This window comes from Musca vetustissima, unplaced genomic scaffold, assembly GCF_032173495.1.
Source record: "Musca vetustissima isolate MV318-11 ecotype Yass unplaced genomic scaffold, APGP_CSIRO_Mvet_v1 utg36608, whole genome shotgun sequence".
Lineage (NCBI taxonomy): Eukaryota > Metazoa > Arthropoda > Insecta > Diptera > Muscidae > Musca > Musca vetustissima.
In genome coordinates this window covers 1-64677 of record NW_026885282.1, presented here as the reverse complement: position 1 = coordinate 64677, position 64677 = coordinate 1, and the positions used below count along the sequence as shown (strand labels likewise).

Here is a 64677-nt window from a genome sequence, read left to right as displayed (position 1 = left end):
AAAAGACGCCCCTATGCAAATTTCAGCACCCTATCTCAATTCCTTCAAAAGATTACAACGTACGGACGGACATGGCTGGATCGTCTTAGAATTTTACCCTGATCAAGAATATATATATACAAACGGAATGACAAAATTAATATACCCTCCTTACTATGATGGAGGGTATAAAAATATTACATACTGTATTCCTCAGGATTGAAATAGATTAAAAATTCTACATACAATTGTGTTGAGATAGTATATTTATTAGCTTCCCACTTCCTTTGAATTTGTATCCTCAGGAAATCACAAAACAATTAACATCCATAGGTACACATAACCGATTCCATTACCGGTCGTGTAGGGTTAAAGTTCGCTATCGACGATATCAATGCGACCGTTATATTTTTGTGTCTTTCTTTCATATTCGAAATGTGGGTGTTGTGTCACCGGGGAAAACAACATGGTTCAATTAAATGTGCTATCATCTACCCACATACAACAAACATACACACATACATATATACCGTGTTTGTTAGTAAGCGACACGATTGTCTTCTGGCACAAAATCTTCCATTCCCATTGTTTGAACATTTTGTAAAAAAAACTGTTTTTTGCCTTAGTGAAATTTCTGCATTTGCATTTGGTGTTGGTACCGTTAGAAAAAGGGTAACAACATTTCCGGTTTTTTTATGAGTCAAAGCCACAGCTCCTTCTTAACTTGGATATCTATGTGGCTAAAACCTGGTGACTCCTTACCAATTGGTTGAGTTTTATTTTTAGGTAGTTTGTTGTTGTTTTTGTCCAAATAAAGCTGCCGATCGTGTGTTGTTGATTTTTTCTTGAAAATAAAGAAAAACAGAAAATAAAAACGTGTAGTCGCTGTACAACAACAACAACAACAACGAACATGGTCTTAGGGTATGGGTAAAACCTTTGACTGTTATTGAAGTTGATAGGCGCTCTTGTGTTCTGCTTTTTTGTTTCTAAAGAAATTGTTAGTATTGTTGTTGTTGTATTCTTTTCGTGATTTGTGTATTTTCTTGTTATTATTATTGTTGTACTAAATGCGGTCGTTTGTTTATGCTTAGATAAGGTGGTCGCACTAATCAAACTTGTTTGAAGTGTGTAATCAGTGTTTTAGGAAAAAATTAGGAAATGGCCACATTTGAGGCGACTATATAATACCATACATAACGTGGGACACTGGAGATTTATAAAATAATATTTTTCAAGGACTCTAAAGGTCTTAAGTCGTGGATTTATAAAAGAATATTTTTCAAGGACTTGAAGGTCTGTCTTAAGGCGTGGATTTATAAAAGAATATTTTTCAAGGACTTGAAGGTCTGTTTTAAGATGTGGATTTATAAAAGAATATTTTTAAAGACTTGAAGGTCTGTCTTAAGGCGTGGATTCATAAAAGAATATTTTTCCAGGACTTGAAGGTCTGTCTTAAGGCGTGGATTTATAAAAGAATATTTTTCAAGGACTTGAAGGCCTGTCTTAAGGCGTGGATTTATAAAAGAATATTTTTCAAGGACTTGAAGGTCTGTCTTAAGGCGTGGATTTATAAAAAAATATTTTTCAAGGACTTGAAGGTCTTAAGGCGTGGATTTATAAGAGAATATTTTTCAAAGACTTAAAGGTCTTGAGGCGTGGATTTATAAAAGAACATTTTTCAAGGACTTGAAGGTCTTAAGGCGTGGATTTATAAAGGAATATTTTTCAAGGTTTTATAAAAGAATATTTTTCAAGGACTTGAAGGTCTGTCTTAAGGCGTGGATTTATAAAAGAATATTTTTCAAGGACTTGAAGGTCTGTCTTAAGGCGTGGATTTATAAAAGAATATTTTTCAAGGACTTGAAGGTCTGTCTTAAGGCGTGGATTTATAAAAGAATATTTTTTAAGGACTTGAAGGTCTGTCTTAAGGCGTGGATTTATAAAAGAAGATTTTTCAAGGACTTGAAGGTCTGTCTTAAGGCGTGGATTTATAAAAGAATATTTTTCAAGGACTTGAAGGTCTGTCTTAAGGCGTGGATTTATAAAAGAATATTTTTCAAGGACTTGAAGGTCTGTCTTAAGGCGTGGATTTATAAAAGAATATTTTTCAAGGACTTGAAGGTCTGTCTTAAGGCGTGGATTTATAAAAGAATATTTTTCAAAGACTTGAAGGTCTGTCTTAAGGCGTGGATTTATAAAAGAATATTTTTCAAGGACTTGAAGGTCTGTCTTAAGGCGTGGATTTATAAAAGAATATTTTTCAAGGACTTGAAGGTCTGTCTTAAGGCGTGGATTTATAAAAGAATATTTTTCAAAGACTTGAAGGTCTGTCTTAAGGCGTGGATTTATAAAAGAATATTTTTCAAGGACTTGAAGGTCTGTCTTAAGGCGTGGATTTATAAAAGAATATTTTTCAAGGACTTGAAGGTCTGTCTTAAGGCGTGGATTTATAAAAGAATATTTTTCAAGGACTTGAAGGTCTGTCTTAAGGCGTGGATTTATAAAAGAATATTTTTCAAGGGAAACTCTGTCTAAGGCGTGGATTTAAAAAAGAATATTTTTCAAGGACTTGAAGGTCTGTCTTAAGGCGTGGATTTAAAAAAGAATGTTTTTTCAAGGACTTGAAGGTCTGTCTTAAGGCGTGGATTTATAAAAGAATATTTTTCAAGGACTCTAAGATGATGATATAATCGTGAATCCATATTGGCCTAGGTTAAAATTCCTTGCCATTGTAGATCTACCATCAACATTTCGTCTTTTGTTAGAACTTAGAAATCTGGTCACCTTATAATCCCTTATATTAACGTTATATTTTTTCGGTCACATATATAAGTACCTAACATTGTTCTCTTTTGTTGATGTAGCTGTTGCTGTTGTTGTGATCATTTTTTTTTTATTTATTTTTGTTTTCATATGACTTGCCTGAAAGCAACAGCGGTGTTTATTGTTGTTGTTGTTTTTGCTACACAGATGAAGATGATGATGATAATTATTGAAAACAATAAGAAAATCGTAAAACGAATACGACGACGGCGAAGAAGAAGAACATTTTACAGCCAACGGCCAAGTTAAGATGATGAAGACGAAAACAACAGCCGAAGAACAACAACAACACTCATACCCATGGTAAGAAGACGACACAGAGACACTTCAGCATTTATTTACTCAGCTATAGACTACAAACTTCTACATTTAGTTCGCTTCGGTTCGATGCCGCTTCTGCTGCTAGCTGTTACTGTTAGTCAGCCACTCAACCAGCCGGTTAGATGGATAGATCTTCGTTTTGCAGCCGCCAAGCCACCTTGGTTGGATGAAATAAAATTTTAGAAAAATAAGAAAAATCTCACTGAAATAATAAAATATAAAATAAAATCATCATCATCATCATCATCATTGCGCCTCGTATGTGTTGTCGTCTTCGTTGTTGTATGACACACAGACAGCCAGCCAGCCAGGCCGGCAAACAGGCAGGCAAACGAAAACAGTCAACAGCCACAATAAACGGCAAAAATCATATTAAAAACAAACAACAAACAGAGAAAAAAAGGAAACAAACATACACAGAGAGTCGTTCGAACCGACAAACGAATGATCGAACAAACGAACACACACTCATACGAATTCTCATACAAAAAGTCGTCGTCGTCGGCAGTCAGTCACACGAGTTCGTAAATAAAATAAAACTAAAAATGAAAAACAAGTAATAAAAAACAGTAACGCCGACCGTTTTCGTTTGATCGAAGTAGAACTGAATGCACACTTTTTAAAATTGCGGCATAAGATTTTTTGGTTTAGATTTGAGTATACTTAATATTATTAATGAAATACAACTTTATTACTTATACGTTACCTAGCCAAGTACTAGTTAGAGCTAGATTCGCTGATTTTCCAGTGTTGCCAAAACTTTGTTAGAAAGTGATAAACATTTTTAAATTGTGCCAAATAAAAGTGCTAAAAAATTTAAAGACAGAACATTGTTTATAGTTAATAAGGATATCTCACAAGGCGGAATGTGTATATATTTCACTGAGACCCATTTATTCTTAATCAGAATAAAATCCTATGTCGATTTAGCCATGCCCGTCCGTCTGATAAAATAACAATGCAGGTTACAATATTGAAGACAGAGCTTTGAATTTTTTTTCGTACATTCCTACTAATCCTAGGATGTTTGGCATTGGAAATATCTCATTCCCAACATCGGTTCTTTTTAGGCTTGCACTATACAAAGGGCTTGCACTATACAATAGTCAATATTTTGAAGCTTGGGTCAAGTTTTTAAACCTAATTTGTTGTAGTTTGGTATTATGGGTTCTCTCTGGGTAGAAAATATTCTTACTGAATATTGTTAACTCGTTCTAATTTAATATTTTGGAATTTCATTAATAAAAAAATTAATAATTATCAATATGTGACCAAGTTTCGGATAAGCCCCCCATAGGCACTTTATTCAACCGAAGTGACTTCAATTCAGGAAACTTAACATACATCATTCTAGACTTAATTCATTACGCTATGCCAAATTTCGTACAAATCGAATGATATATAGGGACTTTGGTACATCATTTACATTAAATCGGACGAAAAAATATATGGGAGCTATATCTAAATCTGGACCGATTTCACGAAACTTAACACATATCTTTCTAGACATACTTTAGTACGCTGTGCCAAATTTCGTGCATATATAGAGACTTTGGTACACCATATACATTATTTCGTGCAAATCGAATGATATCTATGGACTTTGGTACACCATTTACATTAAATCGGACGAAAATATATTAGGGGGCTATATCTAAATCTGGACCGATCTTCAGGAAACTTAACACACATCATTCTAGAGCTAATTCATCACGCTATGCCAAATTTCGTGCAAATCGAAAGATATATAGGGACTTTGGTACACCATTTATATAAAATCGGACGAAAATATATATGGGAGCTATATCTAAATTTGGACCGATTTTCAGAAAACTTACCATACCTAATTTAGTACACTGTGCCAAATTTCGTGCAAATCGAAAGACATATAGGGACATTGGTACACCATATATCTATATCTAAATCTGGACCGATTTTCAGGAAACTTAACACACATCATTCTAGAGCTGATTCATTACGATATGCCAAATTTCGTGCAAATCGAAAGAAAATATATATGGGAGCTATATCTAAATAATAATACCCTGTACTACGGAATTGTGAAGGGTATAAAAATAAAAGACACAACAAACAAAACAAAACAACAATATTACTGGGCAACAAAGGTGTTTATCCACGTTTATTCTGTTGTGACTGATATATTTTTTCATCAAATATTTTTGTAGTACTCGAACGTTACGGATGAAAAACGGCGAGAACTGACATTCCAAAAACACGAAATTTGGCAAAAATGTCGCAGATTTAATTTCATTTTCTGGGGATAGTTTCAGCTTCAATGAGTGACAGAACTTTAAAAACTTCAGCCGAAAGAGAGACCCATAGTTCTTAAAGGTCCGTATTAAAATACGTATAGATAGATGTATTTTTTTAGGGTTAACATTGAAATCGGATGAACGTTAAAGGCATATGGCCTTTTCGGAAATTATTCGCGGAAGGGGAATAACCCCAACATTTTTTCTGAAATTTCTAGTATAAAACTAAAAAATTAATACGATGACATTATTTCTTCGAACCAAAAAAAAAAAACAGTGAGCGGAGCAGTATAGTCGGACGGGGCCGACCATACGATACCCTACACAACTACCACGGAACTTAAATTTTCTGCGGATGTTTATTCCGAGCCTGGGCAATATTTAGTGATATTTGCACCCTCTTGCCCGATTAGAAATAAACAGCACCTCTTCCTCACACTGACATATTTTCCGAATATTACGAGTATTCAGTACAGCTATTGTCCAGATTTTCTTTCACCGTGGGTTGTATTGTGATGTTCGGCTTTCATTTGCGGTCTATAGATCGACTCGAAAATAACACAAGAAATTAAATTTTCGGTCCACTTCACTCCAAAATTATTATCTGATATTCACCGAAAATTATAGGCGTTGTCCTTGACCATAACTGGAACCTCATTGAACATTTCAAAGCGATCAGCGCTATAGTTCCGCACTCTAGAGTGATAATGCGATTACGATTACGGAGATACCTGTAAATATTTAGGTGTAACTCCCACATCCGGGAACATACAACAATATAATTGATACTAATTTAAAGGTCAAACACTCCTCTATGATATAATATCAACTTCTCGGGTCTATGTCCTTCAGGGGTAAATATATACGCTATAGAATACAAATTTTGTCATTTTTCACACAAAAGTCAGGGTTCATTTGACCCGCTAAATATTGACCGATCTTTATCAAAACCAAAGAAGGCCAAAGAATACGCATGTCTTATTCTTTGGCCCGATCCCCTTCTCCATGCAAAATTTCACGATGTTCGGGCCATTATTGCGGCCTCTGGAGCGACCAGAAAAACCGACAAAAATTTAGTATTTGGTCCATTTCATCCCCTAAATATTAACCGATCTTTCCCAATAACAATAGGGGTCTTCATTGGCCAGAACCCATCCTACATGCAAAATTTCGTGAGGATTGGTCCATAACTGTGGCCTGTATCGTGTTTACAAATTATAATGGACAGACGGACGGACGGACACACATGTCTAGATCGACTCAGCTAGTCGAGATATGACGATTGGTATACTTAAAGATGGGTCTAGGACCAATATTTCGCGGCGTTACAAACTTTTGGGGCTGCACAAAGCTATAATACCCTGACAACATAGTTGTGTAGGGTATAAAAACAATATTTTCCTCAATACCTTATCTTGTGTGATTTTAATAACATTTGATTTATCCTGGATATGTAGATATTTCTAAATAATTTTTTAGGTGGATACATGTCATTAATATTATGAAAAAAGTGATTTTTCTCGATTTTTGTAATTCTCAATTTTTGTAATATATTCATTTTCATACTTTACGAAGGAAGTCATATATCAACGTTTTTGGTCAATATAAAAAACGACGTAATTTTAAGATTTTTTTCTTATGCCCAAAATAAAAACCTCGATAACTATTGCTTGCATCAACAAAACATTTGATCGCGATCGGATTCGTAGTCAGGACATTTTTTTCTATATATGTACCAAAAATCATTGATGTACCACGAAAACAAAAAAGCCGATTTTTTGAAAATGGAATATTAAAAAATTGGCAATATTGCCCATATATACATATATATATAGGAGGAAAATATATATGGGAGCTATACCTTACTCTGATCCGAAACGTGACACATTTTACTCTAGACTCAATTCAATTCGCTGTGCCCAAGTTCAATAAGGTTCGTCCTTGTGTCAAATAAATGACCTGTACCAATTTACATCCAAATCGAATCATAAATTCGACCTGTAATTTGTTTAAAATTTTACATCAACAGACGACGGACATGCATAAGTCGACTCAGAAAGTGATTCTATGCATATTCTCTAAACCATGTGTCTATCTCGTTTTCTTTTGTCTTTTACAAATATAATACACAAAGACATAATATCCTGTTCTACAGTGTGGTGTAAAAAATAACCATATATCTGGTGGATATGTTAATAATCAAAATTGTCGCATTTGGGATTCTGAGAATCCTCAAGTAATTATAGATAGAAAAAGCAGAAAAGGCAACTTTTGGTGGGCTCTTTGGTCCAAAGGGGTGATTGGACCTTACTACATCGAAAACAACGCCAATTCGCAGTTTCGATAGTAAAAATGGGGCGGCACTGTTATGTCGATATGTATCGATATTCATTGCAATACCAAATATCATATGAGTATTAAGGGCTAAGCAGAATGCTCGCGTTGAGCCATCCGTCGCGTTATATGTTATCGAAAATACAACAACCACAAGAAAACGATAACACAAACGCATATCGTTTCCTTGTGGTTGTTGTATTTTCGATAACATCCCTGCAAGCAATTGGAAGTGAGTTTCTCACTCCCTCGCCCAATAAGTCACTTCCGCGTAACTTCTTTTCGGTTAAAAGGCGATAGTTTGTATAACTACAATAACAAAACTGTTCTTCTCTACTTTATATCGCCTTTGAGTTACTTCTGAGTGACGCCTAGGAAGACAAAAGAAGATTGATCAAATGCAAAAAAAAAAAACAATTTGCTCTCTTTCAAATTGTCTCTCATCTCCTTGTAAAAACAGTTAGATGAGAAAACATATAAATCAACTCAGTTAATATTAATTTTTCAAAGTGATCTGTATGTATCAATAGTGTGATATTTAAATAATTAAAAAAGTGTAATGAAAATACAAAAAAAAACAGAAATTTTTATTTATATTGTGATTGTTAAAAGTTTGTATTTTATAATGTTTTGAATGTGAGTGTGTGAAAAAAATAAATAAAATAATTTGAAAATTTTTTAATTTATTTTATCAATAAGTTGTTGCAGTGAATAAATAATGTAATATTGAAAATATTATGCCTACTAAAAGTGACGAGGAAGTTAAGTCGAAGTAACGTCAAGGCGATAGAAACAGTCGCGGAAGATAGTCGCATTCTTATCGCGGAAGAAACCTCCTTCGGGAAGAAATGAACCACGTCCGCGTCACTTCCAAGAAGTAACTTCTGCGTGTCATATGCGTAGTATCGCGGAAGTTACTTCTAGACGTTACGCAGAAGTTACTTCTTGGAAGTGACGCGGACGTGGTTCATTTCTTCCCGAAGGAGGTGACTTCCGCGATAAGAATGCGACTATCTTCCGCGACTGTTTCTATCGCCTTGACGTTACTTCGACTTAACTTCCGCGATAGTTTTTGCTTGCAGGGATATAACGCGACGAATGGCTCAACGCGAGCATTCTGCTTAGCCCTTTATCAATGTGTGTGCCATATTACAAAGCTAAATTTTAAATATTGCGATCTCTGTATCGTTATTTCAACAGATGGACATCGACATACAATTTTCATTCCGATTAATAATATGTATTTGGTCTCCGCTGAATATTTCGAGGTGTTGCAAACCAAATGACAAATTTTTTATGTATTAAGTTTTTAAAAATAAGTTTTCCGAAATCCATCATCGACGATACACATTTGTGTTCGGTATCCAATAGTGTATTAGGTTTATACCCTAATGTTAGTAGTGTTAATTATAATGCAAACCAATCTACCAAATCAAATACATCGCCCAGTTTCTGGTAGCTCAACACACAATCAGACAAAAACAAGGTAACAACAACAACAGCAATAACAATACACACAATCAAAACGTTCGCATTTAGAGTGCACTCAACAGAAATCAGTTATTGTGGTCTTCGTTGCTGTTCGGTGTCATTCATAAAAGTGCTTTTGGTTCGAACGGATACGGTTACTAAACTTAACTGCTCTGACTCTGACTACCTAACAGAGCCTAAGCAAAGTTATTACTTTTCGCTGCGGCCATCGTGTGTCTTCGTCTTTACTATTACTATTATTAGTGGTGTTTCGTTTACTACTACAAAAGCAGAAACAAATAAAAAAAAACAAAAAAGTAACCCTTCACCTCCCCCTCAATAGCAAAAAAAAAAAAACCAAAAAAAAAGGCCGACAAAAAATATATAGTGTAGCTGTTTGCCGGGGATCTGAAACAAAACAACGAACTAACCAACCAACCAACCTACAAACAAAACACAACACGAACACACAAAACCCCAAACAATAACAACAACATAAAAAGCACACACAAAAGCCTACCTAAGAAGATAACCGAAACCAAATGTTCAAACTATATATTGTGGCGCTGAACTAAACTTGTTGTTGCTTTTTGTTGTTGTTCGTGGCCTAAACGGACTGCCTGGCTGACTGACATATAGTCTACACTACTTTATAAAGAGTCTTCGTCGTTGTTGTTGTTGTTTTCTTTTCTTAGTTTGTTACCGTGTTCTTCTCGCATGCTGTTTGTCGGAATAGTTAGTTAGCTGAGTGGCTGTTCGTCTGTCTGGCTGGCTGACTGGTTGCTTGCCTGCCTGCCTGGATGTTGTATTGTTTGACAACAAAAACCAAAGTGGTACAACAAAAAGTTTCTTCCAAATCAAAAAAAAGCTAAACAACAACAAAAACTAAAGCAACAACAACATCTGGTGTGAGGAGGATTTGTGTGAGATTTTGTTGCGGCCTCTGCCACCGCTACCACCACCACGACGACTGTTGTAGATGTTGCCTGCCTGCCTGACTGATGTTGTTGTTGTCTCGAGGAGAGTTGGAGGTCTCTGTGGCAAACAAAACAAACAATAAAACATAAAAAAGACAACAATACCAGCAACAACACCAACAACAACAAAAGCTACGAAATTGCATGAAATGAACTTTAGACTCCTCCAATGTCTGTCTGAACACGATCGACCGAGAGACCAAACCAACCAAGTTCTTTATTACAATTTCGGAAACGAAAACATTAGTGTTTAATGGCAATTGCTAACCAATGGTTGGGAAAAAAATAACCCGAACCTCACAAACGAACCGATAGACTGGCAACAGACTTCTCTTGGCCATCAGTGAACTGCTAACCAACAATTGGCAAAGAAACTGTCAGACCATCAGACGAAAATAAGCAGAGCATTTTGGAGTTTTGATCGATTTGCTATCAGATCAGCTGAAAGAATATAATAACAATAACAGAAAATAACAAAAAATTAACAACAAATAAACGGAGCGGAACTGCATAAATCGAAATATAGAAAAAATTATTAATTCATCATCAAATAAAAATTCGAAACAAAAACAAAAGAAGTGATTTCGAAATGCAATAAATTTTGTAATTTTTTTTATTATTATTTAAATAAAATATTAACATTCTAAATTTAATTAGTATAATTAACAACAACAAATAATTGACACAAGTCAAAAACGTGTAGTGAAGTGTGAAAAAAGCTGCCGATCGGAAAAAAGGCTTTTACTTTTTTGTTGCTCGAAATTCAAAACAATTGCTTAAATTTCCAAGTTGTATTCAATGTCCGGCAATTGCTGCTGGATTTCGTGGTAAAGGAAAGTCCAAACATTATTATAATAATCACCACAAACAAAATCAACAGCAACAACAACAATAACAAAAGAAAAAAAACGAAAGGTGGTGCATCCATCTAAGCGCCGTTAAATACAAAACAAACAAACCAACCGACCAACAAACATTCAACACAATCCGCAAACAAAACCCCGATCGAACTAACCTCTCACTCTCGGTGACTTTCAATATTTCTTTTATTTCTGTCCGACTGCTGCTACCGTTTATTATAACTGTGTCTGCTGCCTGAGATTATTATGAGCAACACAATGACCGCTCATGAACCCATAAACTATCTGGACAGCATCCTTAACGAAGAGGAGAAACGTTGCGAGTACAGTCATCAATGGCGGAATTTCACCATATCACGTTCAGGTCGTTTCAAATCGAAAAACAAACATCGCAATGTTGTCGATGGCAAAATGTTTGATCGCAACACTGGCGGCTCATCATCGTCATCATCGACGACCATGTCGCAGTCGCCTTCATCCATTAACAGCCAAACACAATCGTCAGCAACATCCTCATATGATAAGGATAAAAAGGTAAGTTTTGGGAGGAAAAAATGGGTTATCAAAAAAAAAAAAAAAAAAAAATTAAATAAAAACGATAAGACTCTGTAATTATAATTATAATAACAGCAGAGTTCCCATATAACATTCTAATTAGGTAGAAAAATTGGTAACGGAAAAGTAGACCGGAAATGATCCATGACCCTTATATGAGGGTATGGACTTATATATATTGCAAATGTTCTGTGTAGAAGTTATTCACTCACAAATGTCACGAAATGCCACTTCGTAAAGTCATTTCAGCTGGAAAATTCATCTAACATCTGAAGCGACATTTATATGGGAGCTACATCCACAGAATGACCGATTATAATCCAATATATCAAATTAGAGCCAATTCGGGTCGTTGATACTATCCCTCGGATGCTGGATATTGAAAATCGGCAGAACGAAATTTTCGAAATTTTGTGCTGATATTTAAAAATTAGGGTTCATATTGGTTAATGAATCTTTCTACCAAAAGGTAGCAATTTTGATATACTTTCTGGGGTAACCTCCTATATTTCTGTTCCCCCATTATTCGGTATTTTTGAGTTTGTGTGGGCACATTTTTCAACCGAAATGACAGCAATTTTGTATTTAGGGTTATCATTAGTTAGACAATCTCTCTACCAAAAATGATCAATATTGGCCCAAGTTTCATCGTAGACCCCTTATAACGGCATGCACCATTATTGGGTATTTTGGGGATAATTTTTCATCCGAACTTGGTGTAGTTTAATATTTTGGGTTCTCATTGAATACCAAATCTTCAGTGAGCGGAGCAGTATAGTCGGACGGGGCCGACAATACGATACCCTACACAACTACCTCTACTGAAATATTTCCCGAATATTACTAATATTCAGTACAGCCCATCTAATTACTTGTCCAGATTCCCTTCACGGTGGGTTGAGTTGTGATGTTCGGCTTATATTCGACTAGAAAATTATAGGCGTTGTCCTTGACCATAATTGGAACTTCATGGAAAATTCCAAAGCGATCAGCGCTATATTTCCGCCCTCTAATGCGGTAATGGGTTACTAAATAATATCTGAAATAATATCTATATCCTTCAGGAGTGATACAAATACAAATTTTATAATTTTTCACACAAAAGTCAGAGCCCATTTGACCTGCTAAATAATGACAGACCTTTATCAAAGCAGGGTATAATTATAAATATTAGTCCAAATTTCATGGTATATCCCATATATTATTCGATAGTTGGCGAACTTTTGGCGAACGATTTATGCATGTCCGTCCGTCGCATTTATGATCCGAATTGGATGAAATTTGGCATAGGTCACTTATTTGACCCAAGGACGAACCCTATTGAAATTGGGAAAAATTGGTTCAGATTTAAATATAGCTCCCATATATATTTTTATTTTATTTAAGGTAAATGGTGCACCAAAGTCTCTATATATCTTTCGATTTGCTCTATGTTTGGCATTGCGTACTGAATAAAGTCTAGAATGATGTGTGTTAAGTTTCGTAACAATCGGTTCAGATTTAGATATAGCTCCCATTCCTCCGAGTCAATGTAAATAGTGTACCAAAGTCCCTATATATATTTCGATTTGCATAAAATTTGGCATATCGTACTAAAATGATGTGTGATAAGTTTAAGTCTAAAATGATGTGTGATAAGTTTCGGTTCAGATTTAGACATAGCTCCTATATATATCTTCTTCCGATTTTATGTAAATTGTGCACTAAAGATTTAAAGCTTGTCCGATTGCCACACAATTTTGTACAATGTATTGTAGTTAATATAAATTAATCTCTGGCAATCTCGTTGAAAACGGTTCAGATTTAGATATAGCTTCTCCTATTTTACACAAAATTTTGCACAACGTACCAAAGTTAGTATAACCTAGAAGTTAGCAGAATTTATATCTGTACCAAACTCCCCAGGTGGGTCCGTTTGGCACAAAATTTTGCACAACGTACTGAATATACTATAACATATCGTGTGGCTAGTTTTATTGAAATCGGTTCAGATTCAGATAAAGCTCATATACATAGTTTCGTCCGATTTTAAGTAAAAGGTGCACAAAAGACCCATAGTTAGGCCGTTTGCTACAAAATTTTGCACAACGTACTGAAATTAGTATCGCCTAACGTTTGCACAAAGTACTTAAGTTAGTATAACCTAGCATGTGGAGAGTTTTGTTGAAATCGGTTCAAATTTGGATAGAGCTACCATATATATCTTCTCCCGATTTTAAGTAAAGATGTACCAAGAACTCAAAATGTGGCCAATATGCACAAAACATGTTGAAATTAGTATAACCTAAAACTCCTTGTACATTAGAACTTTTTACCGGGGTTAACCTACTTTATGAGGATTTATTTGACATATATGCAAAGGAAATGACAATTGAAACCCACTGGGTTAACGAAATCCGGTTAAATGTAAACGTACTGTAACCTGTGATAAGTTTCCATGAAATCGGTTTAGATTTCGATATAGCTTTTATATACATATATTTACGATTTCGATTATAAGTAAATAGTGCAGCAAACTCCTAATGTTTATCAGATATTTATCTAAATAATCAACGTGTGTCCGATTGACATTTGCTTTAAATTGATTTGCATAATTTTGTCCCATAATTTTGTAAGAATCAACTCTATATCTGACGAAATGAAAAATTTAGTATGGTTTGCAGAATTACATGTTTATGGATACAATTTCATTTTACTGGTCCTTCAAAAATGCGACGTTAGGATTCATCTGTTGAATATACCCAAAGTGGTGAAGGGTATCATGTAGTCGGCCGAAATATTTTTTAAATAAATCCTCGCGATGATTTAGACTCCAGAAGTAATTTTTAAAAAAAGGTATGCCTTGATGTAGACTCTAATTTTTTTTAAGAATTCACGCCTTGTTTTAGACTTTAAAAATAATTTTTAAAAAGTTCAAGTCTCCAGTTATGTCATAAAAAATGTTCAATTCCTAATGGTGTGGAAGTTTTGAAATTGCCCAACCTTACAAATCTAAGAAACTTGATAAATGCTAAACAAAAGCCACTTCGATTAAAACCTTCAGAACGGCAAAAATTGGGCGGGACAGTTATGTGAGGGCTACACTAAAACGTGGACGAATATATTTTCATTTCCAGCACAAATCATCTTAGGAGTGTTAGCAATGTGGTTTCAAAAGACGAACGTGTCTAAAAATTTTACTCGGATCAAGAATATACAATATATTGTCTCCTATAATTATTTCGTGGCGTTACAAATGGAATAATAGCACCACTCGGTGGAGGATATATAAAAAATATAAACTTTTCTCTTTATCTAAATTAAAATGGCAACACCTTTGGACATAATTATTATTTTTTATTTTTAGTCAAATAGATCATTGTTCAATTTTCGAATTTCATCATTAATTTATATATGATCTACATTCAAATTATATATGCACAACAATAACTAATTATTTAAAACAAATCAATTTTTCATATCTAGTTTGATCAAGTTTAGTTTTTGATTTTTTCGGCATTCGCAATTTTTGATTACGTTCGGTATACATACATATGTATGTACATATATACATATGAACATCTGTAGATAAAACTAACCCATATCACAACTTTAGTGTGCGTTTATTTTTTGAATAAAAATAAATATAGTAGCGATCAGTTATATAAGGACACTATAATTCGACCACATACCACGGCCTATAAATATGTGTGGATTTTTTTAAAATATTTTTTCGTGGCCTATAAATAGATGTGCTTTTTTTAAATATTATTTCATGGCCACACCATGGTATAGGGTACCACACTATGGTATAGGGTATTATGTCTTTGTGCATATGTTTGTAACAGACAAAAGGAATCGAGATAGACTCACGGTTCCTTTTGAGAATATGCATAGCATCACTTTCTGAGTCGATTTATGCATGTCCGTCTGTCCTTCTATCCGTCTATCCATGTTAAATTGTAAACAAAGTACAGGTCGCATTTATGGTCCGAATTGTATGAAATTTGGCACATGTCACTTATTTGACCCTACTGAAATTGGGGAAAATTGGTTCAGATTAAGATATAGCTCCCATATATATTTTCGTCCGATTTTATGTAAATGGTGCACCAAAGTCCCTATATATCTTTCGATTTGCACGAAATTTGGCATAGCTTACGGTATTAAGTCTGAAACGATGTGTGTTAAATTTCTTGAAAATTGGTTCAGATTTAGATATAGCTCCCACATACATTTTCGTACGATTTTATGTAATGTCCCTATATATCTTTCGATTTGCACGAAATTTGGCATAGCGTACTGAATTCAGTGCAGAATGTTATGTGTTAAGTTTCGTGAAAATCGGTTCAGATTTAGATATAGCTCCCATATATAGTTTCGTCCGATATTATGCGAATGGTGCACCAAAGTCCCTATATATCTTTCGATTTGCACGAAATTTGGCATAGGGCTCTGAATTAAATGCAGAATGATGTGTACTAAGTTTCATGAAAAGTGGTTCAGATTTGGATATAGCTCCCGTATATAGTTTTGTCCGATTTTATGTAAATGGTGCACAAAGTCCCTATATATATTTCGATTTGCACGAAATTTAGCATAGCGTACTGAATTCAGTGCAGAATGATGTGTGTTATGTTTCGTGAAAATTGGTTTAGATTTGTTCCCATATATATTTTCGTCCGATTTAATAGAAATTATGCACCAAAGTCTCTATATATCTATCGATTTGCACGGAATTTGGCATAGGGTTCTGAATTAAGTGTAGAATGATGTGTGCTAAGTTTCGTGAAAATCGGTTCAGATTTAGATATAGCTCTCGTATATAGTTTTGTCCGATTTTATGTAAATGGTGCACCAAAGTCCCTATATATCTTTCGATCTGCACAAAATTGAGCATAGGAATTGAGTGTAGAATGATGTGTGCTGAGTTTCGTGAAAATCGGTTCAGATAAAGCTCCCATATATACTTTCATCGGATTTAAGGTAAATGGTGTGCCAAAGTCTCGAAATATCTTTCGATTTTCACAAAATTTAGCATAACGTACTATGTTAAGTTTAGAATGATGTGTGCTAAGGTTTGTTAAAATCGGTTCAGATTTAGATATAGCTCTCACATATATTTTCATCCGATTTAAGGTAAATGGTGCGCCAAAGTCTCTAAATATCTTTCGATTTTCACGAAATTTGGCATAACGTATTAAGGTAAGTCTAGAATGATGTGTGATAAGTTTCGTGAAAATCGGTTCAGATTTAGATATAGCTCCCATATATACTTTCTTCCGATTTATGGTAAATTGTGCGCCAAAGTGTAATGGGTGCAGATGCAGACATAGCCTTTATATATATATTTCGAACGGGTGTCTGATTGATATTACCGAATATTGTGTATCAATTGTGCTATAAATCGGTTTATACAAATTTGTCCCATTGAAATTTAGCATAGGATATTTTAATTTTTTTCCTTGGCAAACTTTTCTTGGTAACATGTGGTCTTATTCAGCTGATGACCACCGTTAACGCCTGCGTGTTTGTTGTTGCTTTTATTTTATAGTTTTTTATATATTTTTATTTGTGTATGATAATTTCTTGTTGTTGTTTTTCTTCTTTTTTTGAGTTTTGTCGGTTCGGTTGCCATTTCGATGTGAAACAAATAAAAAAGGGAGTTTTATGCAGATTTATATGGCTTCTGGTAAAATGAGCGAACAGACAGACAGAAATACAGACCATACTTCGATACAAATATAACAACTTTTTTTGTAGTTTTTTTTTTTTATAATTTGGTTTTGGATTTTGTGGAATATGCCCAGATGTGCGATGAACGTCAGTCAGATGTTTTTTCCGTTTTTTTTTATTCGTAGACCAACCAAAATGAGTCACCAATCTTTTTCTCGAAAAATATAAAAAAATAAGATATGGAAAATAACAACGCGGAGACATTATCCATTATTATTAGTAATATTATTTACATATAAAAAAATGACTGGCTGAATGGCTGTCTGTCGGTCTATAAATGAATTGGCTAAGAGATTGAAAAGAGTTTTAAGCCTCACAATAAAAAGATAACAAAAACAATAACAATTTTAGCACAACATTTGCAAAATGTACTGCTGGCAGGCAGCTGAGTCAAATCTAATGCGATTATTTGTTGTTGTTGTTTTGATCTTGAAAATATATATATTTTTTTATGTATGCCTCCCCCATTGTTGTTTTTGCTCCAATCTTAGTGTTGGCTTTGTGCGAGCTTTATTTTGTCGTCGTCGTTGTTGTTGTTATTGTTTTGCATATTGAGTTCATTAGAATAAATGGAAGTGTTCGGCTTGTTTTTTTGTTGTTGTTTCTGTTTTTTGAGGTTATTGTTTTGATGCTCCAAATAAAGCAATACAAATGAGCTCATTTAAAAAAAAATATTTTGTTGTAGTAGCAGTAGTAGGAGTGTGAAAGGTTAGTTTAATATATTACAGGAAGAAACGTTTGTGGGTTTATAAGAGGGCAGATAGAGAAAGCAGGGAATTTTCCAAATTTCGTTGTAGTTATATAAAAGTTCGAAATATATATGGAAGCTATGTCTGCATCTTCACATATTTCTAGTCTCAATTTGATACGTTGTGCAAAATTTCATGTCAAACTGACAGACATAGGAGTTTGGTGCACCATTAACCAAAAATCGGACGAAAATATATATGTGGGAGTTATATCTAAATCTGAACCGATTTTAACGAAACTTGCCATAGATTAAATTATATAACTTCAGTACATTGTACAAAATTGTGTGTTAGTCGGACAAACCTTTGGTCTTATGGGACTGTATCTAATTCTTAACCGATTTCCACTAAACTTAACACACATCGTTCTAAGCTAAATCCGTTACGTTATGCAAATTTTCGTACAAATCGAAATAAATATATTGGAGCTTTGGTACTCTACATAAAATCAGACAAAAATGTATATAGAGCTATATCTACATCTGAACAGATCTTTATGAAACTTAACACATGTCATTCTAGACTCAATTCGGTACGCTACGCCAAATTTCGTTTAAATCAAACATGTATAGGGACTTTGGTGCACCATTTATATTATATGGGAGATATATATAAATCTGAACCGATTTCCACGATATTGTTGCACCTCGGTTCCGATTTTCTCCAATTTCAATAGAGTTCGTTCTTGTGCCAAATAAATGAGCAGTGACAAATTTCCTTCAAATCGGATCATAAATGCGACGTCGTGTATAAACATATTTTGTCCGTTTTTTATTATCTAATTGGTTTTCGATAATAAGAACCATAATTCTTCAATAACAATATACTATATATCTTCTTCAGGAAGATCTTATTGGCCTTTCCTAGTCTCCAAGAGTACAACTCTTGATCTTCTATAAGACACTCCTAGCGGAATTTTATTAAAGTGTGCTATCGACACGTAAGCCACCGTACTCGATGCCGTTCGATACATCTAATTTCTTTATGACCGTGTATAGATGGTACAAGTCGTGGTTTACTCGACGTTGATATTCACCGTCAACGCAGATCAGCCCATAGATGTTTCGGAAAAATTGTCTCTCATACACTCCAAGACCTGCCTTATCTGCTTGCGTAAGTACCCATGCTTCAGATACATATAACAGCACGGTTAGTATCAGCGTCTTGTAGAGTGTGAGTTTAGTCTGGCGGGAGGTTTCTTGTTTCCTTGTTTCTAAATTGCTTACTCAGATCATAGTAGCATCGGATGGCCAACACTATTCTTCTTCAAATTTCAAACTTGATGTCATTAGTTTTATTTATGGCGGTACCAAGGTATATAAAATCATTGACTACCTAAAAACTGTAGTTTTCAAGTTCCACACTTTACTGCCAGTCCAACTTTGGTAGACTCCTCCTCAATTTTTTCAAATGTGGCTATTACCGCTCGCAATGTTCGACGCATTTTGTCGATGTCATCGGCGTAGGTGAGTAACATATTCAGTTTGGTGTACAAAGTGTCATTTCTGTTCACATTTGTATCTCGTATGACCTTTTTCAGCATGAAGTGAAAAAGGTCACACGATAAACTGTCACCTTGTCTGAAACCTCGTTCCATATTGAAAGGCTCCGAGAGGTTCTTTCCGATTTTAACTGCTGACCTTGTGCCAGTTAACGTTATCCTGTATAGCCATATTGATTTTGCAGGAATGCGGAACGCACACATGGCTTCAAAGACCTCTAAACGGATCTGGCTGTCAAATGCGGCGAATATATGGAATGTGTCGATGTGTTTTTCGTGGGTCTTTTCCAGGATTTAGTGCAGTGTGAAAATCTGGCGTATGATGGATTTGCCCGGTCTGAAACTGCATTGGTATGATCCAATAATATCATTGACCCGTCTAATTCCTCTGTAGTTGGCACATATAGCCTTGTCTCTTTTATTGTGCAGGGGACACAAAATGCTAAGTTTTCCATGCATTCCTATAACTAAATTGTACTAATCAGTTGATGTATGCTCCTGATCAGCGTCTGACCAAAGGTCTTGTATAGTTCAGCTGGTAACCCATCATCGCACAGTGGGAAAAAATGCAGATCTAGCGCGCAGAAAATAAAAGTAGATGTTTTACTGTATGTTTATCGATATTTTGGATAAGAATAGATTTAGATGGACAATTTTAATTATTTTATGAAAAAATTTGGCAATTTTTTTATTAACCCATTATGCGCCGATTTTTTTTTTAGAAAAAACTTAAATTTTTAGGTAAAAATTACTATTTTGAAGCATTTGAAACATTTTATAATAAGCAACATTTTTTGTTATAACTAATATTACTCCTAAAATGAGAGCTTCTTTTAAAAATTCCGAAACCTTTGGAAGGTAAAAAGTGGGTTAAGGGCAAACACTATTGTTATTATATATATCTTTATTATTGTTAATATTACATATCTAAAACATTAAACTATATATATATATATATATATATATCAGAGAGTGGCTCACTATATCGATGGTTAAGAGATGTACTACGAGACAAACTTGATCTTTTTGGATCAGAAGAAAATAGCAACCTATTGAAAAGATCCCTCATTGTTTCCTCACGACTAATTTTTCTGGTGTACAGTTCCCTGTAGTTCCGAAAGTCCTTATTTCTGGATTCTATGCCTTCTTCAGACAACATTCCTATGGGCAAAGCTGCACATTTAATTATATCAGCTCCATGCACTAATATTTTGTGTATGCTTGAAGGCATATAGAACCAAGAATATAATTCCACGAAAAGAATAAATGTTTCCTCAGTAAGTTTTTTAAAAGACTCTGCGTTAATAACATATCCACATGCCATGGTTGAAAGGATGATACTAAAATTTTTAATTAATTTTTCATCAACACCAGTTATGCCAAGCCAGGTTGGCTAAAAAAACGCCTAGCAGTATTGCCATCGTTTGTTGTTCCGGATACTGACTTAGGTGTGTCAGCAATAATATGCATTTCTTCCTTCAAATCATTAATGATACATGCCTTTCTTTCTTCGAAAAGTGGCCGATCGGAGCTATTAATTTTCCACTTTTTCAAAAAACATCGAATCCTTGCATGTAAGGTAGACAGGCCGTATTCGTATAAGTTGATGTTTGGTGTTAGTGACGAATTTTTGTTGTAATCATTCATTACTTTTGGTGTTATGTGCTTATAGCGAAAACCATAAATGTAGGTAAAACCGTGTATATATGAATTTTACACCAATGATATTTTTCAGGGTTCATAAAGTGGACCCTTTACCTGCGGTATTTTAGAAGACTCTTACAACCGATTTCGTTGTAAGTTCAATTTTTATTTAGAAAGACATTTGGAATAAATGTATATTCAGTGCATGAGTTTAAAATCAACGTTTTGAGCAGCTTACTTAAATACCCTCTTTTTCATACTCACACCCAGTACTCTGGAACCTTAGGATGGACATTTTGAACTTGTTTTTTTTTCTTATCTGCTATGCTGTGATCTATTCCAAGTCATATTTGATGAATTATATCAAAAAAATTCACAAATTTTTAATTTTATTTGAACAAAACCTTAAAAATGCTTCCTACACAAAATTGGAATTTTTTCAAAAAATTGCCATAAATCCGAGAATCGCAGGAAGTCGCAGGAAAAAATTTAGTATGATGTTCTAGACAGACACACAAGAAAAATAAAACAAAAATCAAAGCTGAACTCAACTGCACTCCATACTAAACCCCTATTTTAATTGAAGGAATTAAAAAAAACGGACCTTACATATATTTAGCCCGAAACACCTAAATTAAAATAACTTATGGGTTATATAACTATACCATTTAATTAAATACCAATACTATATATCAAAAATGGACAAAATTTTATAATAATATATTCACAGAATGCACACGACCATCGCAATTTTATAGCAAAAAAATGCCATTTTTAACATTGGAAAAATTTTCTGTTTTAAATGTACCGTTATTCCGTTCTAGCTTATCAATTCGGATTATTTTATACGGACTTAAGTACTCTCAACACTCTACTTTAAAACTGCATTAATGTTTTAAAGTTTCCTTCAACTTCATTTTTTGATTTTCTGCGCGCTAGATCGGTATTTTTTCCCACTGTGGGCCGTATTCGTATAAGTTGATGTTTGGTGTGACGAATTTTTGTTGTAATCATTCATTACTTTTGGTGTTATGTGCTTATAGCGAAAACCATAAATGTAGGTAAAACCGTGTATATATGAATTTTACACCAATGATATTTTTCAGGGTTCATAAAGTGGACCCTTTACCTGCGGTATTTTAGAAGACTCTTACAACCGATTTCGTTGTAATTTCAATTTTTATTTAGAAAGACATTTGGAATAAATGTATATTCAGTGCATGAGTTTAAAATCAACGTTTGGAGCAGCTTACTTAAATACCCTCTTTTTCATACTCACACCCAGTACTCTGGAACCTTAGGATGGACATTTTGAACTTGTTTTTTTTTCTTATCTGCTATGCTGTGATCTATTCCAAGTCATATTTGATGAATTATATCAAAAAAATTCACAAATTTTTAATTTTATTTGAACAAAACCTTAAAAATGCTTCCTACACCAAATTGGTATTTTTTTCAAAAAATTGCCATAAATCCGAGAGTCGAAGGAAAAAAATTAATATGATGTTCTAGACAGACACACAAGAAAAATAAAACAAAAATCAACGCTAAACTCGACTGCACTCCATACTAAACCCCTATTTTAATTGAAGGAATTTAAAAAACGGACCTTACATATATTCAGACCGAAACGCTTAAATTAAAATAACTTATGGGTTATATAACTATTCCATTTAATTAAATACCAATACTATATATATCAAAAATGGACAAAATTTTATAATAATATATTCACAGAATGCACACGACCATCGGAATTTTATAGCTAAAAATACCATTTTTAACATTGGAAAAAATTTCTATTTTAAATGTACCGTTATTCCGTTCTAGCTTATTAATTCGGATTATTTTATACGGACTTAAGTACTCTCAACACTCTACTTTAAAACTGCATTAATGTTTTAAAATTTCCTTCAACTTCATTTTTTTTTTATTTTCTGCGCGCTAGATCGGTATTTTTTTCCCACTGTTCGTCGCCTGCTGCTTTGTTATTATTTAGCCGATTAATAGATATATTCACCTCATCTTGACTAGGTGGTATACAATCTGTCATCTCTTATTGTTTCCTATTGATATTTTACAGAAAGGCCCTATATAGAGGCCCTATGTTTTAATACCCTGTGGATTATCTGGCACAAGCATACTGGGGTTATTTATTGAAAGATCCACCCTGCTTTTTTTTGAAACACACTTCTGGTCTTCCATGGAATGAATGATAATTTTCTGTCACTATGCGACACTTTGGGATACAATATTTCTTATCACGAAAATTTATTTTCCAAAAAAGTTAGAGGGTACTTCAACAAACATCAATACTGGTGAAATGACAAGATAAGCTAAACACGCCAAACAAATGCGGAATATTTGAAAAAAAATTGTTGTCAAACAAAATAATAAAAAAACGACATCTTTCCAGATTAAAACCAGTTCAATCAATTAATCCCATAAAATCGTATCAATGCTATTAACAATCATTGTGGATATAAAATAAATTTCGAATTAAGCAATTTAATGTGAGTTTGTTGATTTTGAAATCGTTTTTTTTTTTGTTTTTCAAAAGGGCTGTGTTTACATTTATCTTTTTTAATTTGTCATTTATTGTTAATTGATTTAGAAGAGTAGTCATTAAATTTAGAAAACATGTTTTTTATTACTTCGCAATAAGCAGCCAAGTTTTGATTTTTTCGAATTTTTGCAAATATCAATAAATGTGTTGTCTGTATTTTAATAATTTAGATATTAAGATTTTAATTTAATAAAATATTCACACTACTCCTAATTAGAAATATTTCCTTACTAAATTAAATATCACATTTCCTGATATCTGGAATAAGACACTTAGTGAGTCTTATAATAATTTCGAAGGAATAAAATCCACTTTCCTCACCCTCTTATACCTGTGAAGTACTATATGTTATGATAAATCATATAATTGTGTTTTTTTTTTTAAAATATGGGGATTTTTGCCATTAACTTTATGATGTCTTATAAAAAAATACATCTAACTTTTATTTTTCTTCTCGCAGCGCAACAACAATTTGTACCAGCGAAATAAAAGAATTATATGAGTGTTAATTTTTTTATGATGAAAAAAAAAATTAACATTTATTGTGACGACTTTGACAGCTAGCTAATGATAATTGACAATGTTTTAAAGAAAACAACAGAGATTCATTAAAAAATTGAAACGTGTGAATTTAATTAAAACAACTGTACTATACACGTCTGTACACATGTTAAGATGTATATTAGGGTGTTTTTACACGAAAATCTCATAGATAGAGGACCACAGATGCAGCTTTTGTCTATAGACCGTGTAATGATCTAAATTTTATATACAGGCCTTGTACAAGCTGATAAAATATATATTGCTGATTGATCAGCTGATGGCTAATAAACATATGTATAAAAACAGCTGATAGTCTATACATACCAGCTGATATCCATGATGCATAAACAAAACAGCTGATTATCTTTTATTCATAAACAAAATCCATTCATTAACAATCCACTATTATAGTGGTTTCAATATCCTTTTAACAAATCCGAGATCAAAGTCCGTTAAATATTTCTATAAAAATCCGTGTTTATTGTTCTTTGAACAATACTTTATTTCATTAAATGTTCACGGTTAAAAATCCTTTAATATCAGCTGATATCTCTTGTCAATAGGCAGCGGATGGTCTATATTTCTTCTCAGTAGACCAGCTGATGGATTATATTTCTTGTCAATAGATCAGCTGATAGTCTATATATTTTTTTATAGGTCGGCTGGTTTCATTGCATTTCAATAGACCAGCTAATGGTCTATATCTTGTCTGTATGTCGCCCATGTTTCTTGTCAAAAGAACAGCTGATGGTCTATACTCTTTATCAATAGACAAGCTAAGGGATCGGTATAGCATAGCAGCTCTTGGTCTACATCCCTTGTCAACAAACCAGCTAATGGTCTACATCTCTTGTCAATATCTCAGCTGATGGTCAAAATCTTTTGTTAATAGACCAGCTGATTGTATATATTCCTTGCCAATAGAATAGCTGATTTTCTGTGTCACTTGTTAGAAGACCAGTTGATGGTTCCTATCCGTTGTCAATAATCCAGTCGATATCTCTTGTCAAAAGACCAGCAAAATATTTTGGACACATCAAAGTACAACCACCGTTGTTTGATGTAAAAATTCACATATGCGACTACCTTACTGAGTATACCATGGTAGTCAGTATACCATGGCTGAATAACGCTATACATCAAAACAAAAACATCTGTTTTTTATTCGACCATATTTCTCAGGGTTGGCAACATTGCACGTCGAATGCAAGTAGAAGCCATGATGCAATAATAAGTTGGTGTATCAAAGCAAAAACATTTGTTTATCTAGTAATAATTCTAATGGTTGGCAACATTACACATCGAATTGAAGTGGAAACTACGGACCATGGCACAACAAAGAGGTAGTACATTTAGCGCAGCTGATGTCTCGATTAACTGTCAAAGTGCATAATTTCTACTTGAATTCGATGTGCAATGTTGCCAACCATGTGAAATATTATAAGGAAAAATTTGAAAATTTGGCTACGGACTTTGACAGTTAATCGAATAGTCAGCTGTGCTAAATGGAGTAGATATTTTAAATGCCAGTGTCTAACTCTACTCTATAGCCCAGCAGAAGGCAAATCTGTTGTCGGTCAAAGAGTTTTGCGGTTCATTTTACTTATTCTTTTGTCTGCAAACCTGAAAAATACATTTTTTACAAAATCATTTCCAAAATTGAATTCAATAAATTCACGTTTTAATACATTTATAAAATCTTATTATAAAATATATTTTATTTTTAATTTTTTTTTGCATTATTTCAACAAAATCGTAAAACTTTTATTTTTTAATTTTAAATTGAAGTTGGGATATTTTGTACGAAACTTGTTTTCTTATTTTAAAATGACACATGCGAAAGCTGCTTATTTTTGTCTGACAGTATGGGTTTTTATGGGCCAATTACATCTGTGATAACAATCTGAAGAAATAAAAATGAAACAATATATATATATATATGTACTTACATACGTATATACTTTAACATTGCACTTAAATCCTTTTAATTGAGCCATAAAGTTGTGGGCGACATTTTTATCAGCTAGGCTGCAATACCTTTTTCTTTGTGCAGCTTTCTTTTGTTGGCTCGCATTTTTCTTGATGCAAGTTTATTATTGTTGAACTTTTCCATTATTGGCTATAATAAATGATAATACTTTATTTTCGTTAAAATGTTGGCAATAAAAATAAGCCATTGTTCTGAAGCTATTTGTTTCAGATTTCAAATATAGATGGTCTCCGATATAAGTTCTTAAAAATTATTAAAATCCGCTTAAAATTCTTAAACTTTTTCTCTTCCACAAAACATCGCCATTTTAATCAATCGGAACTTGTGTTAGTTTCGTTAAAAATTTATTTATTTCAGCTAATTTGATGATTGGACTTTTGTAGACAGTCCTAGCCAATGCAGCTGCCATCTATCGTTGCATAGAAACAACACCTCCTTGTATTTTCTGATGTGTTTGGGGTCCTTACTTATTAAGTGTTGCAATTTTCCGCTGGGTGGCGCTATCAAATATCAATGATTATATTTTTTTCAAAATTCTTCCAAATCTCCAAAACCACCCACGGCCAAGGTTGGATTGGATGGGTGTTATTTATTATGAGTTGCTTCCATATGGCCAAACGCTAAATTATGATCCCTACTGTCAACAACAGGACCGTTTGAAGATAGCAATTGACCAGAAACGGCCAGAATTGGACAACAGGAGAGGTGTCGTGTTCCACCAGGACAACGATTGACCACACACATCTATAGTAACTCGCCAGAAACTTCGGGAGCTTGGTTGGGAAGTTTCAATGCATCCGTCATACAGTCCGGTCTTGGCACCAAGCGATTATCATCTTTTCCTTGTATTGCAAAAATTTTTAATAATAAAAAATTGGTATCTATAGAGAGCAGAACTTCTATGAGAGAGGCATTATGAAGTTACCTTTAAAACACCATAACAAACGGTGCATATTTGACCCAAATCGGACATTGTTAAATAAAGACCTATAGTTCATATAAAAATAGTTCGCTGTAGTTAAACAGCTCTTGTCAATGGAACAGCTGATGGTCTATATCTTATGTCAATAGAACATCTGATAGTCTACATCTCTTGTCAACTGATGCCACAAGACCAGCTGCTGGTATTTATCTCTTGTCAATAGATCAGTTGACAATAGACCAGCTGATGGTCTATATCACTTCAGATTAGACCACCTGATGTAAAAAACTCTTGTCATAAGACCAGCTGATGGCCTACATTTTCTTGTCAATGGACCAGCTCACAATTTATGATCTGATGGTTCATATATATTTTTGTAAATAGATCAGTTGATGGTCTATATCAATTGAAAATAGACCAACTAATGGCATATATTTGTTGTCAATAGTAAAACTGATGGGTAATATTTCTTGTATATTAAACATCTGATTATATATGCTGTCAATAGACCAGCTGATGGTCTATATCTCATGTCACTAGAACAGCTGATAATCTACGTCTTTGTCAACTTATGATCTAAACCCATAAGACTAGCTGCTGGTATATATTTATTGTCAATAGATCAGTTGACAATTGACCAGCTGATGGTCTATATCACTCGACATAAGACTAGCTGATGTATAAAACTCTTGTCATAAGACCAGCTTATGGCCTACATTTTTTTGTCAATGGACCAGCTAAGAATTTATATACTGATATATATTTCATGTCAATAGATCAGCTGATTGTCTGTATCTCTTGACAACTGACCAGCTGATGGTTTGCATTTTATGTCAATAGATCAGCTGATAGTTTATATTTTATGTCAAAAGAACTTTTTCATAAGATCATCTGATAGTCTATAACTCCTATCAATAGACAAACTGATTGTCAATACTTATTGCTTATTGATCAGCTGATTATCTATACCTTGTCAATGAACCGTCTTATGATCTATATCCCTTATAAATTGAAACCAGCTGATAGTCTACAACTGTTATCAAGACACCAGCTGGTGGTCAACATCTCTTGTCAATAAACATCTGACATTTTCTTAATGAACCCGGTATTTTATTAAACCCTCCATCATTAAGAGGAGTGTAGTGCAATTTTTCATCCTGTTTACAACACCTCGAAATATCCATCGGAGACTCCACAATGTATTCATACATATATTCTTGATCATAAAAAATTTCTATACCAATTTATGCTTGCCCATCTTATTTTTGCAATCACGATATTTAAGATCGAGCACTCATAAGGTGTTTGGTATTTATAATGTGATATATCGCTCCACGTTTTGGTATACCTCCCATATAAGGGTACTCACAAATATTCAATATTTTGGGGATTTTTGTAATGTTTTTCAAAATCCATTACTAGGATATTTCAATTAATTTATTTTTTTTCTACAAAGTTTCACACGACATTTCCGGAAGTTTCAAAATGTAGGTATATATGTTTATGTGGTGTGAAACAATTATACACATTGCATGTAGCGAATGTGAGTTTCCATTTGTCCCATATGTACTCATTTATCGATAAGAATATAAAAAACGAACATTGTTGTTTCCAAAAACAAATAACGACAACGTGATATTGAACTTAAATGTTCTTTATTTTCTCATTGTTCGCAAAACATTTCGGTTATAAAAGTACCGAAATAAAAAAATAACAACAACAACAAAAATAAATAAACCTGACGGGAAAGAACACACACATTATTATGATATTGTTACTGATAAGTGATTTCGAAATCAAAAAGGAAAAAACGACAGACAGATAAATTGAAATTGTACAATAATACAAATAATAAAAACAGGCAACAACAAAAATTCAAGGGAAGTAAATGCTATTAAATGATATCAGAGAATATATTTGTCAAACACACGAAACTCCAAAAAAAAAAACATTTAATGACTTTTTATGTGAAAAAGTGTTGAGGGGGGTTTGATCGTGAAAGAAGGGAAACTAATTTAAAATTCCCAATAAGATCTAATATTTTGACCTTCAACAGCCATTTCCTTAAATCACTATAAAACAAATGGAAGTAATGAATTTGTCTGGCGCATCCTCGCCTTTCTACGTGTTAGTAATAATCTCTCCGCATATTAATCTTCGTACTTATTTATGTTCTCAAAATGTGCTAATTAATATATAGGTGAAATGTGTGATGTGTAAACTGGTATTCCTTGTGATTTCCATATCTCGCGCACAAAGTTTTAAATTTATACGGAAATTACCCAGTTTATTGTGCTAAAAGTACTTCCTTCTTTTTTTGTTGTTGTTTCGGAGTTTATGAAGAAAAGTCATTTTCCATTGTTCTGATTATTCATTAATTCATTGAACAATGAGTAATGATGTGATGATGCAGTTTCAGATACCTATCTATATTTGGTTGGTATTACACGCGATCGATGTATGTATGTGTGCAATGTAAAGTGGGTTGGAACTTCAATTGGTACGAACTTCGAAAATATTGGGTTTGAATAATTTATTTTATGAGAACATACATAAAAAAATAATTAAGACCACCTTCGAAAATTTGATATTAGCACTAAAACTCTTTGGGTTTATTTAGAATGCACTAGACCATTGATTACAGACCCCAATCTGAAAACCTGATGGCCTACATATCTTGTCAATAGACTAGGTGATCGTATATCGCTTATTTATAAAACAGCTGATGAACTATAAGTCTAGTCGGAAGACCATCTGACGGTCTATATCTCATTTCAATATAAAATCTGATGATCTACATCTCTTGTCAATAGAACAGGTGATGGTTAATTTCTATAGTCAACAGACTAGGTTACGGTTGTCCATCTCATGTTGATTTAGAATACATAATGAGTTATGAAATGCAGTCCGGATTACCACCTAATTCGTATAAGCGTGTTCGGTATTGTCGAGATTTTGCTGTACTTCCATAAAAAAACTTCTTAGGATCATTAATGAGGTATTTGAAAACGAATGTTGGTAAAGTTTTTAGAGTTCTGTTTAAAAGTACCTTGAATTGGTCTTTTTTTTAGAGAAAGTGTTTTTTATTCAATAAGTTTTTCGCGCTATAATGTTCGACCAAATTTAAGAGAACTCTTTGTAAACTTTGTACTCGAAAAATTTGGACGAGCAAAAATGGTAAACAGGAATGCCAACTTCTGATTGGCTGTTGTGTTGATTTTGAAGTAGGGGAGACTGGGGCACCTTCGGCACTTTTTGTTTAGAGCTCAGAACTTATTCAACATATATAACAACTTAATGGCTGATTATTGTCCTCTGACACTTATTTATAAAAACTAGTACCAAACAGATATAAAATAATAGTATTAGTTAAAAAATTTTATAGTTTTGTAAAATAAGTCAACCCGGGGTAGCTTCGGCATTTGATGGGGCACATTCGGCACCATAGTCATAGCCGGGTAATTGTCATCGCTATCAGTCTGGTTGAAATTCTGATCCTCTAAAGGCTCTATTTGGTTTTAATATGCCACACAATGTTTGAATTATAGGGCTATATTTTCTAGCGGCGGACGTTGACATCTCAAGGTCACACACACCATCAGGAATAGGGGGTTTCTATCGCATTTTCGTCAATACAAGCACGTTTGGTGTTATATATGCAATTTAGAACCATATTAAAGGATTAGTTTTAAAGACAAACTCAAAAACATTTTAAGGAAACAATATTGCACAATCTGTATATGTCCGAATGTGCCCCACATTAAAATGCCGAATGAACCCCGAATGTACCTTTTACAGTTTTTTTCATTTTTCTATCAGTCTTGTAAAAACATTATATTTTTTTAAATATTTCTATTATAATACACATCGTAGTTAACCACTTTTTAATAATATTGTCTCAAAAATGTGAAAAGTTTTATACACGAAATGGAATTGAAATATTACAAAAACATCTATAAAAATACACAAACCCATGTATCTTAATAAGATTATTAGCTAGAAATTTCAAACTTTGTGTCAGTTATTTATTTCGATATTCGATACCTATGTATCGAAACTAGTGATGTGCGGTGAGAGATTCATATCGAAAACGCGATTGCCGAAGGTGCCCCAATCTCCCCTACTGCCACTGATTTTTTACTCTGAGAGGGAATTTTAAATTTTTCCCTTTCAAAAGTCGGACGGGGCCGACTATATGATACCCTTCACCACTTTGGGTACATGCAAGACATGTTAATATCTATAATATCCTGTAGATAGAGCGGTCATAGAATCTTTGGAGGACCATTGAGATGAAATCGACCGAACTTAAATGTGCTATCTAGATAAATATTTGAATTCTTTGAAAACCCAAACACATACCATTCTGAAATCAATGAAAATTGGATGTCAAACGGACAGACTTGAATTCTTTGGTGTACCATTTTTATGAAATCGAGTGAAATTATGTATGGGAGCTATATATAAAAACATGGACCTAATTGAGTAACCGTTGCCTACACAATTTGTTTTTTGTAATCACTATATTCAATTTAATACCCTCTGCCAAATTTCGTGTAACCAACATTTACATAAAATCGAACGAAAATATATATAAGACCTATATCAAAATCTGAACCGATTTCAACAACCTATTTCAACATCATTTTTTTCTCAATAGCATTCGCTATGCAAGTCTTCAAGTCCCACAGTTGGTCCAAGTCTACTGGACGTCTGGCACGTTTATACCACCAGCTTGGTCTTCTTGCCACTCTATGTCAGTGTTAATTTGGCAGAGTCCTCAATTCGTTCAAAGGCGCAATGTTCGACGCATTTTGTCGATGTCATCGGTGACCTTTTCCATCAGGATATTAAAAAGATCACTCGACAAACTGTCACCTTGTCTGAATCCTCGTACGGCATTAAAGTGCTCCAAGAGGTCCTATCTAACTTAAACTGCTGGCCTTGTGTCATTTAAGGTTATTCTGCATAGCCGTATTATGCCTTTAAACTCCTCTGAGCGGATTGGGTGGTTAAATTTGTGGTTAATTAGGGCATATACAATGGGTCTCATCGACATATTGGTTTGGACCAAGTATCTTTGGACCAAATCAGTTTCAGACAATGAGGAGTCAATTTAGAAAAATGTATGGACATACTTTCACCAGCGTAAGCACATAATATGTCCCTGATTGGAATAAAATTATATTTCGATTTAACCGTGTCCGTCTATCTCAGACCCTACAGACACTAATACTTCTAGGATGTTTAAAATTGAGTTTATCTTTCCACGTATTTGTTTGGACTCATGTCGGTACTGCAGTTTAGCATATATGCAGAAAATGTTCAATATAGGTTCATTTTTTGTCATAGTCCCCATATAATGTTTACTTTTAAGTTATTTTTGCTGGCACAGGGCGCATTCTGCAACCAATATGGCTGTAATTTGGCATTAATAGTTTTTGGTGGATAAAAAATATGTTCTTTCATATATTTTCTAAAGATTCATGATCAATTTTCGATTTATGTTAAAAAAAAAAAAAAATAATTCCTGTGATTCCATTTCAACATTTCAGCCTTTCGAAAGAGCGAACGAACTTTGTTGCAGACAAAAATTGAAAAGTTGTTCTTTGGCCCTCGACTACGTGTGAATATGTTTTTGTTCCGCTCAATGAATTGTATATATTGCGTTTATCAGCGATATGCCAGATTATATTTATACTATTACTGTTCGATAATGTTCTATATGCGAACGTGACTCAGGAAACATACCAGCATATGACCATACCTAATAGCAATAGTATGTATTTATGTTACTATTGTTAAGAACCTCGGCATAACGTTCCGTGGACCCTTCTGAGTGGACAATATTCTTATTAGGCTACATGCAGATGTCAGATAAAATTTCAAGTGAAAACCTCAACAATTTTTGAAGATATAGTCGTTTTATTGTGTAAGCATAAAAGGTCGTTTACATTTAACCGGATTTGGTTAACCCAGTGGGTTTAAATTTTCAATTCCCTTGAATATATGCCAAGTAAATTCTCATAAAGTAGGTTAACCCGGTAAAAAGTTCTAATGTAAATGCCGTATAAAGTGAACGCAAAACTTCAAACTTTAAACGCATTTTTCTCCAAACAGTATTTTTTGACTTTAGGACTTTAGGAAAAATCTCCATTTAAAATTGCTGAAATGTGTACTTTGTGTACCATATGGTTTACAACAAAAGCGCCTTACAATTATCGGTATAGGTTTGGTATTGTTCCCTATATTTTCATTTCAAGTTTCTATCAGTATACCTATGGTGGAGGGCATCCCAAGATCGGATCGGCCGAACATAACGTCTTTCTCATTGGTTTGCATTCATCTTGGACTTGTATTCATCTTGGCAAGAACCACCCCTTATGCAGCGAGCTTTAGCCGCGCAGAACACCAGCATACCGGCAAAGCCAACGAGGAACATTTACATGAAATCGATCGAAAATATATAACCTTGTTGAACAAAACTCAATACATTCCAATCTAGGCTCGGTTTGGTACTTTGTGCAAAATTACATCGAAATCGGACAAACATTTAGATTTGGTGCACCATTTCGATAAATTAGGAAATATATATGCAAATCTGAACTTATTTTAACAAAACATAACATCTGTCAATACAGATTTATTGGGGTACGCTTTATTGCTTTACAAACCTTTATCTCAATAGGACAAACATCGGGAATTTGTCGGAAGCTACTAATTATGGAAGCTATATATAGATGGAAACTGGTTAGAACGAATCTTGATTCTCCTCATTATACGCTAAATTTGGTACGCTCTGTCTCAATTGGACAACAGCTGAGTATTTGGGAGTTAAGAACTCCTTATGATTTCGAAAAAAACTAAACGCTACAGATTTTAAAAATCCACAAAAGTACCTTAACAAATGTCTTTTTCTTTTGCATTATATATTGACAATGACCCACATGAATATATTTGCTTTGGATTCATAAATTTCTTATAAATATATATAAGTCAATGAATGGCTGGGCGTATGGGTGGGTGGCTTGCGATGTCTGTACTGTATACTTTGTGCGCGACAGTCACACTTTTTTTGGTGTTCATTTGTATTTTTAGTTAATCCCGATAAATGATTACACAATTTTGTTGTTTTATTTTCATGATGGAGTCGTACTTTTTTTGTCTGGTAATTTTTTTTCTTTTTTTAATTTTGGAAATGCTTAATATCTTCACTTAAGTCTGAAGTCAGTTACTTTGTGCCCTGATATAGATAACACAACACGACATTTGTATTGTTAATAGTTTATTTTTGGAACCTTAACACTTTATTGTTATTATTTTTATTTTATGTGTGTTTGTTGTTTTTTTTTTTATTTCCACAAATTGCATTACGAATGTTTTTGTTTGCTGTCATTGCTGTCTTAAATCGTAAATCAATAAATTATACAACTTATTTAATTCCTTGGCAAAGTGGTGGTGTAGGTTGGTTAGGTGGATGGATGGATGACTCGTTCTATTGTTTACACTGATGTTGTTAATGATAAACTTCGTAATAGATTTGAAGTTGAATATCTCCAATTTGAGTAATGAATTCAATTAATTACAATCTACTTAACGAATCTATTTAGAATTTAAGATATTAATTATTCTGAAGTTGGGGGGATATGATTTAAATGATTCATTTCAATTGATTCATGTTGTTAATACACTTAACCATAGAAAGTGTATTAACAGCGAAATATGAGTCAAAGCTCGTAAAAATGTATATCAGAATGTAATTTATTATATTGATCATTGGACCTCATTTAAAGACTTAAATTATTTGCAAGTTCTTCTTAAAATATGTGTGACTATTCCAGAATTTATTTTTGGCTATTTAAAGTGTCCTATTTATATAAACCCAAATGATCAAATGTTGCTATATTCAGCATTACCTAATCCTCCGCCATTTTGGGTGCATTCAAAATATCTGAAATCGGACGGAACACTAATATGAGGGCTAGATCATTAATCATCACCGAGAAGATGTCAATGACGATGTTCGTCCCGGTCGTATCCAGTGAAAGAACTGATTTTGTATAATCTTCTAATCACTATCAGAGAGGTTGCTGATGATATTGTCATATCGATTGAGTCATACGAAGCAACTTTTACGTATGTTTTAGGCATGAATCGACGGCAGAGAAGATTCTTCAAAAATTGCTAGATTTTTAGCCAAAGTAGCAAGGACATCGCTAAGATGTCCAGATCCATATTCCCTCAAAAATAGTCATAAATGGTGTATAGCTATGGCCATTCCAGAGAAACCAATACCGACCAAAACACATCAAGTTCGATGAAATGTGAAGATTCTATTTTCAAGGAAAATTAAGCCGAGCTATCTATAAGCCGAGCTATCTATACCTAACACTGCAAATGGACGGGATCTTAAATTGGAAAGTGTTCTGTCGAAATATGGAGCCATATTAAAAATTTTCTCCCAATATGTTTTCTAACCTCCTAGAACCCAGAATGAAAAATTATAGCCTCTTCAAGGGGAAATTGCGTATAAAACCAAACAAATACCGCAAATGAGCGGGACCTTTAATAAGGTGGAATGTCACAGTATGAAAAAAATTTGCAGAGCCTCAATGAATCCGGAATGCCAAATTACTACTATTTCAATGGAAAATGCATTTACATCCTTCAAAATATATATAAGACTGAAAAAATCGGTTAAAAACTTAAAAATACCGAAATGGTGCGGGATGTTTATATGTTTGCATTTCATTAACTCGGAATACCCAGTTATACTCGCCTTTTTTTAGAAAATCTTCAAAATACCGAAAATGGTGCGGGACCTTCCTATGAATCTGTGAGTCAGAAAATAGAACCATGTGGAATAGAATAATTTGGTTGAAAAATGTGTCCTTCTTCAAAATACGGAAAATATGGAAGTACCGTCATATTGGGCTACCGTAAAAAGAGTACCAAAATTGATATTTTTTGGTAGGAAGATTTGGTTTCCAGTGAGAACCCAAAATGCGTATAAAGTGTTATCCAGCGTACTGTATGAACGACTGAGGCCAATGATATTATAGGACAACACCAATGCGGCTTCAGGCCTGGCAAATCCACCATTGACCAGATTTTCACACATCGACACATTCCACCTAATCGTCGACTATGAAGCCGCATTCGACAACCCTATACGTTCATAGGTTTTTTAAGCCTTGTCCGCGTTCGGCATTCCTGCAAAATTAATACGACTATGCAGGGTAACTTTTACTAGCACAAGGCAAGCAGTTAAAGTCGGAAAGGACCTCTCGGAGCCCCTCAATACCGAACGAGGTCTCAGACAAGATGGCACCCTCTTGTGTGACCATTTTAAAATCCTGCTGGAAATAGTAATACGAGAGGCATAGGTGAACAGAAATTACACTTTGTTACTCGATAACATCGACATAATGGGTTGAATGGCATTAAATGGTTAGGAGACCACGCTGATGGTATCAACGTGCATAACGTCCAGTAGACTCGGACAAACTGTGGAGCTTGAATACTACAGCTTCGGTCCCGATATACATACTACAAATGACATCAGTTTTGAAATTCGAAGAAGGATAGTGTTGCCTAGCAGATGATCTAAGTTAGCAGGTCTATGGTCTAAGTAAGCAGTTTAGAAACAATGCCACCTCTCACCAGACCAAACTCCCATTCCATACACCAACTCGGGTAGTATGGATCGGAAGCATGGGTACTTGCGCAAGCAAATGAGACAACTCTTGGAGTGTTGGGCTGAGGTGACAGACGTTGACCGAGTAAGACTTGGATCGTTTCGGATCGTAGACCCCTCTGCCCATTGTGTAAAAGCAATAGGGCTGCTACAACAATAACTTTTGGAGTGTTTGAAAGAAAATGTTTCGAAAAATCTATGGGCAGATCTGCGTCGACGTTGATTATGGGCGTCGAATAAACCACGAGCTTTACCATCTATACACGGACATCGACATAATCAATAATATCGAGCTGAAGCGACTACGGTGTTGTGCGAATGGATGAGGATGTCCCAGCTCAAAAGGCGACCCTACTGATGGTTCACACAGAAAGGGAAGCCCATAAATTCGATGTAAATATCAAGTGAAGTATGACAAATCAAAGCATGATCATTGAAATTGAAAAAAACGGTTCACAAGATTGACCCGCCTGGAAATATATTTTTAAGTTTGACTTATGGAACAAATGTTCTGTCTTGAGCCAGCTAATAAAATAAGAACTCAAATGGAGAAATACAGCCAATTCCCCAAAATCCATAAAATATTCGTCAACGAAGGATACCTTTTAAATGGAAGCTACTTCAAAACTTTTTAAGGGGCATTTTCCAAGAATCGAAAATATAAAATTACATCTATTTTGCCTGAAAGACGTGCCAAAAAATTCACAAAGTACTGAAATGTGAAATGGGGGGCTTTCCTAAACATTGGACCAATATTGGTAACATAGATTTAGGAGTAGTAGCAATAAATTTTCAAAATTTCGAAGCTATATCATACATATTGTTCTATCGTCATTTTATTTTGTATTTAAAACATACAAAATTTATAACAATAGTTGAAAATCTGGAACAGAGAATTTTGTTTTGATAATTTTGCAAAATCTGTTGAAGTTGTAAATTTTCCAACAGAAATCAACTATTCTGTTTTTTATTTTGATTAAAGTAATCAAAATTTCGCAATAAAAATAAATTTTCCCTTATCTAGACAAAAAGTATATAAAATAAATGTCTTTATTTGCTTGGTGTTAACTTGGCTTGTTTAGTTGTCATTTTTTTTGGTAAATATTAAAAAAAATATTGTTCAATTAGGGTTTTTTCTTTCATTGTTGTTGCAGAGACAAAGAGACAGTTTGCATTTTTGGAAGTGAATTCTTATTTCATTCTGTTACTGGTTCTGCATTATTTAATGTCAACAAACGTTTGTTGTTGTTACCGATTTCTATAAATTTCCATAGTGTTTTATTTTTTTATTATTTATTTTTTTCCATTTGATTGCAACAGCGATATTGAGTTTTATTGTATACTTTTTGCTGATAACAAACAAATGTACAAGACAATAAGGTGTATTTTTTGTTGCAAAATAAATACAAAATTCTAGGTATCGATATCAGCAAACTTTCTTTGGAACTCTTCGCATGCATGTATTTTGTTTGAACAATTATTTTTATAAAGAGTATTATGGTGTTCTTGGGAATAATATGTAATATTGTCAGTAACCCTACCCTACTTTCCGATTGGGGGTTTTTCTTTACAAAATGTGATTTTTATGTAGTTGACATTTTAAAGGCAGTGAAGTTTCATTTGAAATTGTGTACGTTTTATTTATAATTTATATATATTATAAATAAATATGATGTAATTAAAAAAATAAATTGATATTTGAATAAGTCATAAACTTTATTCTATGTTTGCAATATGTCATTATGTTATTGAATTCCAATCCAACAGGTGCACCACCAGATCCTGTGGTGCTCAGGTATTCTCCGTAGACCAGACGAACGGACAGATGATACTGCATAACGTAGTTCTGAAGCAGATGGTGGAAGATATGGGCATAGAGAGAGAGAATTTAGGAATACCATGGAGGAAGGGGGTTTTCTCTAGCAAAGCCAATCATATTCGGTTTCAATCTCTACTGTTCCATGATAGAACTCATCGCTAGGTTCTGTGATGATCCGCTGGCAATAGAATTTTTATTTTTTGTCCACCCTAACAGGTCTGACTATCTGACACGAACTGCGGCTCCATAGACTGAGCTTACGCCGGGACAAAATGGTCGTTTAGCCAGCACCCTCAGTGCGGACAGGACATGATATTACAAATAATATAGACCGATGGCGATTGCACAAACATTTGTCATGTTTTAGAAATGTCCACCACATATTTTTTTTGCCACATACTATGTAAAGAATAATGAACGAGATTGGACCAAAAATTGAATCTATACCGTAAATTTTTTCCAAACGAATTTTGTAAGCCTGGAGAAATTTTTTTTTATTAATTTCTATTTCGAGATGAGCTACATGATCGGAGTTTCAATGAAAAGGAAAGCCAGAGAGATACTACATTCCCACCACTATGCGACGCGTTTCGCCGTCGGTTAAGCGGCTCATCAGGTATATTGGGCAATGTGGCTTACAAATGTCTTTACTTGATAAGTTGTATTTATGTCGACTATTATTGCGAAATTGCATCTACGAATTAAATTCAACCGGTTCGGACATTTGGCATCACACCAGAACATTCCTTTTCAGAGCAGATTTTTCTTGTAGTGACGGACTTTTTTTCCATACAGGCTACAATATTTTTTCTTCAATGGTATGCAACTGCATACTGTGCAACCTTAGGAAGATAAGGAGGTGGCTTTGAACGCTAAGGCGCCGGACATCAACAGATGCCATGGGAACCAGGGTTCAAATCCCAGGCGGGCTCAAGCTGAATAGATAATGTTTATTCAAATTTCACTAAAATCTCAATACCTTAAAAACGTTTCGATTTTATGATACCTTTTACTACTTTGGGTATATACAAGAGATGTACCTAAGATTCATATTATATCCTAAGGTAATATAACCAATACCAGCTCAAATTATTGAATAGCAAATCTTCAAATGTTCAATATTGGTCCACTATTTTGGTTACGGGGTTCAACCCTATTGGCTATAATTTTATATTTTGGGTTCACATCGGTTAGCAAATCTTCCAACTAAGGTTATCAAAATTGTTTGATGTAGCCCACATGCCGTATCGGTCAAAACCTAAAAACGCCCTTCACACTGTGGTGAAGGATATGTCTGCGCATATGTTTATGCAAGGCAAAAGGAAACGAGATAGACACATGGTTCCTTTTGAGAATGTGCATAGAATCACTTTCTGACTAGAATCACAAAGTACAAATCACATTTATAATCCGATTTGGATGAAATTTGGTAAATTGTGCACCAAAGTCCCTATATACCTTTTGATTTGCACGAAAATTGGCAAAACATACCGAATGGGGACTAAAATGATGTTTGCTAAATTTCAAGAAAATCGGTTCAGTTTTATATATAGCTCCCATATATATTTTCGTCCGATTTTATGTAAATTGAGTACCAAAGTCTCTATATACCTATCGATTTGCACGAAATTTGGCATAGCGCAATGAGTTGAGAATAGAATAATGTGTGCTAAGTTTCGTGAAAATCGGTGCAGATTTAGGTATAGCTCCCATTAATATTTTCGTCCGATTTAAGGTAAATGCTGTACCAAAGTCCCTATATATCTTTCGATTTGCACGAAATTTGGTACAGCGTACTGAATTAGGCCTAGAATGATGGGTGCTAAATTTCGTGAAAATCGGTTCAGATGTAGATATAGCTCCCATATATATTTCCGTCCGATTTAATGTAAATGGTGTACCAAAGTCTCTATATACTTATTGATTTGCACGAAATTTTGCATAGCGTACTGAATTAAGCATAGAATGAAGCGTGTTAAGTTTCGTGAAAATCGATTCAGATTTAGATATACCCCCCATATATATCTTCTTCCCATTTTATGTAAATTGTGCACTAAAGGCCTAAAGCTAGGCTGATTGACAAAACATTTTGCAAAACGTACTGAAGTTAACATAAATTAATCCCTGGCAAGTTTCGTGGAAATCGGTTCAGATTTAGATATAGCTCCCACATATATATTTTCGTCCGATTTCGTGTTTGTCCGATTGACACGAAATTTTCCACGACGTATCAAATTGAGACTAAAATGACGTTATTGCGTTTTGTTGAAATTGGTGCGAATGCAGACATAGTTTCCATATGTATTTCGAGCGGGTGTCCGATTGGTATGGCCTATTCAGTATGCCGTGTATCAAATTTACCATAAATCGATTTCCATAAATGTGTCCCATTGTACGCAAACAACTCCAAATCTGCCGGAATGAAATGAAAATGGAGCATAGGTTGCAGAAAGTCATGTGTATGGATTCATGTTAGTCGGTTCACCTATAGGTAAAGGTCACATATTTAAGTTCGTTTAATTTCATCTCAATGTTATTTCGAGGGAACATTGCCATGAAATTGTTAGGATAAATATGTAGAATATACCCAAAGTGGTGAAGGGTATCATATACTGGGTCCAGTCCGACTTTAATTATTGATTTTATATTTATTTGGATTACATTTCACTTGTTATAATTTTTTTAAATAAAATAATAATGACTGATTCTAAAATGTAACAATTTCTAGAATAGCGTATATGATATCAAATTTATTACCAGCCTAAATTAGTTTGATTTTATGAAATAATTTTTCATTTTATTTAATTGTTTTCTTTCATATTTTTCGTCTTCTTCCAGATCTCATCACATTACGGTTCATCAGCCTCAATGAAATCCTATCATCAAACACAAACACCAGCTAAGGCGATCTCATCATCGACAACATCTTCGTCATCGTTTACCTCTTCGACGGCTAATAACCGGCAACGTGACAAAGTGGATTCTTACAAAAGTTACTACGAAACGAATTTATAGATTCCATTCCAAGCATAGCACGAAGCTGATGCGTATTGTCCATCGCTGGCAGCCACATTATTACTACTAATACTTATAAATAAATATATATATATAACATTTTTTTTTAATTTATTGTTAAAGCCAAATTCCAGCATAAGTGAAAGAATGAAAGAAAGAAGAAGAAAAAAAAGACAACGATGATTTCTTTTTTTTTTTTGATATCCGTTAATTGTATTAAAAAAATATTATGTTTTTTCTATATTTGTTCTAATTATAAGATTTATTTTCTAGAATGTAAGAATTATTAAAAATTAGCGGTGAAATAGCGGTGAAATAAAAAGACTCGTGAGAGCATAGTTATAAGTAGTACTTACACATATCGGTATTATATGTTTTACGATTACCTATAAAATATATACATATTAAAATACATACATATTTACTTTGTTTAAATTATTTTTGTTATTATTGGCCCTTGAAGAATTATGAGCCTCTAGGAAAGTTATTTACATTTACATTGACAAATATCTAGGAATTTTAACTACTGTGATCAAGGGATTTTATATGGGCTAAATGGCTGACAAATTTTCTAAAGTTTCCCAGAATAATTGTATTTATAACAGCCTAAAAGGGAACGAAGAAATTGTAAACCGTTCTTCTCTTCCGGGAAGGAATAATTCAAAATAATGTCGGATATAGGTATTTTATTGACATAAAGGAGAATTCCAAAAGCTCACTAACAAATTTTATTAAATATATATTTTTAAATATAAATCCCCCATTGAAAATTAACTTCCTTTTAATATCCTTCACCATGAAATGTAAATCCAGATACCCAATATAAATCGGGATCAATGCTGCCGGGAAAATACGAAATATCAAACTTCAGAAAATTGTGTTATGATCTAGAACACACCGAAATCCTCAAAATTGAGTTGTTATATGGGGGCTATACCAAATCGAAGATAGATATTGATAATTTTTGATAGGATGATTTGACACCCAAAAACAACCCCAAATTTAAATTAAGAAAAAATTTGGCAGAAGTTAAAGCCAGTATTGGTAATTTTTTAGTGGAAATACTTCATATCCAGTAAGAATTGCAAATAAAAACTAGCAAGGAAAGTAGTAAATTCGGACTGGGCCGAATATGGGACGGATATTTTCTAGATACATATATGATCTTTATCATGAAGTGAACCGACGACATCAATCCATACACATCCCTTTCTGCAACCTATGCTTAATTCAATTTCATTCGGACAGATTTAGAGTCATTTGCGTACAATGGGACAAATTTCTGTAAATCGATTTAAAGCAAACTTCATACACTCTATTTTGGTATGCAGCGCTGTTTAAAATTTAATCTAAATCAGATACCCGTTCAAAAAATATATGGAAGATATGTCTGCATCTGCACCAATTTTAACAAAATGTCATTCTAGTCTCAATTTAATAAGTTGTGCGAAATTTCGTGGCAATTGGACAAACATTAGGAGTTAGTGCAACATCTACCTAAAATTGGAAGAAAATATATGTATATGGGAGCTATATCTAAATCTGAACCGATTTCAACGAAACTTGCTAGAGATTAATTTATATTAACTTCAGTACATAGTACAAAATTGTGTGTCAATCGGACAAACTTTCGGTCTTTAGTGCACAATTTGCATAAAATCGGAAGAAAATATATACGGGATATATATATATATATATATATGAACCGATTTACACGAATCTTATCATACATTATTCTAGTCTTAATTCAGTACGCTATGCCAAAATTCGTGCAAATCGAAAGATATATAAGGACTTTGGCGCACCATTTACATTAAATCGGACGAAAATATATATGGCAGCTACATCTAAGTGTGAGCTGATTTTTCCCAATCCCTGGGCCAAATAAATGAGCTGCGTCAAATTTAATCCAATTCGTAATATAAATGCGACCTGTACTTTGTTTACAATTCAACATGGACAGAGGGACGGACGGACAATCGACTCAGAAAGTGATTCTATGCATATTCTTAAAAGGAACCATGTGTCTACTGTACCACAGTGTCTGGAAGGGTATAATTACAGCCATTTTGGTTGAAAATCGTGACCAATATACCGAACGATGGGCTATCATTATATGGGGGCTATTCTACACCATAGGTCAATATTGATAATTTCTGGTACGAGTTTTTTTGCGCAACCCCTAATCCAAAAAAAAAAAACAGCCAATTTAGTTGAAAAATCCGCAATCAAGGAGGTACCGTTATATGAGGGTTACCCTAAAACTGAAAGCATTTTTTATTATTCAATTATAATTATTTTAATGCCTCCGCGCCATATTTGGCAAAATAGAGGCTAATGGGCTAATAGTTAATAATACATTAATTGTACAAAAGATTTTCAATATTCTGCAAAATATAAGTTTTAATGCTTTCATCTGATAATTGATTATATTTCATTGGTCCAGCGTATTTTATTCTTTGTTTTGTTACTTCAACTCGACATCTAGCTACTTCCAGGTCTGATGCATGCCTAGTGTTTCTACCAGTAATTTCTCTATTTTGTCTGAAAGATATTGACGAAAGACCTATGGCTTTTAATTTTTTAAAAATTGCCATTAAGCCATTAGATAAGTTTTTGCTAAGAAAATTTCCTTCACAATGAGAATCCAAAATATTTAACAACAGATAAACTCTATTGAAAATCCTGCTCAAAATACCGAATACTCGGGGTATCGTTATACCTATGAGGTCTAGCCTAAAACTTGGTTAATATTGATAAAACTCCCTAAAATACCGACATTTGGGTGTCATTGTTATATGGAGGCTAACCTAAAATTTGGACCAATATTGCCAATTTTTGGTAGGAATGATACCCAATGAGAAATTATACTAAACTACAGTCAATTTATTTGCAAATATCTTAGGAGTAATAACAATTATTTTTCAAAATTTCAAAACTATAAGCAAATTACCTAAACTGTATAGGTATAGTTATACCTTAAATAATAGGTCTGTATAAGAAAATGTGAAAGGGATTGCAGAAAATCAAATAAGAAAAAAGTAATTGGAAAATGAAGTCAGGCATACTGAAATTTTTAGGAGGATTTTTTTATCATCTAAAAGGTTTCAAACACATAAGTGTTTATTTATGGTCTAAACATATTTAAAAATCGGCGGAATCTTTATATATTGGGTTATTAAAGAAAGTGGTATTCTTTCTTCTGGATTGGAATCTCCAAAATACCTCTTTATATGAGGTATATATCAAAACATTGGTAGGATATATTTAATACGTAGCAAACAGTTACCTAACTTAGCTGTCATCTTGAAGTTTAAGCTCGGATGCATCTTACATATAAAGCACAGAAGTGTTAAATTACATCGTTTTCAGGTGGAACAAATACTGAAAATCGGCGGGATTGTTATATTTGAGAACATTGGTCTTTTTTAACTTATTGGAAAAGCACAACAAATTCACAACGTTCCCGGTTAGATAGCCGTAATGTTTGTAAAAGCTTCACCAGTTGAAAAATGTAGAAAAAAATCTTCAGAAATTAAATAAAGATCAGATTTGAAAGCGAGGATTGGAAACTGTGCGACAAAATGGCAGTCATAACAATTAAATAAATACGTGAATTTTTTGTTAGTTACGCCTTTTTGCATTTATCAAATAAACGCACTTGTAGTTATGTCTTTTTTTTTTGTTAATAGAAGCTCCTTTTTTGACCGCAGAAGTGTAAAACTTTGTCAACACATGTAGTTTATTGACATTCACCATATTCATTTAAAAAGTCAATTTTCAATTTTTTGTTAATTACGCCTTTCTGCATTTTAGCTAACGATATATGAAACGGCAAAATGAAACGAGATAGACACATGGTTCCTTTTGAGAATATGCATAGAATCACTTTCTGAGTCGATGTATGCATATTAGTGCGTCTGTCTGTCCATATTAAATTGTAAACAACATACAGGTCGCATTTATGATCCGAATTAAATGAAATTTTGCAGAGCTCATCTATTTGGTCCAAGGACCTATTGAAATTGGGAAAAATCGGTTCGATTCTGTCCATATTAAATTAGATGAAACTCCCACATATATTTCCGTTCGAATTAATGTAATTAGTCCCTATATATCCTTCGATTTGCACGAAATTTGGCATAGCGTCCTGAATTCAGTCTAGAATGATGTGTGTTAAGTTTCGTAAAAATCGGTTCAGATTTAGATATCACTCTCATATATATTTTCGTCCGATTTAATGTGTATGGTGTACCAATGTCCCTATATAACTTTAGTTTTGCATGAAATTTGGCATAGCGTACTGAAATCAGTATAGAATCATGTTTGCTAAGTTTCCTGAAAATTGGTTCAGATGTTAAACATAGGTTGATATTATTTCTAGCCGGTTTGATTTTGAAAACTTCATATATATTTCCACATCTTCATGTAGGCCCTATGTAACGGTACCGGTATATGTCCGATTCAGCCGAAGTTTCCAAACTGAAGTGACTGAAATTGGCGATTTTAAGTTCATACATTTACACAGCCCTATTATAATTATTTTTCATGATCCTGTACGTATTTTCTAACCAATGGGGCTGTAATTTTGCATTCGGAGTTTTTAGGTTAAGGCTAAAAACATCTTTGCAGAAGATATTCAATATACGTAATTTTTTTCGTTTTTTTTTCAGTCCAAACTATAATTTGAAATTCCGGCATTCTATGTGGACAAAGACTTTTTAATTTACGTCCATGGTTTGAGATATCCTCCATATAAATGCCCCGCCTTATGTTCGATATGTTAAAAGCTTTAGTCGAATTATCCAACGTAAGGGTCTGTCATTTTATCTGCAGCCTTTTGACTAATAAGGTTGTATATGCTTTGAAACGGCAATAATCTGTCTAATCGAAATATTGGTTTTAGGCTCCAATGTTTCTTGGGACAAAATTCGTTTCAGACAATTTGGAGTCGATTTACAAATGTCCGTCTGGCCGGCTGGTGCACACTATAACTCTCGAAGGGAGTAACCGATTTCATCCAAACTTTGCACTTCTACATCTTCCAAACTTAATTCAAATTCGAAGATGGAGAATATGAGTCCACTCCTTTTGGTAACTCCCCCACAAAATGGTCAAAATTGTGCTATACATTAATATTATAATATCATGCGAATTGACTATCCGATTTGAACCAAAAATTTCACAAGCAATTATCTTTATCAAACCTAGATCAAGTTCGAATATGGGACCCAGTGGCCCACTTCTTCTGGTACCTCCTACTTAAATGATCAAAACTTTCAATATTTATAAATCCAAAATCAGGCGAATGGAGTGTCCGAATTGAACCAAACTTTGCTCAACCTATTATCCTAGATCAAGTCCGAAGTTGAGACCTGTTTGCCTCTCTTCTCCCAAAACGGTCAGTATTATATAATCATCTAAGGGTATATATCTGACACTTGTTTAATTGATATTTTATTCATAATAAAAGATTTCGTACTATTTAATTTTTAAAATTTTTTATTATTATTTATTAGTACTTAAGATTATAAAGTATGAGAATCGAAAGAAAATAAATAATTGTTTATAGAATTGTTTAACAAACAAAATTTACTATCACTGCTATGAGAAGATGTGCTGAAACTATTGTTGGGCAGCCTATTGCAAATTTGCAAAATGATAAATAAAATCTATTAAAATTATAAGTGTACTTATATTACTATAATTAAGGTTAATTGAAAAACCCCCAATCTAAACAGAGGATTTCATAAGTATTTTTCAACGTGATAATGTTCCCTTATAGTTAATATACAAATAAAAAAATACATATTGAAACAACCCCCCTTATTCGTTTTATTAAGACTTCAAGATAAAACATAAAAAATAAAACATTTTTGAAATTTTATTATATGTATATAGTTTGATAGTAAAAAAATAATCATCATTCTTATTATAGAGAAATAAATACATACATTTTTTTAATTAAAATAAACTTCACACAAACACAGATTTAATTGTTGTTTTAGTTTTGTTTTATTTTTTTATTATGCCATTTAAGATAAATGCCTATTATTGGGCGCCACTCAGCCCTTTTCAGAGAATTTTAACGCATATTATAGTAACTTGTCATGTGAAGTGTTAAAGAAATAGGAAACAATAATCTCAACGAGGAAACAATAAAAACACATTGTTTTTTTAGTATAAAGTACAATGAAGAAAAGTCCATCGAATATTTAGTAGTAATAGTAAAATATTACATGGATTGAAAAGTCTAGGGAAATGCCACTTGATCAATGTTGGTTGGGTTTACTTTTTATATTACATATCAGAAATTTGTTTCAAAAATTTTCCTTGTTTTTAAGTTGTTTATCTATGGTAATGTGATCATGGAATCACAGGTAGTGTGAGCTCAGTAGATAATATCACCTTCTGAGGAACTTTAGAAAGCCATATATATATATATATATATACTGTAAGTGCCGAAGTGCACTTTGGAGATGCAATATCAAAAGTAATTTAGCAGGCTCCACTGTTAATTACCTTGACCCCTATTAAAATGATGAACTGACCAAACTACAGATTCTGACAATTGTATGGAACCTCTATCTGAGTGGGTGTGTCGACTTTTGGAACTCTTGCGCAGATTTAAAAAAATAGCCAAAGTACAGTTCACGCATGTTGTTCCAAATATTATACCCTTCCTCCTTCAGACTTTTCAATCCATCTTTTTAAAAGTAGTTTAATAAGTAAAGTTCATTTAATGAATTAAGTTTATAAATTCTTAAAGTGGAAAGTAAAAACTGGATATTTGTTTTATATATATTCACTATAAAGTAATATATATATATATATATATATATGTTTTGAACACGATTCTTTTAGTTTTAATTGTTTGCCCATCTTTTTAGAGAAAGAAAAAACAAATGCATAACTACAAAATTTACAATATGATCACGTTTCATCATCATTGCCACTAGTCGGCGGTGCATCTGTATCACTTGGTGTGGTCGGTGTCACCACAGACAGTTTTTCTATATAACTTACATCTAATAAACAAAATTTCGCCCTACACATGGGACAAGTGCATTTCTGCTCCAACCACACTTCACGTTCATGCTCGTTTTGTCGGGCGGCAAACCAACGTGCCAAACATTCGACACACCACATCGGACGACAATAACAATTTGTACAACAATTATCTGCACTCAACGGCTGACCGTTTCGATCAACATCTAAACATTGTTTATGAATTTTTATGTTGGGTTCCGCAACCATACAGGCGAAACATTTCTCCGCTATACGATCAGCTTTATAAATGGGATTAAGACTGACTTGCTCTTTGAACACATCAATAAACCGATCAATAACATTACGATGAAATTGTATATTCGATGGTATTAGTATGGGGCGGGTTATTCGCTCTTCGAGATTACGAAATTCCAAAGCATTGATACGTATATGGAAATCTGGTACACCAGCACGATTTGTTTTCACCATTATACTGACCATTTGTAGGGTGTCATTGGTATCCTGTGAGACGTTGTATGTTTCTGTCTGTAATAAAGAAGGTATGCAATTTGTTATTACAATAATAGAAATACAAAGTAAGAATCGGCTATTAGTTTTTCAGTTAGATATACTTTAATATTTCCGCCCCTAGGAAGATAGAATGTATCGGCCGATGGTTGAATAGCAAATATCTTCTAAAAACTTTCCACGACAGAGGGGTCTTACTCGGTCCTGTCTGCCCATTGAGTAAAATCAGTAGGGCTGTTACAACAACAACACCAAGAAGGCACCCACGACAATCAGATCTACGCTCTGAACGACCCGAGTTCGACTCGGCCAATGACTCAGCGACAGCTGTACCAAACGAAAGTTTTTTTTCCACAGGTGAGCAAATCATATCGACAGCTTTGCACGCCTTTTTCTAATTCGCACCGGCGTTAATTCCTCCTCAGTACGATGCAATGCAACAATTGGTGTCACCTGAGGAGGAGCTCAGGTCTCAACTCATACGGCGACTGGTCGAAAAACTTCATTGCCAGCTGTTGTCTGAAGCCTACAACTTCTAGCACCTTATCTCCAACAACCCCGAAAATTCCATCCTTCTCAGCAAACTGCCTAGAACTCCAAGTGGATCTGTTCGAGTTGCGGGTAAATCATATGGAGTAACGTAACATCTGTAAGGTGCAATAGTTGTAGTAACTGGTGCCATATGAGAAGATGTACCACCCTACGTTCACACAGTAATTGGAATTCCGGTATTGTAGCCGATTGCTGCATTAGTAATTCAACAATATCTGCTAGAATCCAGCTATAACTCCTTCTTGCTTTCCATCCGGTTCAACGTTCAAATTCCAAATGATCTTCGCGGTGTTCTTATAGCAAACCAGTTTGACGAGTCCGATTTCGCTTTCATTAATGAGGAAATCTCCGGACATTTCCATAGTCAGTCCATCGCTCCTTCGAAATACTTCCTGAAACTCTCCATTCCTCCACCAGATGCTTCAGTGGTATCGTACGATGATGACTGTTCGATTATTTCGTACGGCGTTAACATTGACTACGTGAGTGCAAAAATTTCCAACAATTTAGCCACCAACACAAACATCTTCCGGAAGCGCAATTTAAAATTATCTACAGCAATATATACATTGTCACTTTTCCCTTTCTGGGCCGAGAAGTCAATTTAGACGTTGGAATTTCCATCGAAGGTAGGCGCCTCCCCACCGTCCATAACCCGAAAATCCTTCGAAAAACTCTTTAATTTCTCCTCGCATTCTAACTACATCAACGAAAAGATGTAACCTAGGAGTAAAGTTCTGAAAGCTATGCCTAGCTCCTCCTGGAGCAAGGATAAAGTAATGCTTTAACGACATGGTCGTTCCATCCTGTATTATGCTGCCCTATTCTGGCTTTCTATCTTTAGCAACACACAATGTAGATCCTTGCAAAGTACAGAAAATAATACACTCCGAATTGCAACCGGCTGTGTCCAAATGACGAGCGTCTATCACCTTCTTTAAACAGTTTCTGCAGTGATGACATTTCCACCTCCGCGACATATCCGTCTGGACTTCAGTGCTTTCGTGAAGCCATCCAAGACGTCATTCCATCGGACGTCAACAGATCGTCGATAGCGAACGCAATAAAATACTTGCATCAACTGGCAGTCTCCGAAGCTATAAATGGCTACAGATGCAACAAAGTCCTACCCAAACACCCTCTTGCAATTTCGGACAGTGAGAGGCTACTTCCTGGGCAAACCCGATCGATTCTAGCACACCTAATATCCGGGTACAACAATGTTCTCAATTCGTATCGAGGACACATTGTCCCTGGAATCCTAAATATTTGGCCCTTATAAATGTTTGTGTTAATTTTCATAATCCAGTATATAGGAAATTATACTGCGTAAAACTTGTCGATACACGCACACAGTAGAATATTTTTTTAAAGATAGGGTTTTGCAAGGTTTGCTTATCGAAAAGCAAATGACCTTAACCTTTTGTTTAAATCTTGTCGAAAATAGTTGTTGTAGCTAATATGGACTAAGTTCAATTTCGGAAGTTGAATATGGGTAAGTCTGGGTATGCTGCTTACGACAATATATATTATGTGGAAAAGTCAGATCGATCCTAGACTGCCCTCATACCTTACAATCGAATATATTGCCACATTTACTTATTGACATACCTTAGCTACACTTAGAACCGTATCACTTTGATGGGCAAAATTTACATTGTACAGCGAGGTTTTAATAATCCAATTTTCGGTAGCGATCACTGTTGATATTGAATTCAATTTCTTTTTATAAATATCCGGCCTAAAAATAAACAATTTACATTATTAACACACACAACAACAAATGAACAACCAAAAAACTCACCTGCGGAATTCATTACCAATATCGGACTCAACATCCGATGTACTGTTTGGGGTATTGGAAAACTTTTGTAATGTTTGTGTTATGGGATGGCGCTTCCAATTCTGTTGATACCAATTGAATATCAATGCTGGAACAGCTAAAACTGCCATTAAACTAAAACGCTGTGCCACCTTCCAGGTGAGTGTTTTAAATGCCACCGCTTCTTGGGGCATTGGAAAATCTGGATCCAATTCCGATTCTTCTTCGGTGTCATCGTATTCCGTAAAGACCGAAAATTTAAAACGATGTATTAGAAAATAGATTGCCGGCAGACAACTGTGGATGAAGAGATTCAACGAGGTACGTCTCTGATGATAGCGAACAAAGTGCAGATGTTCTTCGCCCAACCAATTCGAGAACAATTGTTCAATGGTAAGGCCCAGTCGTCCAAATTCTTCCGGTGGATAGATGATACACATACATAGCAGCAGATAGAAGAGATTGAACAGTAGTTCTGACTCGTCCATGAAAATTGTGGAAAAACGAAAAAGAAAACAAAAAAGGGTACACTGTTCCAACGTAAACACACACACGCACACTTGACACTGTGACAATAGTCCTGCCTCGATGCGATAAATGTTCCTAAGGTCAACGGAAGCAATAATATTTGAAGATTTGAAGGTGAATATCCGTCTCCAAAAACAACGTAGTAGCTGAGTTGAGTTGTCGTGTCGTGTCCAATGTCAAATTCGTTCGAATGACCGACCTAATTGAAAAGCGTGTCTACATGCAACGAATAGGCGGAGTAATGAGAGAACACGTGATAAAGAATAAACTCGAAGAAAAATGACGAATGACCGTATGTTTACGAAGGAGGGTGATGCATAACACCGATATCGAACCCTTTGTTTAGAAAGAGACATGGAGGAATAGTTAATGCTCAAAAGGGAATTGAATGTGAACTAGTTTTTTAAGTGCAATGCACTAGTTCACGTTCAGTTCCCTTTGACCAAAGATGTATAGAATTTTGTGTCGATTTAAAATGATATTAAAATCACGATAGAAATCATTTAAGGGAACCCCCCCCCATTCTCGATTGTAATTTTTCAAGATTTTAAATGGGCTGGTAAATCAATACTAATGCTTGTGGAGGTTTGTAACTTTGCACATATATAATTGAAGATTTAAAAGAGAAGAAAAATAATTTACAAAAAAATTTTGTTATTGTTTTGTTGTTGTTTTTTGTAATTAAAGAAAAGTCCTTATTTTTGATGGCGGGCATGATAACTCCTCACTGGAACATCGGAATCCGAAAATTCCAACGGTGTTAGAAAGAGTACATGTCTGGCTCTCGTATGAACTAGGATTATAGACTTCGCTCTAAAATTAACAAAATGGTGGACCTTTGAAAAAATATTTTTGGAAAATCGCCGATTTTTTACCAAAAACCAAGTTAAAAAATAAGGAAGATCTTCTCCGATTGGCTTTATCCTAGTTCATACTAGAGCTATACACTCCCAGAGAAGCCTTGCAAAATTTGGAACCGATTGGATTATTAGTTTTTGAGTTATCGTGCCCGCCATTCGCAAAAAAATGTTTAGAGAAAAACGCGTTTAAAGTTTGAGAAGCCCTTCAGCCGTCAGTTGATGCTGACACAATAAATCGGCTATATCTTCAAGAGTTCTTGAGATTTTCACTTGAAATTTTGTAGGGACATTGTTTAATTAGTGTAGATTCGAATTATATCAACAACAATTTTGACCCCGAGAATGGGGGGGGTCCCCTTAAATGGGCTTAAGTCTAGTTTAGGGCCCCCACCCGGATCGTTTTGAATTTTTTACCACATGTAGTCCTTGGGGCCCTGATTACAGCAGTATTCTTTTTTTCTTGCAGAAATCGGTATTTCCGGAGATATGGGCCTCCAAAGTTCCCTTGTATTTTCACGTAATTTTTTAAAATTCACTAAAGCAATATGGGTATCATTTTAAAGCATTTTTATTTAACCTTTAAAATTATACCCATATTGCCTTGACCAATATTACACAATAACAACATGGAAGATACTTACCGAAATTTTGAGACCCATATCTCAGAAAGTATGGACTTATTTGATATTATATTTTTGTAATCAGGGCTTCAAATGCTTTAAAATGATACACATATTGCCTTAGTGGATCTTAAAAATTTATGAGAAAATACAAAGGTCCAAACGTAACTTTGGACGCCCATATCTCCGGAAATACCGATTTCCGCAAGAAAAAAAGTATACTGCTGTAATCAGGGCCCTAAGGACTACATGTGTTAAAAATTTCAAAACGATCCGGGAGGGGGCCCTAAACTAGACTTGTTCCAAATGGTTTTATATAGCTCCATACAAAAGTATTCTACCCACATTTTCCAACCGATGAGCCTCTAATTTCGTATTTCGGGTTTTTGGAGGCTGTCATACATCTGCGTAAATGATAATTTTTGACACAGCCCCATTTAAAGATCCCGAACAATCTTCGGTATTTTAGGGGAAAAAATTTGGCAAACATTTGCACGTAAAATGGGACCATGTTTTACCATAGACTACGGCCAAATTTCAGTATTTTGAGGGTTTTTAACCGCATTTTCCAACCGAAAAGGCTCTATTTTGGCATTTTTGGATTTTGACTGTAATTTGTCACAGGCTCTTGGTAAAAAAATACTTCTTCCTAGAAAATGTGCCCTTTAATGTTTTTTATATCAACATTTTTAGCCTAATTGTCCAACATTAGTGTCTCTAATTTGTTATATGATTGCATAAAAGTAAAAACAAGCTACTAGCAGAGAATTTTAATGAACAAATTTCCGCCTTACTTTAATGTACATCAATTGGTGGATTATATAAAAAATGTGAGGTCGGACCGTATCTCAATGAATATCTTCATACACAGTAGTTCGCTGTCAATCTATTTCTCTATTTCTAATACATCATTTTAAGTTATCTGCGGTTACGGAATACGAAGACAACGAATTACAGTCGCAGTTGAATCTAGAATTTATGGTTTTTAAAACTGTTCACAGATTTAATTAAAAATTAGAACATACTTTAATATTTGACTTTGTTTCTAATGTTTCGATGGTGCATTTATGTTCTCTTCCTTTCTTTTGAGTAGGTGACGGTTATAAACTAATAAATTGCACCACTGAACATACGCATCCAGCAGCGCGTACGTTTAGCAATAAATAAATACAGCTAATAGCCAATAGATGACGCCCTTACGACGTCGTTATTAACAAAATATCTAAATCAAATCAAAAATACAATATTCTACCTTTTTTGTAAGCATTTTAATTGGAATAATAAACAATATATATATATATATAATAATAAATGTAATTGTGAAATAAAAAAATATAAAAATGAAGAATTGTATATATTATTTTTTTTTTTAATTTTTATAAACAAAGACGCTTCACAAACATTACCACGAGATTTTCGGAGTGAGCCAATTTAACATATTTCAAAATTAATAATTACATACACTGTCTTAAGGCAGTGTATGTAATTATTATTGTACAAGTGTTTTTTTATTGGCCTAAAAAGCATCTAAATATATCGGACCAGTATTTGGTATAGCTCCCATATATTGGATCTTTAAATTGGCATTTTACATCTACTTAGGTCACTAAAGCAAGTCTTAAAAAAAACTAGGAAGATTTGGGCCAAGATTTGGTATACCTCCCATATAATAGGTCTTGAAATCTTAACTCTTTTGGGATATAAAATTTTTAATATTCAACAAAATTCTATGAAAATTGGCAGCTTAATTCCAAAGGATGAAAAACTGGATAGATAGGTCCAAAATTTGGTATACCTCCCATATAATAGGTCTTGAGAAATTCGCTTTTTGGGCCTATAAATCGTTAATATTTAGACAAATCCGATGAAAATCTATATTGGACGAAAACAGTAATAATTGTTTGAATTTAGCTTTTGGTTCATTTTTCAGGACTCTGAAAATACATTTTGAAAGCTGAATACTGTCAAAGTCAAATTTATGATGAAAAAAAAAAAAAAAAAAAATGAAAACATATGACTGCATGAAACTACCTTGTATAATTATGCCATGGGCTGTTTAAAGATATAACAGGTTCGGATTGTAATATAACATACTGAATAAAGTACTTATTTAACTCGGCTCTATGAAATGTTCGGATTGTTTTTAATTATGTTGTGAAATGACTTGATATCATCTTGTGATAGTCACTCCAAACGTAATGTACACTGTACTTTGCTTATCCAAATCCACGAACAATTTTATTCTGTATGTACTATTCATAAAGGTTATACGTATGCGTCCCTAAAATTTGGGTTATAATTTTCATAAAGATGGTATAAATAATGTGTTATATAAATATAATCATATCTGACCCAATCAAATTCAACTGCAACCCTGTAAAAGCAATATTTTAAACCCCATTATACCATATCTCCAACGACTGTCACCTGCGAACAAGGAAAATCACATAATTAAGCCTGTGGAACCATCTAGAACTGATTTGGATTTTCAATAAGATTATAAAATAATAACAACTTTAAATGTGAGATCAAGACGGTTTAAGTCTTGGGTGTGCTTTAGTGAATCAATTGAAATGACAATGAAACAGATAGATTTCGAAAGATACTTACATACTTAGCTGGCTTGTTACAGAACGGTTGTTCCATAAGCCGAGCTTAAAAAAGATTTCCAAGCGCGTCGGTCTTGTGCGCAATTTCACCAATTTGGAAGACCACGTTACAAGATATTGTTTTCTACTTGGTCTTTCCGTCCAATTCGTGGCCTTCCTTTTCTATGGGAACCATCAGTAGGCTCATTTTTATATGCCTTTTGAGCTGGGGCATTTTCATTCATCCGCACAACATGGCCTAGCCACCGTAGTCGCTGCAGCTCAATACGATTGACTATGTCGATGTCCGCGTATAAATTGTAAAGCTCGTGGTTCATTCGACGCCGATATTCACCGTCGACGCAGATCGGCCCGTAGATCTTTCGGAGAATTTTTCTCTCAAACACCCCAAGAGCCGCCTCATCTGCTTGCGCAAGTACCCATGCTTCTGATCGATATAATAGCACGGGTAGTATCAGCGTCTTGTAAAGTGTGAGTTTGGTCTGGCGGGAGGTGGCCTTGTTTCTAAACTGCTTACTTAGACCATAGTAGCATCTGTTGGCCATCACAATCCTTCTCCGAATTTCAAAAATGATGTCATTCGTTTTATTTATGGCGGTACCAAGGTATATAAAGTCTTTAACTACCTCGAAGCTGTAGTTCTCAAGTTCCACAGTTGGTCCGAGTCTACTGGACGTCTTGCGCGTTGATACCATCAGCTTGGTCTTCTCGCCAGACCCACTTTGGCAGACTCCTTTTCAATTTGTTCAAAGGTGGCTGTTACCGCTCGCAATGTTCGACCCATTATATCAATGTCATCGGCGTAGGCGAGTAAAATGTGTTGTTTGGTGTACAGAGTGTCATTTCTGTTCACCTTTGCGTCTCGTATGACCTTTTCCAGTAGGATGTTAAAAAGATCACACGACAAACTGTCACCTGTCTGAATCCTCGTTCGGTATTGAAGGGCTCCGATAGGTCCTTTCCTACTTTAACGGCTGACCTTGTGCCACTTAAAGTTATCCTGCATAGCCGTATTAATTTTGCAGGAATGCCGAACGCAGACATGGCTGGTAACCCATCGGCTCCTGCTGCTTTGTTGTTCTTGAGCCGATTAATTGCTTTTATGACCTCATCTTGGCTAGGTGATATACACTCTATACCATCATCTCTTATTGGTTCTGGGGTATCTTCTTCATCGCCACTATTTGATACTAGAAGCTTTTCGAAATGCTCCTTCCAGATCCTCAACACGCTGTCTGTATCTGTCACCAGGTTTCCTTCTTCATCTCTACAGGAGGATGTGCCTGCACCAAAGCCTTCGGTTTGGTGTTTTACTCGTTGGTAAAATTTCCGGACTTCATTCTGACTCCTGTATATCTCGATTTGCTCACGCTCACGTTTTTCTTGTTCTTTCTTCTTTTTTCTCAAAACACGTTTCTCCTCTCTCCTTTTCTCCCGACAATTCTCCATCGCGTTACGTGTTGTTACTGTCTGCAGGGTTGCCCTATACGCTGCGTTTTTCACATCAGTAGCACTACGACACTCCTGATCGTACCATGGGTTTCTTGGTGGTGGTTTTTGGTACCCAATTGTTCTTTTTGCTGCAGTTTGCATGGAGTGGGCAATTCTTTGCCATTGTGCTTCTATACTATTATCGGGACAAGAAGTCCCGACTTACCCATCTTCAAGCAGATGGGTAAGTTGAACGGAGTAGGCCTCGGCTACCTGTTGTGTTTGCAGCTTTTCGACGTCGAGTTTCCGTGTTGTATTAGATCGCACCTTTGCTGCAACATTAAGACGGGTGCGTACCTTTTCTGCCACAAGGTAATGGTCCGAATCGATATTCGCTCCTCGCATCGATCGGACGTCTAAAACACTGGATGAATGCCTTCCGTCTATCACAACATGATCAATTTGATTTCTCGTTACATGATCAAGAGAGATCCGGGTGGCCTTGTGTATATCGACATGCTTGAATCTGGTGCTGCTAACTACCATGTTTTTTGCTGCCGCGTCAATCAACTTCATGCCGTTGTCTGATGTTTCTTCATGAAGGCTGAATTTTCCGACGGTAGGGCCAAAGATATTTTCCCTTCCGATTTTTGCATTAAAATCTCTTAGCAAAATTTTAATGTCATGGCCAGGGCAACGGTCATATGCTGTTTCTAGGCGCTCGTAAAATATGTCTTTGGTCTGTTCATCTTTATCTTCGGTCGGAGCATGGGCGCAAATTAGACTGATGTAAAAGAACTTCGCTTTTGTACGGATTATACCAATTCGCTCATCTACTGGAGTGAATCTTGAGACAAAGTCTTTTATTCTCCTGTTAACCATAAATCCGCAGCCAAATTCATGTCTCGTTTCACGGCAGCTATAATACAGGGCGTAATCGTCTGATTTACTTACGCCTGTCCCTTTCCATCGCATTTCCTGTAAGGCAATAATATCGGCTTTGTACTTCTTGAGTATATCCGCCAAAGCGAGCACTGTGCCTGTTCTGTACAACGTGCGCACATTCCAGGTGGAGATTCGCAGATCGTGGTCCTTTATACGTTTGCGGGGGTCGTCAACATCAGGGGGGGGGGGGGGGGGGGTTTGGTTTTCTTTTTCTTAGCTTTTTCATAGTAGGTTGGGTTTTCCGAGAGTGGGCAACTAACCCATTTTTTATAGTTCTTATGGGTGAACTCGCGGCACATATTAGCTCACTATTTCATCGGGTGATGAGAATAGCTCCCCAGGTGGCACCGCGGGGAGGTCAGTGTCCACAAGTGAGATGAAAAAGGGGCCAAGATAAGCCTGGACTTCGCCATGTTAAAGCCAATCAGAGTCGTTGCTTGGTATCTATCATCCCCTACGCCACCCATTTCAAAAGATATATAATATATGAAAATGTTACTTGGCCTCAAAATCCATGCAACAAGATATCTTCTGAGGCTCGAAGAAAGAAATTCTGGGCCAACTTCGCATATAAATATTACGAGCAAGGATACCTGAGTGGTATACACATGCCAAGTGACTCTCTACTTATTGGCATGCAGAGAGTATGAGGAAGAGTTGCAAACTATCGAAACGATTGAGTTTAGTAGATACGAGATGTGTTCTTTAAGCTTCTTCTTCTTCTTCGAAGTAGAACAAATCAACACGCATAGATCTGTAAAAAACATATATTCGGGTTCTTTACAGGTACTCAGGATGATGATTCCTTTTTGCGAAACATTTTGAATTTGGTCGAAAATCTGTAAATTTTTTATACCCTTTAGCAGGGCACAGGGTATTATGTCTTTGTGCATATGTTTGTTTGTAACATGCAAATGGAATCGATATGATAATATGCATAGAATCACTTTCTGAGTCGATATATGTATGTCCATCTGTCTGTTCGTCCATGTATTTTTGTGAATAAAGTCGCATTTATGATCGGATTTAGATGAAATTTGGCACAAGTCACTTATTTGGCCCCAGGACGAACCCTATTGAAATTAAAGAAAATCGGTTCAGATTTAGATATAGCTCCCACATATAGTTTCTTCCGATTTTGTGTAAATGGAGCAACATACTGCCAATATTGATTCGATTGAGACGACATTTTGCACAGAGTAATGTCCAGATTGATATATACGAAGTTTTGGTAAAATCGGTTCAAATTTAGAGATAGCTTCAATGTATAGTTTCGTCCGATTTTGGGTAAATGGTGCACCAAACTCCCCATATTGGTCCGATTGAGACAAATTTTGCACAGAGTACTGAATTAGGTTTAGATTGATATATGCCAAGTTTGGTTGAAATCAGTTCATATTTAGATATAGCTCCCATATACATTTTCGTCCGATTTATGTAAATGACGCATCGAGGAGTCTATGTTTGTTCTATATTCACTAAATTTAGCATTGAGTATGGATTTTAGTCTAGAATTATTTTTGTTAAGTTTGAAATCGGTTCAGATTTAAATAGAGCTCACATATATACTTTAGTCCCATTTTATGTCAATGTTGCACAATATATCCTGTTCTATTTGCACGCCCATTTATATATATCTTATACATATTTTGCTCGAAGATTGACATTCAACTTTTCATAAATTTCAGATTGGTATATGTATGGGTTGTTTTAATTTAGTTCAAATATCTATGTAATTCACGCAGTTAATTTCGTCTGATTCCATTTCAATGGTCCTTTAAAGATGGTATCTCTATTTTAATCTTATTCTTATGAGCATCTCTTGTATGTACCCAAAGTGGTAAAGGGTATCATATAGTCGGCCCCGCCCGAAAACTTCAAAGATTTTTTAATTCCTTCTCAAACTCCCCCGTCCCCCTTCAAATTTATTTAAATACAACTTTTTTTTTGAATACAAATTATTTTCTATTCAATCCAATTCTGTGGGCCACAAAACATTCATTTGAAGTTTAATTAACAAAAGTTCAATGAAATATAGGATTACGCATGTATACACACATACAGACATACTCACATTCATATATGTACATTCGATAGCTCATTATTTAGTTCAAAACCATAAAGTCGAAAGATGCAAGAAAAAAAAACAGATTTATTCAAAATGCATTCAAAATAGGGAAGCCATTAAAAGCAATAAAAAAACACAAAAAAAAACTAAACTAGGGTCCATTGGGAATAAATGCATACCAGCACATCTCTCCTGGAGCATATGAGTATGTGGATTTCAATGTGGTTCCTAATGACCATGTACATTCATTCACCAATTCATGTACATAGACATACATTCGTATATATGTAGTTACATATGGAGTTGATAGGTAGTTCGTCTGTCTGTCTTAGAGCCGAAGTCAATTGATTACTTACTGCCTTAATGCATTTGCATTTCACCACTGCATTTTGACTAATGATTTCATTGACCACAGAACTGGAAAATGCACAAAAATAACAAATATCAAAAACAAAGCGTTCAGCATAAAAAACCACTTTGTTGGTAGTGAGTGAGTGAATTGGATCCATTTATAGTAATTAGTAATTGAAACCGGATGTGGATTAAAAAAAACAGAGGCTTAAGTGTATTGAAGAAAATCGTTGAGTTTCAAATTTTAAATTTTAAGACCCTAAGGGAATTTATATTTTGTAGTAATTGAGAGCTGACCTCTAAATACACACTTTCTATTGCTAATTTTCAGTTCTGAAATTTCTTACCCAAGAAGAATTAAAAATATCAAAATTCAGTCAATTCGATTGGAAAACGTGTCCTATATCCTAAACTCAAAAATGGAAGGTACCATACTATGAGGATATAACTATGTTGGGAGCAAAGGTAAGGATTTAATACGGCAGTACTGCCATCCCAAAGCTAATTGGGTTAAACCTTTAAAATACCGACAAAGGGACATGACATTTATAAATGGGGTTATTTTTCTTGTTTGGATTTGTTTCGGCTTAAGGTTAAATAAAATTCAGTATCTTGTTTTCAGCTTTTTTATTTTTATTTTCCAATATTTCGACTGTCTTCGACAGTCATCTTCAGGGAAATAGTTGTGAGAGAAGCTACAGGTTTCTTACACCGTCTTACGCCAAAACATAGCCACCATAATGATTTTTACCCTTCCGACAATAACTTTCAAAATACCGTAAATAGGGCGGGACCTTTATATGGGGACTATATCAAAACAATAATCCCCATACCAAAAAATATCGAACATGGTCCTATATCAAAAATTTACTGCAAATATATTTATCACCCTCAAAAAATCCACTTCGAAAACAGGCCGGGACCAAAAGTGGCCAGATATATTTCATTTGTAGTATTTCCTCTATGTGAAATATTGCGATTTCTACCGCGGTAAAAGACAGACGTAAATACCTAAATCTACATAGAATTTCATTCTGACCAAAGGGTATCAGATGAATACTTCGAGGTATTAGGAACGAAATTCCAATCCTCATATTGTCCTGTAAGGTATATAATGAGGAGAGAATTCTAGGCGACCTTTGATCTCTTACAGGCTTAAGCAACCAAATACACATTCGATAAATCAATGCGATAAACCAGGAGTTTTTCAACTCCTCAATTCTCAGGACTGTGTACGATTAATTACTAAAAAAAGACTCGCAGAGGGTCAACTGCCTATGGAAGCCCTTCTGAATGGAAAAGGATCTAGAGAACCAGCAGAACATCTTCTGAGCGTAATGTCACCTGTAATCAGTGTTGTCGAAACTTTGTTGATAAAAAATGCTAGATTTTGTTTAAAAAATGCTAGGAAGTGCTAAAAATTTTTAAATAGTCCCAAATAAAAGTGCTAAAAAAGTTATGCAAAGATCATTTCTTATAGTTAATAATGATATCTGTATTTGTTAAAATATATACTATCAAGCAGTGTTGTCAATTTAGCACTTTTAGTGCTAGATTTAGCACTTTTTAATCTCGTTTAGCACCAAGAAAATTGATCTAGCACCTAGCACTTTTTTTAGCATTTTTAATTTGTTCCAAGATTTTTTCAAAATTTTTAATATCACTCAAAAAAATTTTCGATTTCACATTGTCGCATTGAAGTTTCCATATGATTCACATGATGGATTTGATTTTCCAATGTTTTTTCCAGTGAGCGGAGCAATATAGTCGGACGGGGCTATCCATATGATGTTATGTTCTGCGAAAATAATTGCCGTGTCGGTGATAAAATCTGCGAGATATCCACCTCCTTGTATTATAACAATACTACAATATCAGAATATTACAAGTAAAAACGATGTTAAAGGCCGAACCTTTTATTCTCCACAATGAGGATGGCAATCAAAATATCTAAAATGAATGGGGGCTTCTCAAAACTCATGTTATGATAGGACACTGAGATGAGATGTTACAGCCACTGAGAATACAAAATACCAAATTACAGCCAATTCTGTTGAAAAACGTATCCATAATTCTCAAAACATAACTTGGGTCAACATAAATAATTTTTGGTATTTTAGGTTATCATTCAATGATAAAATACCAAATAACAGCCAGTTCGATGGGAAAATGTGTCCAAAATTCCCAAAATACCGAATATTGGAGGTATCGTTATATGGGAGCTAGACCAATACTTGGACCGATATATGACATTTGCAATACCAAACATCCTAGGATCGGTGCTTTATCTTAAATATAGCGATCTCTATAGTGATTTCACGATTTGTGGTGTCCCCGATGAATATTTCGAGGTGTTGCAAACGGAACGTCGAATTTATTATAGACTCCACCATATGGTGGTGGGTATAAAAACACAGTGAACATTATAGTGTATATAAATCAATATAATTTAAATAAATTTAAAAATCAGCTTTACTCCTCTTGGCAATAAAAAATGTCATGGAATGATTTTTATATCCTTCACCACACTGTGGTACAGGGCATATGTTTTTAACAGGCAAAAGGAAGCGAGATAGACACATGGTTCCTTTTGATAATATACATAGAATCATTTTCTGAGTCGATTTGCGCATGTCCGTCTGTACGTCCATCCGTCCGTCTGTCCATGTTAAATTGTAAACAAAGTACAGGTCGCATTTATGATCCGAATTGGGTGAAATTTGGCATAGGTCACTTATTTGGCCCAAGGGCCCTATTGAAATTGAGAAAAATCGGTCCAGATTTAGATATAGCTCCCATATATATTTTCGTCCGATTTAATGTAAATGGTGTATCAAAGTCCCTATATATATTTCAATTTGCGCGAAATTTGGCATATCGTAATGATTTATATTTAGATATAGCTCCCATATATATTTTCCTCCGATTTAATGTAAATGGTGCACCAAAGTCAATATATATCTTTCGATTTGCACGGCATAGCGTAATGAATTAGGTCTAGAATGATGTGTATATCTAAATCTGAACCGATTTTCACAACACTTAAAATCGGTTCAGATTTAGATATAGCTCCTCTATATCTTCCGATTTTATGTAAATTGTGCACTAAAGACCCAATGTTTGTCCGATTGTCACACAATTTTGTACAATGAACTGTAGTTAATATAAGTTAATCTCTGTCAAGTCTCATTGAAAACAGTTCGCATTATATATACATACTATATGTATTGCTACTCTATATCTGATCAAATGAAAAATTTAGTATAGATTGCAGAATGACATGTTTATGGTCCTTCAACGACTGTTGGGATTCATCTGTTGAATATACCCAAAGTGGTGAAGGGTATCATATAGTCGGCCCGTCCGACTACTTTCCTTACTGGTTTTAATTGTCTTTCTAAAGTCTTTGTTCATTTAATTAAAAAAATATTGACGGATCATTATCAAAGCATGCTTTTTCTTTTATTGGTTTATTAGTGTTCGGGTTATATAAATGACATCTAGTCAAAAAAACGTTTTTTCAAAACTATACATAGATGTCGCACTTCACCATAACCGGTACTTTATGCAAAATTGCATAGATATCATCTAGTGTGGTAATACTAAATATTATTGGA

General features: G+C 34.4%; 2 protein-coding genes across 2 annotated transcripts; one reads left to right on the top strand and one right to left on the bottom strand.

The window, feature by feature from the left end:
- Positions 1-11249: 11249 nt before the first annotated feature.
- LOC133332476 (vitellogenin-A2) lies at positions 11250-41765 on the top strand. Its single transcript, XM_061540879.1, has 2 exons — positions 11250-11574; positions 41580-41765. The coding sequence occupies exons 1-2, from the start codon at positions 11287-11289 to the stop codon at positions 41754-41756; spliced, it is 465 nt and encodes a 154-aa protein (XP_061396863.1). The 5' UTR covers positions 11250-11286; the 3' UTR covers positions 41757-41765.
- A 6924-nt stretch (positions 41766-48689) lies between these two features.
- On the bottom strand, positions 48690-52196 carry LOC133332475 (E3 ubiquitin-protein ligase TM129-like). The gene is made up of 3 exons (XM_061540878.1): positions 51631-52196; positions 51438-51567; positions 48690-49292 (listed from the first exon to the last, which is right to left on the bottom strand). The coding sequence occupies exons 1-3, from the start codon at positions 52134-52136 to the stop codon at positions 48690-48692; spliced, it is 1239 nt and encodes a 412-aa protein (XP_061396862.1). The 5' UTR covers positions 52137-52196.
- Between the last annotated feature and the right edge of the window lie 12481 nt (positions 52197-64677).

Coding starts and splice junctions, on each gene's coding strand:
- LOC133332476 (XM_061540879.1), top strand. CDS start 11,287: ATGAGCAACACAATGACCGCTCATGAACCCATAAACTATCTGGACAGC. Junction 11,575..41,579: donor CATATGATAAGGATAAAAAG/GTAAGTTTTGGG, acceptor GTCTTCTTCCAG/ATCTCATCACATTACGGTTC.
- LOC133332475 (XM_061540878.1), bottom strand. CDS start 52,136: ATGGACGAGTCAGAACTACTGTTCAATCTCTTCTATCTGCTGCTATGT. Junction 51,568..51,630: donor ATTGGTAATGAATTCCGCAG/GTGAGTTTTTTG, acceptor GTTTATTTTTAG/GCCGGATATTTATAAAAAGA. Junction 49,293..51,437: donor CGGTTCTAAGTGTAGCTAAG/GTATGTCAATAA, acceptor TCTTTATTACAG/ACAGAAACATACAACGTCTC.